The following is a 72089-nucleotide window of genomic DNA, read 5'->3' on the forward strand; positions in this document are numbered from 1 at the left end:
ACATTGCCCTGGAAACGGATTCGCCACCACGCCACGCCCACATTGCTGTTTCAACGAATCTACTGCAAGCTCACGTGGCAGTGGGGACCGACCCGATGCCCCCTCACGTTGCTGTCCTTTTGGTGGCGACGTCTCCACAGCCGCTTCTCGTCCGTGACCTTGAGTACCAGTGACGACCGGTCCGCGGTCACTCCCCGTTCTTGCTCTGTTGGCGATCGGTCCGCAATTGGTCTGCAATTCCAATCACTGCTTCAACAGCAAAACTATTTTTTTCTCCAGTGTCTTTGGAGAGCTGTTTGGGCTTGGTCATGTTACAAGTTTGAGTCGTACTGATTGTATGGGGTGAACAGGTTTCTTTATGCCGCTAACGACCTCACACAGGTGCATCTGAGTCAGGATAATACATGGAGTGGTGGTGGACTTTTAAAGGCCGACTAACAGGTCTTTGAGGGTCAGAATTCTAGCTGATAGAGAGGTGTTCAAATACTTATCTGCACCTGTATCACACAAATCATTAAAAAAATCATACATACATGCATACTGAATATTAAGATTACTTTTCTCAGGTGTTAAAATACTCATTTTCAGCTGTATGACACAAATAAATTATTAAAAAAATTATACATTGTGATTTCTGGATTTTTCTTTTTAGATTATCTCTCACAGTGGACATGCACCTACGATGAAAATTTCAGACCCCTCCATGATTTCTAAGTGGGAGAACTTGCAATATAGCAGGGAGTTCAAATACTTATTTTCTTCACTGTACATTTGTTGTGCTAATTACCTGATTTATGCAAGTTATGGATTACAAAATATAGTATTGCAAGTTGCATCTTACCTTTGCCATCACAAGGTGAGACTTATTTCTTTGAATTATAAAGGAAATGACGTCTCTGCCCCATCCAGCGATGAAGTATTTGTATGCGTCCAGATATTTTGAATGCTTTCAAACTCTTTTTTTTTTTTTTTTTAATAAATTTCGGCAACTTATTTACCAGATACATGTGGATATCAACTTGCCTAAAACAGGGAAGCAAATTAGCATTCAAATTTCTTTTGGGAGAAAATATCGACTTCAGCATTAAATACGGGTCCTCTATGCCGAGTTTATCTAATTTTTCCACGTACTGTCGTATATTTTCACCTTCTAAATGTAAACACAAGTCACGTGATTTTATGATGTAGGTGCAGGAGCTTTTACACCCATCCATCCATCTTCCAAGCCATTTATCTTAATTTTAGGGAAAAGGCAGACTCCACCCTGACTGGTCGCCAGATTGTCCCGGGTACATATCAACACCATCACTGAGCAGAAATTGATCCCACTCTGTCCACACCAAAGTCAGTCATACATCCCACTCCACCATCAGTGACAACGTACACATCAACTACGCAACAACAACGTAAACCTCCCTTCATTGACTGATTAACAAAATGTTTATGGACCGGTACACTATTTGGTGGCAAAAATTAACATGAAACCTCCTTGCACATGATAATAGATTCAAGAGAAGATAAAGATGCCACGTGCATTCATCCATCCATTTTCTGAGCCGCTTATCCGCATGAGGGTCGTGGAAGTGCTGGAGCCAATCCCAGCTGTCATCAGGCAGGAGGCGGGGTACACCCTAAATTGGTTGCCAGCCAATCGCAGGGTACATGGAGACAAACAACAGCTGCGCTCACACTCACACTTAGGGGCAATTTAGTGTGTCCAATTAATGCATGTTAGGGGATGTGGGAGGAAACCAGAGTGCTCGGGGAAAACCCACGCAGGCACAGCGAGAAAATGAAAACTCCACACAAGGCGGGGCGAGGATTTCGACCCGGGTCCTCAGAACTGTGCGGCCGACGCTCTCCAGCTGTGACAATGTGCCACCTAAAAATCTGATGTTTTGATACAAACAATGCTGTCCCCGAAGTTGGGCATTCAAATGCAAATATGACTATGTATACCTTTCAAATATAAGATGAACTGTTGATGGTTGTCTCATATGCGTCTTTTGCTGTCAAACCCAAATGAATACTCTCCAAATACATTTAGTGTGGGTTTAGCGTTTTCCAACACTAGAGGGCAGAAGAGCACAAAAAGTAGATCGGGAAAAAAATATTTAGGGAATGAAAAGTGAAGGATGCACGACAGAAACATCACATTTGGTTGCTGTTCGACTAACGCGACAAACGTCACAGCCATGAATCATCATGCAACACAAACAAGTTGCTGTTACTTTTATTGTGGCCAAATAAAATGAGGACGTCTGCTGGAAATTATGCAAGTGCGTGTGTAAACACTTCTGGTGAAGTCCGAAGAGCTACTCGACAGAAGGAGGTCCCGATCAAACTTTTGGACTGTGGAATGTGGCAAAGTGACGTTTGAAGACCCTTTGTAAAGGTAAGTACCACTTTTGTCAAATACATTAAAGCCTGTTAGCAGTCAAACTATTTTGCAACATATTCACTAGGATAAAGCTAAAAAGTATCTATTTCCTGATGATGTAATATTTGGAGTCTACGACATCCGGTGAATGAGCACTTATTTCACAGTTGATATGTCATGTCAAATTTTATTTTCTTTTTTCAAAAATGGAGTTGAATTGAGACTGCTCTTACGCTGAAATGTATTTCCAATTTTGAGAGTAAACCTGCAAATATGTCAACTTAGTAATGGCAGTTTGCATTAATTACAGTAGTTGTCAAATATTTAATTTACTGGTTGTTTTAAAGTGGGATTGTGAGTGCGCACCACGCAGGGTGAGGACCCTAATCCACCCCACCAATTGAAACGAGGGTTTGGGCCCAGGAGCCCACCAAAAGTGGCCCGGTGGATGAGTCAAAAAAGACAGAGCCAATAAAAACAAAGGTGGCTGAAGGGCCCCAATGCCATCCCCCCAGCCAACCTCAAGGAGTGCAAAACCCCAACCTCACCAAGCCACAGGGCCCACAGTGTAGCCAGTAACTGGACAGGCTGAGGACAACCTGGTGTCCCCTGTTTGGCGGAAAGGAGGGAAGATCGGGGATTTTGTGGTCCTCAATGCAATCATTGAGAATAAATTATTTATTTGAGGTAAAGTTAGAATTTTTACTGTAATTATTCTTCTCAGTAGATTTAGAGGCTACTTATTCCAGCATTTTAGGTCAGATGATATTTTTTTTTCCAGAAGTGGTATGTAATTTAAGTTGGTTAGCTCTGAGTTTTGGCAAAACATTCATACATAAATACTTAATGGTTCCTATAGAAATGGGGTCATCTGAAATTTGATTTATTGGAATTGTTGTTGATTTTGTCCAGGTGATAGTTTGAAAATTGTGAATTTTTTTTTCATTGAAAATGATTTGAAGAGGGTGGCACAGTGACACAAGTGTAGAGTGTTAGCCTCATAGTTCTGAGGACGGGGATTCAAATCCCAGCCCTGCCTATGTGGAGTTTGAATGTTCTCCCCGTGCCTGCGTGGTTTTCTCCAGCCACTCCGATTTCCTCTCACATCCCAAAAATATGCATTAGTTGGAGACTCTAAATTACTTCTGGGTGTGATTTTGAGAGCGAATATTGTCTGTCTCCGTGTCCCCTACGATTGGCTGACAACCAGTTCAGGGTGTACCCTGCCGCCTGCCCGATGACCACTGTGATTGGCTCAGCACTTCTGTGCCCTTCATGACGATAAGTAGCTCAGAAACGGATGACTTGAACAGATGACATAGGTTTCTTTAAATAAAAAACTGATATCTGCGTACAAATTGCTTTTGTAATCTGTCACTGACAAGCAAACTTTAATACTAGTGGTTTGATGAAGATTGCAAATAGCATTGGTGAAAGTTGTCACCATGTCTGGTTCCTCTTTGGAGAGTGAAACTCTGAGCTGTGATCCCGTTCATGGTGACTGTCACTTAATATGTACAATAAACCCTCCAATCTGAAGTAACATGATTATTACATATATTTTGGACATTAATTGAAAGAAAAATTAAATAGAGAACATTTTTGAAATCCAAGCAAAATCTGGTTATGTGCCAGCTTTCACAGCCAGACCCAGAAGAAATGTCCTTTGCCCCGACCCGTGACGCCGATGGCATAGCATCTGTCTGTCTCAGAATATCCCGCAGTACATTGCATCAACGGAGCGACCAGAAAAGGACCTTGTTGTGCAAAAACATTTGTCCCGGTTCACTGACAAAAATCAGTAAATAATGGAACTAGCTTTTAGTACTCTTTTCTTTCTTGTATCACAATAATGTGATTGTGACATCTCGAGTTTTTTCCAACACAGACTTTATTTCGCTTTTTTTTTCAATTTCAATTTCAAATTTTGAAAAGAAAAATGCAGTCCAGATGATGTGTCAAATTATTTCTGAAGTAGTAATGTGGTTAAAGAAGTGTTGAATGTTGGCCTCTAAAATGAATGTCATTATGTTCCCTGTGTACTTGTTTTGCACCATACCAGCAAAGTACGGAAGTCATGTATGTGCTACAAAGCCAGTATTGTTTGGACATCAATTGCATGTATGTAAAAGTTGGTTCATTCTAAATAAACTTCAGTCACGAGTGTATGAGGGTACAAACAGATCTAACAGGGTATTAGCCTTCACGTTACTACATTATCATTATAGGGCATCGTGATAGCCTTCATAAACACCACCTTCTTCAGGGAACCTTTTTTGAATGCTATTCACCACACAAGATGGGATATACACTGTATATTCTCTACATCTAAAGCAACTCCTCAGAAAAGCATCAAACACATCGGACCATCATAAACATCAAACGTCATTAGCCTTAGCTTCTTAGCCGTTAAGTGAAAAGTCATTAGCTTTAGCTTCTTAATCGTTAGTTGTAGCATCTTGATAGTTCATCTTTGTCCGTATTTCCTCCTTGTTCCACTTTTCCTTTGACACCGCACACGATTCCGTTTACTCCTCATCGCCAAAGTAATGTTCGTGTTCTAAGGAATTCAGACAGAGAGCTGTTTAGAACGTTAGCTGCTGCTCCATGACCACTCACTCCCGAATGCTCCTCATACGCATCAAACACATCGAAACGTCAAACTCATCAAACACCATGTCATGATTGTTACAATACGTAAATTGTCTTTTGAAGCAAGCCTGTCTGGAAAATCTCTGCGGTCCATATATTGCGACTGTTGTTATTGTTCGTCGTCAGCGCCATGCCCCCTCTCTAACGTGTCAAGTCCTGCTTGTGTGTATTCTGGCTCAAAAGTATCGACTTGAACATTGTACATTGTTATTTTTGTTTTGTTTGTTTGTAATTATTTTTCACAAAAATCTGCCACAAAATGCAAGATAGTGGACGTTCTCCGTTCCGTGAAACATATCCACGAGCAATGGGGTGTTGAGGGGTCAGAACAGGAATCACTGCAAACGTGGCAAACCCTGATTGGCTGTCAGTTTTCCAGCCGGGGTCATTGGAATGTCTGAGGGATAGAGAAATTTTGATAATACTTTTCCAAATCAGAGATGTTTCTATGTGAAATCTGTGCATAATTTTGGCATTAAAAGAAACACAGAATCCTCATCTACTAACTTTATGTGTGCTCCCATTCCTATTTTTTCAACAAAGTCCTCCTTTAAGGCAAATTGTATAATGCATCTAGCCAATATATAAATGAGTCTTCAAAGGCAAATAGCCAAATGTTGCTAATAGTAAAGACCACTTTATCCAAAATTCATGACATGATGAATGATTTTAGATTTTTATTTGTGAAGCTTCTCCATTAAGGAACTCCTTCTAGGTATACCAGAGCTGTAAAATTATTTTTTGTCACGGGCCACATTGCAGTTACTGTTTCCATCAGAGGACCGTTATGACTGTGAAACCATAAAAATCTTTAATCACCTCATCATATTATACATGACATTTATAAACTAGTTTTACATTCCGAAATCAAGGGAAGGGATTTTCTACTATTTTTTTATGTATGGTAATACTAAATGGTTGCAATATCTTGACGTTATCATTTATGATATGACAATTTGAAATTTTGCTACAGATTTTAACAATAATCATGGATGTTGACGCACATAATTTGCCTTCGTGGGCCACATAAAATCATTTTACAGCCCGGATCTGGCCCTCTTGCCTTGAGTTTGACACCTGTAAGTTAAACGGTATTATTGACGAGAGTAAGTCTTGCTTCAAGGGCTTTTGCCGGAGAAAACCAATGCAGGCTCCTCTCTCTCTTGCTCTCTCTCTCTCTCTCTCTCTCTCTCTCTCTCTCTGTCTCTCTCTCTCTCTCTCTCTCCCCCCCCCCCCTCCTGTGGCACAGTGGATCAACTGGTAGAGCGTTTGCCCCACAGTTCTGAGGACTGAGGCCCTGCCTGTGTGGAGTTTGCATGTTCCCCCTGTGCCTGCATGGGTTTTCTCCGGGCACTCCGGTTTCCTCCCACATTCCAAAAAGAAAACAATATTCTGGAAAGTTTGGGTCATCAGCCCATAGTTATATCAGTCACTCCTTTGCAGACAGGAAGCTGGTTTCCGATTTGATCACATGACATTTGTGACATAAGGCTAGTGTAGGATGTGTTCCTAAAATGTGTGTCACGACATCGGTTTCTAATATTGTCAATTCATATAATAGTGATCTCACAAAAAAAAAATTTGAACCTTTATTAATGAAAAGAAAGATTAGCATTTGTAAAGAAAATGCATACATGAATGCTGTCATATGACAGTGGAATGTATAATTTTTAATGTCGAAAGAATATTTTTTTCTAATTAAAAAATGTCTAACGGCAGTGGATGATTTTTGGGGGTGCAGTCTGTCACCATTGGGGCAATGTGGATATAACATACAAACCACCAAATTTTCATGGTGTTGATTGTAGGAATGCTAACATGCTGTCCTTCTTGTTCTTGAAGGAATAAAGCAGTCAAATTCCTCTACATTTAAAAAAAAAAAAAAAAAACGGTTTCCTTCCTAACCAAAACAACATGGGCCAATCCCTTCAACTGAATTCATGCAGAACCGCTGACCCAGTTTTTACTCTGTGGTCACTCACACAGCGGTCCTAGAGCGATGATTACTTTGCCATTTGGGCAGATGTGTTTTACAATTCTTTATTTTCTGTCATATTCCTATTTTACCTTTGCTTTCTCCCATGTCGGTATACATACACATAAATAATTTAACCAAACATCCATGTGTATGTCATGATTTTTTTTTCTTTATCTTCTAAACTTTAATTCTCTGAACAACAACAAAAATAATCAGTGTTGACTTGAGATTAAAGTTACCACACTATTTCATGAACTCCTCCTTTCAGTGTGTTGATAGTGGAGCACAGTAAAATATGTATAAAGGGAGTGAAGTGTCCTGTTTCATTGTACATGGGAAAGCAATAAATATTGGGACCCTGCTACGTGTGGCTATAAAAAGTCTACAGATCCTTGTTCAAATGCCACTTTTTTTAATTATTTAAAAGAATGAGACTAAGCAAAATAATTTCAAAACGTTTTTTCATCATTGATATGGTCAATTGAAAAATATATATAAGAGATATAAAGTCAGTTATGGTGTAATGGAACACATTCCTGACTTTGGTGTGGGCAGTGTGGGATTGATTCCCCCTCAGTGACGATGTTGATATCTGCCCTGCGATTGGCTTGGCGACCTGTTCGGGGTGTACCCTGCCTCCTGCCTGATGACAGCTAGGATAGACTCCAACAGTACCACAACTCTTGTAAGGATAAGCGGCTAAGAAAATTGATACCCTAACCCTAACATACAGTGAAGAAAATAAGTATTTGAAAACCCTGCTATATCGCAAGTTCTCCCAGTTAGAAATCATGGAGGGATCTGAAATTTTCATCGTAGGTGCATGTCCACTGTGAGAGAGTTAATCTAAAAAGAAAAATCCAGAAATCACAATGTATGCTTTTTAAACGATTTATTTGTGTGATACAGCTGCAAATAAGTGTTTGAACACCTGAGAAAAACAATGTTAATATTTGGTACAGTAGCCTTTGTTTGCAATTACAGAGGTCAAACGTTTCCTGTAGTTGTTCACCAGGTTTGCATATACTGCAGGGGGGATTTTGGCCCACTCCTCCACACAGTGTTCTCTAGATCAGACAGGTTTCTTGGCTGTCGCTGAGAAACATGCAGTTTCAGCTCTCTCCAAAGATTTTCTATTGGATTTAGGTCTGGAGACTGGCTAGGCCACGCCAGAACCTTGATATGCTTCTTACAGAGCCACTCCTTGGTTTTCCTGGCTCTGTGCTTCGGCTCATTGTCATGTTGAAAGACCCAGCCATGACCAATCTTCAATGCTCTGACTGAGGGAAAGAGGTTGTTCCCCAAAATCTCACAATACATGGCCGCGGTCATCCTCTCCTTAACACAGCACAGTCGTCCTATCTCCTGTGCAGAAAAACACCCCCAAAGCATGATGCTACCACCCCCATGCTTCACAGTGGGGATGGTGATCTTGGGATGGAAGTCATCATTCATCTTCCTCTAAAGACGGTTAGTGGAATTATGACCAAAAAGTTCCATTTGGTCTCATCTGACCACAGAACTTTCTCCCATGGCAACTCTGTATCATCCAAATGGTCATTGGCAAAGTTAAGAGAGGCCTTGACATGTGCTGGTTGAAGGAGGAGTCCTGGGTTGATTCCTCACTTTTCTAAGGATCATTGAGACCCCACGAGGTGATATCTTGCATGGGGCTCCACTCCGATTGAGATTGACCGTCATGTTTAGCTTCTTCCATTTTCTAATGATTTCTCCAACATTGAATCTTTTTTCACCAAGTTGCTTGGCAATTTCTCCGTAGCCCTTTGAAGCCGTGTGGAGTTGTACAATATTATCTCTGGTGTCTTTGGACAGCTCTTTGGTCTTGGGCATGTAACAAGTCTTACTGATTGTATGGGGTGGACAGGTGTCTTTATGCAGCTAACAACTGCCCACCAGTCCATTCCTCTACAGGAATGAATGTTCTTCCAATCCCTAGTTGTTGTTTTGTAGCTGGGAGGTAAAGACGTCCAAAGTTCAGAAAAAAAAGAAGAACAAAAAAGTCAGTTGTCACAATGGAGAAGCTTTAGCCAGGTAGCAAAACAAAATTCTTGTTTGTGATTGTGCAATGTCTTGACAGGTAATACACATCGGAGCATGGAGGTCACCTATGCTATTTGTCTTGTTACCTTGATGACATTGAGTGTTTACTAACATTTTCATGTTGCTAAGTTCCTGCTTCACGTTGGTGAACCAAGACACATACATTCCTTCCTTTCCTTCAGCCATGGTGGTGGTGGTGGTGTTGGTGGTGGAGGGGTTGGGGGGGGGGTTATGGGGAATGGTCTTCCTCTGTGAGTCACGTGCGTATCTGCTGAGATGTCTCTGCCAGGAAGGAAGGACTGACCTAATGAGTTCAACCTGCCTAAAGAAAAAGAGGTGGTGTGGGGTGGAAAACAGGCGAGAGGATGGCAATACATATAAACACACAACCATAAAAAAGTAAAAAGGGCAAGTCAGGGTGGTTTAAACCTGATGCCTTTATACACCAAACTTACTCATAATTTTGGAATACCAGTATATATTTTTAACTATTGTACTGCATTTGTCAGGTATTTTGTCAGTACTTTCCTCCACTTTTTGAAAAATGTGGAGTGGAAGATACAGTATCGTTGTTCTATAGCTGGTATACTGTATTTGAGTTGTAATAAGCTGCAGGGGTCTCTTAAAATGGCTTTTGGGCTTTGTGGGGAAAACACATTAGTGGTCTCCAGGGGAATCAAAATACATACAGTATCTCAATGACTTGTTGGGCCTTATTTTCATGAATGGCAACTGTTTGTTTAAAACGGGATCCCCATTAGTTTTGACCATGATAGAAACTTTTTTCACAGAAATTGTAAACGAGTGAAACAACATTATTTACAAAGTCAAAAAGAAAATGAGTACATTCCTGCAGATAAACATTCCCTAAATAAACAAATAAGTGGAAACAGAAGATGAAAAAACTAAAATAAGAAAAATCAGCGAACATCCTAATAACTTATTCTTCTACTATCATTTCGACGTCTATTCAACTAGATCAACATATGATCACAAAATACATCTGTTTACAAGTTAAACAGAATCAAACATTATTCCTTTTCCATTGACACTTTGTTCAGTCCATTTAAGGTGAGTGTTTTAACCACTGGAAGCCGACAAGGGGGAAGATGCCCTGCTAAAAATTTCTCTAGAAACATTCTATAGAAATTCTATAGAACTTTAGGACCCAAGTTCTATAGAAATTCTTTAGAAATGTTCTATAGAAATTCTTTAGAAATCTTCTATAGAAATGGTATAGAACTTTATGACACAAGTTCTATAGAACTGTTCTCAAGAAATTGTTCTATAGAACTTTGTTCTCTAAAGACTGAGAACATAGACATAACATTGCCATCCTACATGAAAATTGAGTCATTAAAACAAACCAGACTGTTTTTCATTTCATTTTTCATAATGCAACTTCAGCATGTTTATTAACGCTGATGTTGCTTGAAAATTGCTCTTCAGAAATTATTTTATGTACAAATTCGATAGAAATTTGAGACCAAGCACTGTGCCACTTTCTGTTCTTGAAACCTTTGTATAGAACTTCTACAGAAACATTTTGTTCTATAAAAATTCTATAGAAAGTCACAGCCAGAGTTCTATGGAATAAGTTGTTCGAAACAAATTCTACGGAATTCTATAGAATTTCTATAGAAACATTTTTAGCAGAGTGGTTGAAGTATGGAAGCACTTGATACACTGTCCTTCTTTTCAGTGCATTACTTCTTCCCCTATGCAGAGTTAAGTGATTACCTAGGCCATGCCTGGTGTCATAGATAATCCTGCCAGTATTTGGTACCATTCATCCATCAATTATCCAAGCCCCTTATCTTCACAAGGGTCATGGGAAAGCTGGAGCCTATCCGAGCTAGTTTCAGGCAAAAGGCAGACTACGCCCTGAACTGGTGGCTAGTCAGTCACGGGGCAGATATCAACACTATCACTGAGCGGGAATGGATCCCACACTCCCTGCACCAAAGTCAGGCATGTGTACCACTACACCATCAGTGACAGGATTTGGTACCAACTATAAAAACAAAAGGTTCCATTCCCTTCAAATATGTCTGAGAGTCTCAACTGAAATGTGGGACCACTTATGCATAAGATGATGTGTTTTCACTGCAAACTATTCTTCTTCTTCTTCTTGTTTTTCTTTTGGCTTGTCCTGTGATGGGTCGCCGCAGCGTGTCATCTTTTTCCATCCAAGCCTATCTCGTGCATCCTCCTCTCTAACACCCACTGTCCTCATGTCCTCCCTTACAACATCCATCAACCTTTTCTTTGGTCTTCCTCTCACTCTTTTGCCTGGCAGCTCCATCCTCAGCACCCTTCTACCAATATACTCATTCTCTCGCCTCTGAACATGTCCAAGTCTGCTCTCTCTAACCTTGTCTCCAAAACATCCAACTCTGGGTGTCCCTCTAAGGAGCTCATTTCTAATCCTATCCAACCTGCTCATGCCGAGCGAGAATCTCAACATCTTCATTTCTGTTACCTCAAATTCTGCTTTCTGTTGTTTCTTCACAGCCAGCGTCTCTAATCCGTACATCATGGACAGCCTCACCACTGTTTTATAAACTTTGCCCTTCATCCTAGCGGAGACTCTTATGTTACATAGAACATCAGACACCTTCCGCCAACTGTTCCACCCCGGCTTAGACCTGTTTCTTCACTTCCTTACCACACTCTCCATTGCTCTGTATCATTGACCCCAAGTATTTTAAGTCGTCCATCCTTGCTATTTCTTCTCCCTGGAGCTTCACACTTCCCCACCACCCCTCTCATTCATGCACATATACTCTGTTTTACTTCGGCTAATCTTCATTCCTCTCCTTTCTAGTGCGTGCCTCCATATTTCTAATTGTTCCTGCAGATCACAATATCATTTACGAGCCTCATGGTCCAAGGGGATTCCAGTCCAACCTCGTTTGTCAGCCTATCCATTACTACCGCAAACAGGAAGGGGCTCAGCGCGGATCCCTGATGCAGTCCCAGCTCCACCTTAAATTCGTCTGACACACCTCCGGCACATCTCACCGCTGTTCTGCTGCCCTCATACATGTCCTGTACTATTCTAACATATTTTTCCACCACACCAGACTTGCAAATGCAGTACCACAGTTCTTCTCTCGGTACTCTGTCATGGGTTTTCTCTAGGTCTACAAAAACACAATGTAGCTCCTTCTGACCTTCTCTGTATTTTTTCACGAGCATGCTTAAGGCAAATATTGCTTCTGTAGTACTCTTTCTAGGCCTGAAACCATACTGTTACTCCCAGATACTTGCTTCTGTCCTGAGTCTAGCCTCCACTACTCTTTCCCATAACTTCATTGCGTGGCTCATCATTCCTCTGTAGTTTCCACAGTTCTGAATATCACCTTTGTTCTTAAAAATGGGGACTAGGACACTTTTCCTCCATTCTTCTGGCATCTTATCTCACACTAGTATTCTATTGAATAAATTGGTCAAAAACTCCACAGCCACCTCACCAAATTGCTTCCATACCTTCACTGGTATGTCATCAGGACCAACTGTCTTTCCATTTTTCATTCTCTTCAGTGCCTTTTTAACTTCCCCCTTACAAATCATTGCCACTTCCCGGTCTTTCACGCTTTGCTCTTCTTCTCTACCTTCTCTCCCATTTAACTCATTCATTAACTTCTCAAAGTACTCTTTCTATCTACTTAGCACATGACCGGCACCAGTCAACATATTTCCATTGCTATCCTTAATCACCTTTACTTGCTGCACATCCTTCCCATCTCTATCCCTTTGTCTGGCCAACCTGTAGAAATCATTTTCTCCTTCTTTGGTATCTAACCTGGTGTACATGTTGTCATATGCCTCTTGTTTAGCCTTCGCCACATCTGCCTTTGCTCTACGATGCATCACAATGTACTCCTTTCGCCTCTCCTCAGTCCTCTCCATGGTCCACTTCTTCGCTAATCTCTTTGTTTGGATGACTTCCTGTATTTTGGGGTTCCAACACCAAGTTTACTTCTCCTCTTTCCTACCAGAAGACACCCCAAGTTATCTGCTGCCTACCTCTGTGAATACCTTGGCAGTAGTATTCCAGTCTTCTGGAAGCTCTTCCTGTCCATCTAGAGCCTGTCTCACCTCTTTCTGAAAGGCCACACAACATTCTTCCTTTCTCAACTTCCACCACCTGATTCTCTGCTCTACCTTTGTCTTCTTAGTTTTCCTACCCGCAACCAGAGTCATCTTACACACCACCATCCTATACTGTCGAGCTACAGTCTCCCCCACCACTACCTTACAGTCGGTAACCTCCTTCAGAGTACACCAGGAAAATTCCTGCATACACATTATCCTGAAAGTCTATCTTATTAAAGCTACGATCAGTCAGAAAAAAAAATGAGTTCAAACTGATTCGTCTCATTTGGGAAAATTGAGAAGTTCAGAAATATGTGAAGTGTTATTTGAAAGGGTTTTGGTCTTGGCAAAAGCCATAAATTTAGCTAAGAAGACTGAAGAAAAACAGCTGTGCAGGAAGTGTTGCTTGCTAAAGTGAAAAAACAAACAATTGTAAATATGAGGCCAAAAAAAAATAAACTCTAATTTTGAAGTAAGAAATAAAATGTGCATGACAAAGACTAACTATGAGAGTGAGCGTGAGAATACTTGAATAAGAAGTAAAGCAATGAATTCGATGCCAAGGCAAAAAGGGTGGCGGTGGTGAAGTGAAAGAAGAATGAGGGGAGTAATTAGAGGGAGTTGAGGAAAAAGGCAAACTCAGACTGACTCTTTTAAAACTGTATAATAAAATTCTTCCCTCTGTACCATAGCTGAAGTATGTGGACTACTGTGTGTTTGACCAACAGAGCTCTGTTCCGCTCATTGCCGTAGATGTAAATACACAGACAAGAAGACGACTGTGTCCACATCAACGGGAAGACAAAATGGACACGAACACGTCAAGCGACAAACCTCAAAATGGCCCGATGATTAGGAGCGGCAGCTTTTTAAAGGTAAGGACTGCATGGCAGGGAATGACTCACTGAGGATTTGTCCAAGGATCTTTTATAGCTGTGGAACTCAGAAGACTCATGTATATAAAAAAACAAAAACCACAAAACAAATACATTCCATGCCAGAATGTATTCTGTAATATCTACATTTTTTAGTCGCCACTTCAATGTTAAATTTAAATGTATATTTTTAAAATGAATTCAAATTGCAATGATTTTTATAAAATAATTTGCAATCCCCACGATGACTCAGCTGGAAAGCGTTGGCCTCACAGTTCTATGGTCCTGGGTTCGATCCCGGACCCACCTGTGTGGAGTTTGCATGTTCTCCCGTGCCTGCATGGGTTTTCTCCGGGCACTCTGGTTTCCTCCGACATCCCAAAAATATGCAACATTTGATTATGGCTGTTTGTCTCTATGTGCTCTGCGATTGGCTGGCAACTAGTTTATCATTTACCCTGCCTCCTGCCCGTTAACAGCTGGGATAGGCTCCAGCCCTCCTGTAACCCTTGTGATGGTAAGTGGCAAAGAAAATGGATGGATGAATTTGCAATCCCTTCATTACATAGGAATTGACAGTAGAAGTCACTTCTTCTCCCAGACATTTTTACAACCCCATATCCATCCATCCATTTTCTGAGCCGCTTATCCTCACAATGGTCGCAGGAGTGATGGAGTCAATCCCAGGTGTCATTGGACAGGAGAGGGGGTACACCCTGAACTGGTTGCCAGCCAATTGCAGGGCACATGGAGACAGACAATAGTCACACTCTCAATCACACTTTGGGGCAATTTAGAGTCTCCAATGAACGCATGTTTTTGGGATGCATTGGCTTGACTTCGAGACCCTCCCAAATGACCGAATCTCATTGGGGCCGCTTGTATCGAGGATTTTGTTCTTAAAGTAACGACCCAGATCACGTGACTGTAAGGAACTTAGGTCGACCGATAAATTGAGAGGTTTGCCCATTGACTTAGCTGCTTCTTTACCACAGTGGACTGATACAGAGCCCGCAAAACTAGAGACATTGCATAAATCTGCCTGTCGACCTCCCACTCCATTCTTCCCACACTTGTTAGAACCGAACATACTTGAACTCCTCCACTTGGTGCACGATCTCATCCCTAACCTAGAGATGGCACGCCATCCTTTTCCAATGAAGGATCATGGTCTCAGATATGGAGTTCCCTGCCCTTGAGCTGCAGGACTGTGTGGTTATGTCTGCTGAAGGTGCTGGAGACTTACAGTAAGTCTCTCTGTTGTGTGTTTCTATGTGTGGCACATGGAGCAAGGCTGTGGAGTATTGGGCGGCGTCCCAAAAACCCACTCGTGGCGAATGACACAGCCATCCAAGTCGCTGTGAGCTCACCACAACAGCGACATTTTATCAGGTCCCGAAAAACTGTCACATCCATTTTATTTATCAAACATAATTTGATATAGCAGAGGTGGGAACAAGTTTTTGCTTTGGAAGCCACAAAGACATCTTTCTTCTGCAGTCGCAAGTGCTGCAATTTGAGTAGTAATTTTACCTACTGTATATATATATATATATATCCCAGCTTCCAATGGGCAGGAGGCAGGCTACACCCTGAACTGGCTGCCAGCCAATGGCAGGGCACATAGAGACAAACAGCCAGACTCACAATAACACCTAGGGGCAATTTAGAGTGTCCAATTAATGCTTGATGTTTTTGAGATGTGGGAGGAAACTGGAGTGCCCAGAGAAAACCCACACAGGCACGGGGAGAACATGCAAACTTCACACAGGCGGGTCCGGGATTGAACCTGGGACCTCAGAACTGTGAGGCCAATGCTTTACCAGCTGATCCACCGTGCTGCCTGTTCACTTAATAATATAACATTAATGTTTCTTCTTTTAGCTAATCAACAGTAGTTTTAATAATACTATACACTCTGTGAATTTTGTAGGAAACTGTGTTTCATGTTTCTCATTTCTCGTGGGGCAGATTCAAAAGCAGATATAACTACATTGCAGTATCATTGGTATCATTGTGACTATTTTTCAAAAGAAGAGGAATACAAGTTTATCATCTTGTTATCAAGGTACAGTTTTATCAAACTGTGGTATCAGTCAGAAAACTAAGGGGCCACTATGTAAAATCTTATGTCAAAAAGAGGCGACGACAAGGAAAAGAATGTTGAGCTAATATTTAGATTCATCAGATCATCAGCATTTGTTGATTCTCATAATATTTTCTTAGAATAAATCAGTTGGTTCGACATAGATCAGTAGATACTGAAAGACTTTGAAGTAGTGTTTTCTTTTCCTGTGCTTTGGTCAAAGTAGCAAGTAATTTCAAGTCAGTGGCTTCAAGTCTAAGTCACGATTTGTTGGTGTTTTAACATCCTGGGAAGTCAAGTCAAAAGTAATTGAATTCATGACTCAAGTTCACACCCCTGTGATATAGTAATTAGTCCTGGAGTCCTACCAGTACTACTGGGCAGAGGCCCACCTCTTCTGAACATGTTGGTGCCAAGAAGTGTCCCATGGATCAGAACAGTCACATTTGGAGAAAGGAACTAAACTTTGTCAACTGTATCCAAGCTGAGCATGAATTGCCCAGGACCGAGTGTTGCCTATAGAGGAATACTGTATTATAAAAAATAATATTAATCATACAATTATAAACCCCCAACGCATTGACAATTTCACTCTGCCGTCAAGTACGTGTCACTCATCTTAACTAACGCTCATCTGTGTATCCAACAAAACTCACTCCAGCTCTGCACATTAAGTCAGACGGTGTCTTCCAACCGTAGCTGTAAGGTGTTATTTTGTCACCCAACCGAGCTTCCAAGTCTTAGGCAAAGAATCTCTGTGGAGGGTGGTTATTATGAAATTAGCCCCTAAGTTACAGTGGGCCACAATTCACAACAGCTCACTCAGACATTAATTCAGAAATAGGCAGCTGACAACTTAGTTATTTAATTTCATACTTGAATTTCACACTTGATGGGTTGACAGGAAGTGCAGAGACCCAACTATTACAACAGTGGAGCCTTTATACCTTGGGCCTTCTTTAAAAGCCTGTCGGACCAGTTCTGTATTATCACCTAGTTTTCCTTAATTTCTCATTTGTCCTTCATGTGTCCTAACCTAACATAGACAAGGAAAGTAAACCCAGCGCCTCCTACAAGTTTATTGTGTTGTTCCTATTTACCCAGATCAGACAGAAACAGAATACATATATTTGAGTGGTTCTTGTTTTTGCTTGTGTAAGTGAAATTAATTGTGTTTGCATTCCACCACATTCACTCCACTGCACAGGATCTTATTTATACTATACAATAGTTTTCTTTTGACCTGACAAACCTAGGGGGAAGTCTTGAGGCATGAACAGGGTGGATTCTGGAAGGACCAGGGAGGGGTTTTGGGAAGCCTGTACTGAGTGACCTGTTGGAGAAAAGTATTGAAGAATACTGCACTCTATTGGTTAAAATGTGTCATGTACTGTATTTTGTCAGCCGAAAGCAGTTGGAATTTCCTCAGTTGCTCAAGGTGATATCACGAATCCAAAAATGTTCGGGAAAATAGAGGCAAGAGAACAGACAAGCTATGAAAACTATGCCTTTTACATTTCATTCACGATTATTGGTGTATTTAGTGATGCTGTACACATGGAAGAGTGGCATCAGCCCTCATCTGTCCCAGCCTGAAAGCCAGAATTTTGTGGTTTTCAGGTTGACAAACGGCTCACTGCGTTTTCCATAAATCATGCTTGTCAACAATTCTGTAAAATAAGGTGCTGGTTACTTCACCGAAACTGTCGCAGTTGTTTTTAATGCTCCCTGTCTGAAGTTCGTTGAAGTTGTTACTTTCTTATACCCCCCTTCACCTTTTAAGACCCTAAAATCCAAGTTTAACCAAGGGCTGCCTTTCTGTGAATTGCAACAGAACTGGCTCATCGACACTTGGACTGCAAAAAGTTTTCACGTCACCATATTATCAAGGATCTCAGATGTCTTAAAACTGTGAGAAGCGAGGATCGAGGAGCCGCCACAGAGAAGTTATAATTTAGGAAACAGTCGTGTTTCCTTTGTGGAAGTCATTTAACGCCTTGATCAGTGACTTTTAAAAGGGGAAATCCACTGGGTCAACTGAGCGGCCAAGCCGCTCACGGCTGTGTATGGAAGTATTCTTCCATCTTCCCGATCAACCGATACTGCTATTTCTTCATCAGATGACGATAAATCTGAGAAGTCAGCGCTAGGCACAAATGGTGTCTCATGTAATCGAGCCTTTGTCGCGGCACGGTACACGTCACATCCGCGCACGTAGGTCATGTGACTTGCGAAAATGGCACGCGCCCCTGAAAATTCATAATTGTGGATAAAAATCTTCTCAAACACTATTAAATGAGACAGGATTTAACATCACATTGTCAAAATAGAGTACATATTACATGACCTATTGGATACATTGTTAATGCAAACCACTGGATTTCCCCTTTAAATAGTTCATAGTTGTAGTTTTAGTATATATATTTTTTCATTGTTGAGTATTTCAGTTTAAATATGCATATTTTGCTGAGTCTGTTTTCATCCATTTTCTTTTGCCACTTATCCTCACAAGGGTTGATCCCAGCTGTCATGCTGGGTACACCCTGAACTGGTTGCCAGCTAATCGCAGGGCACATTGATACAGACAACAGTCACACTCACAATCACATCTATGGGTAATTTAGAGTTTCCAATTAATGTTTTTGGGATGTGGGAGGAAACCAGAGTGAGAAAACCCATGAAGGCACGGGGAGAATGTGTAAACTCCACACAGTCGGATCCACGATTGAACCCGTGACCTCAGAACTCTGAGGCCAACACTTTCCAGCTTATCCACCGTGCCGCCTTTTGAAAAACATGACAGTCCAATTAATTAATTTAGTCATCTTCGGTTCTACTTATCCTCACTAGAGTGGCCGGAGAAAACCCATGCAGGCACGTGGAGAACATGCAAACTCCACACAGGCGCGGCTGGGATTGAACTCGGTTGCTCAGAACTGTGAGGCCAACGCTTTACATCAGCACCACCGTGCCACCAAAATTATATAATTTGGACTAAATAATTCATATTCTGAAGAATTAAGTAAACTGGGATGCTTCTCTGTTGCACAACAGATGATCTCTCATGACCCACTCATGTGCCACAACACCCTGGTTAGTGTACAGTATTTAATTCCACTTGAAACATAAAGCTCTAATTGAGCATGAGCGTAGATTGTGATAATTCAACGACAAAGACAATTCATTTCTGGCACACGACATCTTTAACAGTATGAAATGAAATGACAAAATTGAGGAGAGAACCTTTCATTTCTCCATACATTTGTCCTTCCTCACTCTTTGGGTAATCTCCTTGACGCCTTGATCGGACCTCTGATGGGAGTATTTTTATTGAGTTCTAGGCAGAACATGCCCCACCGCAATATGATTAGCTGCAGGACATGTGCCACTACATCCAGGTAGGACATGCCGTACTGCATCCAGGTGGAAAAAGTCCAGTGCAACCGCGATATATCGATGTAATAGACAGGAGCTAAAATGTAAACATCGGAGAGGGCTGAAGAGACTTAAAATAAAGAAATTAGGTTTATTTAAAATCTTAATGTGGTTGATTTATAATCCCTCTATTTACAACTTTTTATACCGTGTAGAAACCATCTTATTTTGAATAGTAGTAAAGAATTGAAATGTAAATACAAATGTGTTTTTAAATGTAGGATGTAAATCGAAAAATTCATCTGAAAAATAAAAATCCTTAAAAAAATCTTCAGTAAGAATATACTTGTACTTACTTGCTCCCACATTACTTCCTGCCTCTCCAAAAGAGGGAGGTGGAACCAAATAAACACTCACCAGAGACATTCTGTATAGAATTGGAAAAATGTCATTTAAAGGGAATGCGAACATGTCTGTGAACTAGAGACTGGATTAAGTGCAAATGATGATGCAAGCATAACAAGACAAGCACAACAATAAATACTGAACAAGATGCAAAAATGTAGAAAGGCAGTCATGGACCTGGTGAGAAACAAAAATAAAATAAGCCCAGACAATCATCGGAACAGTAAAAAACTGAATGGAAAACAAGGTGTTTTCTCATACTTTGGATGGAGGTGTGGGGGATATATTATGTTGTGTTTCCTGCCTGTCAGAAATTAGACAAACACGCAGGAAGGCTGACAAACAATTTCCGTTGTTCTGAGCCTGACCAGTCTCTGTTTCTAGAGATTTTTTTTCTGGCTTCATTTACTGCTCTTGCCCATCCTCATCCCTCCCTTCTGGCACCCATCTGTCAAAGCTTCTCATTCTTTATCCTTGCAGCTGATTGATGCCTTTGCGCTGGAGATTGGGGAGTTGCAGAAGGAGATGGTTCACACCTCTCCCACAGTGGACCAGGACCCAGTGGACATACAAGTGTATGAGCTTTGTTTTGCATATGGGTCATTTTCATATAATTTGATAGCTAATGGTGAAGACATAGCCCACTGAATTTCTTTTTGAAAATCAATTACTCTTACTGGTACTGTATGAGTATTTGATTTTTTTTTTGCAGTTGTTATCCAGCAAAAGGTCATAATTGTTTCTCAGAAAAAAGGAATATTCTTCAAACATTTTCAAACTATGACTGAACACTGAACATGAATGAAGGTGTCGGAACTATTGCATATCTTTATTGTTCTCACAATTATATAAAGACAAGAGTGTACTGGGTTTAATTAGTATGGTAGTTAGGGTCATTTATGTGCTTGTATCTGCAGTGTGTGAATATAAAATTTGAATTGTCCAACTTACATGATTTTATGAAGCTGTTTATTGTATGTCATAACTATTATTCATGCAAGAAGTATATATCAATGGGCCACCACCATTTGTTCTGTCTATAAAGATTACCTGTATTATAAATGCCTAAAATGTGAAATCATCACTAAGTTTTAGAAAATAAGAATTTAAGTGTGGCTGTTGCAACATGGTAGACATATAAAACTTGGGCAGCATGAGAAAAATGCTATATTACAGTACATTAATTTACCAGTCTTGACAGTTATTGATCAGATTACATGAAAAACCCATACATTCTTTCGTAACGAAATCTCAATCATTCTGAAAATTTTCTAAACCTGAACGGTATTGCATTCCACTTCGGGTTGACACAGTGGCACCCTGCTTATTTACGGTATTATGATTTTTTTTTTTTTTTTAACACCAGCATCTGGAGGAAGTGCAAAATATTTTTTTCCATTTCATTTTTACCAGGTCAGAGAGTGAGGTGGGGGGTGAAGTGAGTGGCGTTTACCCAGAGCTCTCCCAACATGGCAGGATCAGGTGTGAAAGGGATTATGGATATGACTCATTACGGAGGAGAATGAGTGTGTTGGAGAGACTGACTCAAACCCATCCTGTGTGGCTGCTGCTGACAGTCAGTGAATTGGAGGCCACACGCATTCTACTTCGACAACCCCCAGGGGTGAGGATCATGAGCTTGAATATTCAAGATTTATGTTATTTTCCTAAAATATCTAATTGTCCCTGGTATGGGGTTGCAGGTTTTTTTGGTAAGGAAGTCTATCACTCTCCAAAAGAAGGTCCTCTCTGTGCGCCTGTACGGGGATCGGTCCAGAAGCTCCATTAGTCACTTCCCTGTCAGAGAGAGCCAGTATAGTAAGTTTCTTGTATTTTTTATTTATGTGATCTGCTTTAGTGAAACGCATGATGACAAACTGGAATATGACCATAGCCCATCCATCCATTAACTGAGCCACTTATCCTCACTACAGTTGCAGGCATGCTGGAGCTATCACAGCTATATTCATGTGAGAGGCGGGGTACACCCTGAACTGGCTGCCAGTATTCACAGGGCACATGCACAACATTAAACAACCATTCACACGCACATTCAAGTTCAAGTAGATTTATTGTCAGATATACATATATAACATACAACATACTTAAAATACCATTCCTCTCAGACTTGCAGTGCTATAAGAGAGTTAAAAGTAAAAAAAAAAAAAAGAGTTAAAAGAAATAAATCATAAAACTGATCTATCTAAAATATGTACATCGTGCCTTATACTATAGAGAATATAACAAATATGGTCAATTTGTCTTTTTAACAAGAGCTGCAGTCACTGGGTAATGTAACGTGTTACGTGCCGCAACAAAGGCTCGACTACATGGGACACCATTTATGCCCAGCGCTGATTTCTCGGATTTATCCTCATCTGATGAAGAAATAGCAGTATCGGTTGATCAGGAAGATGTAGGAATACTTTCATACACGGCCGTGAGCGTCACAGCTGTGAGCGGTTCCGCTGCTCGGCCGCTCAGTTGATTGGATGATTTCTACAATATCTTTTTCTGTACAACCTATTCTGCGAAGTGTCGTGAGAAGCTATAGTCTATTATCCAAGTTTCCCTCAGCCAAAAGACAGACTACACCCTAGACTGGTTGGCAGCTAATCACGGAGTACATATTCAGGCATTCACACCATTATTGTGTGGCAGCTAAATCAGTGATGTTATATTATTGTAATGTACTATTTTAGGATTATATTGTTTTAAAAAATTGTGCATTAAATTCAATGTTGTCTTTATAAAAAACACATATTTCCATGTTTGGTTACAGCATTTTCTCTTGATGGATCAGGAATAAGCTTTGCAGATCTTTTCCGTTTGGTGGCTTTCTACTGCATAAGCAGGTTTGTAACAACAATTTCTCTTTTTGATGTCTTTGTTCATATGATGCAATACTATTGGTGGATGGATCAGTTGATAAAAATACTGTTTGAATTAATACATCAATTTGAATGGCACTAGATATAGATTGCAAAAATGTACAATACTGTATTAATATCAATGAACATCAATCAATATAACAATAGAACCATGGAATAAGTGAACGTGTTGGCTGAGTGGTGTTCTTGGATAGACCTCAATTGACATTGCAGCATGCTCGCTTTTCTGAGCTGCTTATCTTCACAAGGGTCGTGGGAGTCCTGGAGCCTATCCTGACTACCTTCAGGAAGGAGGGGTACACCCTGAACTGGTTTCCAGCCAATCACAGCCATATAGCTGAAGATATGAATTCAAAATTCATGTAACAGGACAATCAAAACATAATAGTCTTACTGAGATTTGAGAAAATGATTGAAAATATAGTACAGTGGTACCTCCACTTCTTACTCTACTTATATCTCTAGAAATGAAAACTTCAGGAAATTCAGGAAATGGAAGGAAAAAAATGGGCGCTGGATTCCTCAAATTCCACCAAACATAAATGTCCTGTATCTTGGTTTGTGTGGCGCAATGGAGCTGCTCTCCCATTGGTTATTGCCGGAACATGTTCGTGGCATCCCACTGGCTTACAGGGACATCAATCTTTACCCATGATGCTTTTTGATTCACCTGAACACTCGACTGTCACCGATCACGCTCACGCTGTCACATGGTGTCACAAGCTAACGCAAATTGGAAAATTATAAGATTTTTGCTTGTGTTTTTGCAGGCTTATTCCTTTTTCTTCACCGTGAGCACCAAGAACATTTTTGTGTGTGCATACGTTCGTACTTCTGTTTTCTCTCGACTTACAAAATTTCCCTCCTCCTGCGTCCCCCACGATGCCTTTTGCGTGTCACTCACCCTTCTCTTCGCATAGTTGCCCAACGGATTATTATTGGAGTGTATTACGCTATTTACATGTAAAATGCACTTCTACTTACTGAAAATTCACGTTACGAAATGATTTCTGGAATGGACTAATTGCGTAAGTAGAGGTACCACTGTATATAAATATTACAAGGTTAACTAGTTTTGGTATGTAGATAGTATTTTATCCATGTAGTATTTTGGTGCTTCATTACATTTATTTTTCATTTGTTATTTCTGAACGTGGTATTAATGCTCTGTAATCTTGATTACTTCAGGGATGTTTTGCCCATACCTCTCAAACTCCCAGATGCCATTGCATCTGCCAAGACACAAAAAGATCTTGAACAGGTGGCTCAACTTGGACCAGGTACTCTGATTTATTGGTTCATTAAAGTGCCACCATCATGAAATGCATGATTTTTAGTATGTTATTAATGAAAAAACGGCAGCCGACATGGACCCATGCGTTTTTTCACCACAAAACACAATTTTGACGTATACAGCTTTTTGTAACTCCCGCCATGAAAATCCTCTCGAGGGATTTGTTTTCAAGAAGAAGCATGAAGTGACATACATGGCAGTAGTGGACTTGTGGACTCGTTTGTTTCTATTAGTTTTACCTCCGGGAAGGTAACTCGTTGTTCCATCATGTTAGCCAAAATGCCGGCTCGTTGCATTGCTGGACATTGCTTGAACACTTGGGAGGATGGATTTAGCCTTCATAAATTTGCAAGAGACCCGGTTCGTTGTGAAAAATGGATTGGCGAGAGCTTCGTGGGTTCCAAATGACAGGTAGGTGTGTATACAGCTACTAAAAAAATAATAGTTTGGGGCGGACCACATAATCTGTCTCTCATAATGTAACAAAAATCCGCGTACGTATGACAGGGATGCTAAATGTGTCGATGTGCACATCGGACGGCTTAAGCCTTGGGCTCGCCGCGAAGGCTGTCGTGATGGCTCGCCAGCGAAGGCTGACGCATTATGCCTCGTGGACGAGCACGACTTCGGCCAGGCTGGCTCATACATACTTTCTGGGAGTCTGTCGCCGCCGCGGCAATATGTATGAGCCAGACTGGCCGAAGTCATGCTCCTCCGTGAGGCATGACGCGGCAACCTTCACCGGCTTCCGTGCCGCCTCTGCCGGTCATGGCTTCGGCTGGGTTGGCTCATCTTCAGCACCGAGGTGGCTTATCACAGTGCCAAGCCAGACCGCTTTGCGGTGTTGTCATCGCTCGCGGCTGAGTATGCTACATTCTGTCATACTGTCGGGTAGTCTGTTGTTAGTTAGAAGTGATCTGCATATAGTCTAAATATGGCTCAAAACGATAGGATAATATTGCCCCGGACACTTGACTCCATTGTGAGACGTTTTCTTCTTCGAAAAGAACTTCCTTGTCTGAAGGGGCGTGTCCCACAGTAGGGGCCACAATGTGTTTTCAATGCCGAATGTCCGGGGTGACGTCACGGACAGTAAATGCCGCCCAGATGCCGACCACTTGGATGTCAAATGAGACTTTCCCAACTTTGCGCATGGATGACATGCTCTCCGCCCATAATTATTTTTTGGGTAGACATTGAAGTGAATAATGTTAAATGTATTTTTCATTTCTCTATTTTAGAATGTTTATAGGGATGACACTTGACCTTTAAGGTGGCAGTTCTGAATGAATAATGGGCTGTAAAAAGTATTCAATCTGCAGTATTAATGTAGTAGGGTTTATAGTTATATTTTTTTCATGATGCTCCCACCTCCCCACCAGCACAGAAACAGTCAGAAACTTTTTCAAGATGTCAAAATCTAAGATTTCAAAAGATTTGTGTGTTGTCTATTGTGAACAATATTGTCACGAACGAGTCTCGAGGGCGGATCCAAATGCACGACTCCAGAGGTAAGCAGGTAGTGTACAGAAAGCCTTTATTCGGTCTGTGGTCAATGATCAGCGAGTATCAGCAGTATCAGAAGAGGCAGGCTTACTCGGAAGGTCAGGGAACAGGCGAGGGTCGGTACACGGTAGGTCAGGTATACGGGAGTGCGGGAACGAGCCATGGGAATCAACAATCTGGCGGAGGACTAGTTGTCCCCCGTGTCCTATAAGTACAGGGTGCAAGTGTGTACCAACTAATTGGCTGACCACGCCCAGCCTGAGGAGGATGCCAGGGGCATGACAGTACCCCCCCCCTCAGCCCAGGAGCGTCTGGATGGGCCGCGTAGAAGTCCTCGATGAGGGAGGGGTCCTCAATGAAGCGCGAGGGGATCCAAGAGTGCTCCTCCGTATCTTTCCCAATACACCATGTACTGGAACCCCCTTCCTCTGGGGCCAGCGGCGAAGGACGATCCGGGCGTAGTCTGCTGACATGGAACGTAGGGTGCACCCTCATCGACCTGGGTAGTCTGAGAGATACAGCGACCGGGTTAATGATTTTGGTGATCGGGAACGGACCAACGAACCTGGGAGCAAGTTTGCGGGGTTCCATGCACAGCAGGAGATCCTTGGTGGAGAGCCACACTCGCTGCCCCACCCTGAGTTTTGGTGCGGCTCTCCTCTTGCGGTCCGCTGCGGACTTGTAGATGTTGCCCATGCGCAGCAGCGTCCTCCGGGCTGCCTCCCAGGTCCGTTTGCAGCTTCGTACCACTGCCAGGGCCGACGGCACTGTTGAGTCTGTGGCCAAGGAGGGAAAGAGAGAGGGAGGATAGCCGTGCACAACGTGGAGTGGAGCCATACCTGTTGAGGCGGAGGGTAGGGAGTTGTGGGCGTACTCAACCCATTTGAGGTGCTGGGTCCATGTGCTCTGGTCCCTAGAAACTAAGCATCGAAGTCCTGTCTCTAACTCTTGATTTACCCTCTCTGTTTGGCCGTTAGACTCCGGATGATGGCCCGAAGTTAGACTAGGCAAAGTGCTGATGAGGGTGCAGAATTCCTTCCAGAAGCGGACGCTGAATTGCGGACCTCTGTCCGAGATGATATCCCGGGGGAGCTGGGCTGTCTGCTTGGCCAACGGGCTCTTCGGAAGTGGCACGAAGTGAACCATCTTGAAGAATCGGTCCACTACAGATAGCACAATTGTGTTTCCCTGAGGTCGGCGGTAGGCTGGTGACGAAGTCCAACGCGATGTGTGACCATGGGTGGAAAGGCATGGACAGAGGCCGCAACTCACCCATCGGTCGTAAACGGGACGTCTTATTGGCCGCACACACCGGGCAGGCATTGACGAATTCCTTCAAGTCTTTGCTGAGGTTGGGCCACCAGAATCTCTGTTGGACCACAGAATGAGTTTTTGCCATACCCGGGTGGCAGACCGTCTTGTTTGAATGGGCCCAATTGAGGGGCCGAAGTGATGGAACGACGAACAGGCGATCAGACGGACAATCTGTGGGTGGCGGTGTCTCTCCCAGGGCCTCCTTCACCCGCGACTCGACCGCCCAGGTGAAGCCGGACACAAAGCACGCCTCTGGCAGGATAGGAGCTGCTACTGACTCCATGCGCTCCCCCTCGTGGATCCGTGAGAGGGCGTCCGGCTTGCCGTTCTTGAAACCTGGGCGGAAGGACAGAGCGAAGCGGAAGCGGGTGAAGAAGAGAGCCGACCTGGCCTGGCGGACGTTCAACCGCTTTGCGGTTCTCAGGTACTCTAGATTTTTGTGGTCGGTGAGGACCACGAACGGTAGTTGTGAGCCCTCCAGCCAGTGCCACCACTCCTCCATAGCCGTCTTGACCGCCAGCAGTTTGCGATCCCCCACGTCATAGTTTCTCTCTGCCGGGGTTAGCTTCCTAGACAGGAATGCACACGGGTGGATCCTTGCGTCTTTGAGACTCCTCTGCGACAAGATGGCTCCAATTCCCGAGTCCGACACGTCCACCTCCACCATGAACTGGCGATCTGGATCCGGCATAATGAGGATGGGTGCGGTGATGAAACTTGCCTTAAGTTTATTGAAGGCCTCCTGGCAGGTCTGGGACCATTCGAGAACATTGTGCGGAGAGGTGAGGGCGTGCAGAGGGGCGGCCATGGCGCTGAAGTTCCGAATTAACTTTCTGTAGAAATTTGCGAAGCCAATGAACCTCTGCTCGTCCCTCCTGCTGGCGGGAGTGGGCCACTGAAGTACGGCGTCGATCTTCCTGGGATCCATCCGTATCTCCCTTTCTGCCAGGATGAAGCCCTGAAAGGCCACGGATGCTCGGTGGAACTCGCACTTCTCCCATTTCATGAACAGTTGGTGCTGCAAGAGACGCTGGAGCACCTCTCTGACCTGTCGGATATGGGAGGTCAAGTCTGCTGGGAAGATGAGAATGTCGTCAAGGTATACAAATACGTTTTTGTTCAGGAACTCCTGAAGCACGTCATTAATTAAAGTTTTGGAAGACGGTCGGGGCATTGGTCAGTCTGAAGGACATCACCAAATACTTGTAATACCCGTGGGAGTGTTGAAAGCCATCTTCCATTTGTCGCCCTCCCAGATCCGCACCAGATGATACGCGCTGCGCAAATCCAGTTTGGTGAAGATCCGGGCACCTTGGAGGAGTTCAAATGCCGTAGCGATTAAGGGCAAGGGGTACCTGTTCTTGACCGTGATGTCATTCAAGCCTCGGTAGTCGCTGCAGGGTCGTAAAGTGGAGTCCTTCTTCTTCATGAAATAAAAACCCCTGCACCAGGGTGACGGGCGAATGAGTCCGGTTGCCAGAGACTCCTCGACGTAATCCCTCATTGCCTGGTGCTCCGGTCCTGTCAGAGAGAACAGTCTCCCTCTGGGAGGTGAGGTGCCCGGGAGGAGTTCGATAGCACAGTCATAAGGCCGATGTGGCGGCAGAGATTTTGCCTTGGACTCAGAAAAGACTTCCTTTAAATCATGGTAGCAAGAGGGAACCGTGGCTAATTCGGAAGCGGTACTCAGTTCATCAACTTGAATCCCTGCGTCCCTCCGTGCAGCGAGAGACTGCTTGTGACCGTCCTCACCCCATGCCATTATCCGACCCGTGACCCATTCAATGTGGGGGTTGTGTCTCTTGAGCCACGGGCTCCCCAGGATTATATCACTGCTGCTAGAGTTAAAAACGTGTTAACTAATGCGCTCCATGTGCGTGTCTGGAAGGTCCATACGTAAGGTTTGTGTGCGGTGTGTAACCGGGCAGAGGAACTTGCCGTTGGCGGCGTAAGCAATACGAAGACGCTGTGTGGGGAAGGTCGCTGCACGCAACGCCTCGACCACATGGGGATTTATTAAGTTAGCGTCTGAACCAGACTCAATGAACGTGATCACTAGGCATGAGTGAGAGTCCATTCCTCCGGTGAGGTGCAAAAGCGACCGCCCTGACTCAGCGACAGTATACCGCACACTCACCAGCATAGAGATCCTAAGGTCGGAGCGCTTCGGTCGAACCGGGCAGCGGGCGATTAAGTGTCCAAGACGACCACAGTAGAAACAACGCCCTTCTTGTCAGTGGCGTAAGCGCTCCTCCGCTGAGCTGCCGAGCCCCTCCACTTGCATGGGTTCCGACGTAGTAAGCAGCGTGGGCGGCTGGGAAGCGACCGGGCTGAGCCTCTCCGTCTCATCCTCGGTCATGCCGTCCATCTGCCCCTGCACGGCCAAGCGCTGATCCACCATGAGGGCCATTGCGATGAGAGCGTCCAGCGAAGGCGGAACATCCACGGCAATGAGGTGGCCACGGATCCGTGGGGAAAGTCCCTAGTAGAAGGCGTCGTGGAGAGCCTCCTCGTTCCACCGGTTCTCGGCGGCCCGGATCCGGAATTCGATAGCGTAGTCTGACACGCGGTGACGGCCTTGGCGATTTGTCATGAGTGAGACCGCCGCCTTGCGTTCAGGAGCCGTGTACTGGAATACTTGGGTGAGCGCGCAGACGAACGTCGTCCATGAAAGGCAGATCTCCGAGTTGCGACTCCACTCTGCAGTGGCCCACGCCTCCACCCTCCCCGTCATGTGGGAAATGACGAAGGCGATCCGGGAGCGGTCCGTGGGGAAAGCGGACGCCTGCAGTTGGAAATGGAGGTCGCACTGCGCAAGGAAGGTCTTGACGTTGCCTGAGTCACCTAAGAAACGTTCCGGTCGGGAGAGTGGAGTTATACTGGCATGGGAGGGCTCCGTAACAGGCGGAACGGGTGGACTTGGAGCGACAGGCGGAGTGACCATCGTCGGCGTGGGTACCTTGGGATGCTAGCCACGGGTCCAGCCGGGCACAGATCTCATGGAGACGTTGATTCGTTACCTGGAGAGCAGCCTTCTGCTCAGCCAGGCATCTGCTCTGGAACTGTAATGATCGGCGGATGACTTCGGAGTCGGCTGGGTCCATGTTGGGGCCAGATCGTTCTGTCACGAACGAGGCTCGAGAGCGGACCCAAATGCACGACTCCAGAGGTAAGCAGGTAGTGTACAGAAAGCCTTTATTTGGTCCGTGATCAATGACCAGCGAGTCAGTCAGGAAAAGCAGCAGTATCAGAAGAGGCAGGCTTACGAGGATGGTCAGGGAACAGGCGAGAGTCGGTACAGGGTAGGTCAGGTATACAGGAGTGCGGGAACGAGGCATGGGAATCAACGATCTGGTGGAGGACTAGTTGTCCCCCGTGTCCTATAAGTACCGGGTGGAATCAGCCGAAAAGGGGTGCAGGTGTGTGCCGACTAATTGGCTGACCACGCTCAGCCTTAGGAGGATGCCAGGGGCATGACAAAGGCAGTAAAGAATTGTTCCAAATTATAGTTGTCATTCAGACCGAGGCTGATACTGTCGGTACGTGAACACAACAAACTCCCACCCCAGTCTGTCCAGTGGCCATCCAGGCCACCCAGAGCGGGGAACTTGGCTGAGCAGTCCAGGAGGTCGGCGAAGACGCCAAGCACCAGGTTTTCTAGAGGGCAACTCAGGCGGACGTCTGCGAGGAGGGTCCCAATGGTAAAGCGAGATCCAAACAGGAACTCATGACAGCTGTGGGCGAAGTACCGCCGAGGCTGCTGCAAGTCGATAATTGCCGAGGCATCAGCAAGAGGTGGCGGCTGGTGGTATAACACCGCCAAGGCGTGGGCAAGAGGCGGCTGCTGCTGCTGGTTGAGCACTACTAAGACATGAGTGAGAGGCGGCTCGAGGTTAGGAACCACCGAGACATGAGCAAGAGGCGGTTCAGGGTCAGGCTGCGCCGATACATGACCGATAGGTTGGTCAAAGGCTCTGAATATGTATGGCTGTGTGATATTTTCAGTTTTCAATTCAACATTCAACATTTTCATTTTCAACTCAATACAGGATGCTGTGTGTACATCAATGAAGGCAAAAATGAACTGATTTGAGCAAATACTGTATACACTGTATGTAGTATATTTATCTTTTATACATTTTTCATCCATCCATTTCTTGAGACATTTATCTTCACAAGGATCGTGTGAGTGCTGGAGCCTACCCCAGCTGTCACCTGGAAGCAGGGTACACCTTGAGCTGGTTGCCACCCAACCGCAGAGCACATAGAGACAAACAGTCGCATTCCCTATCACACCTTGGAACAATTTAGGGTGTCCAATTAATGTTGCATGTTTTTGGGGTGTGGGAGGAAACCAGAGTGCCTTGGGAAAAAAAAAATCACGTAGGCACGGGAGAACATGCAAACTCCACACAGGCGGGTCCGGGATCGAACCCGGGACCTCAGAACTGTGAGGCCAATGCTTTCCAGCTGTGCCATTGTGCTTTTTTTCCTGTAATGTGACAATTACAATATTTTATACATGCAGGGTGTCCCAAAAATTGTATACACATATTAAAGGCCTAATCCAGAGGACCTATCTTTTATTTATATATCACACAAACATCGCTAATTTTTCATGAGAACAATATTTTAATAATTCTCAATACAAGAGAATTGAAACAAATTAGCTCCAAAGTGCACATTTTTTTTGTAATCCGAATGCCTCTGATCTCTGTTTTAAACCGAGGCTCTGTTGAACCTGCTGCCATGTGACATCACGCCAAGACAACTCCAGTAAAGAAAATGGCTTCCTATATAGACAATAATACATGCTGCAAGTGGGATCTAGAGGAGATAGATAGCAGTGATGAATAGGTTTTTAGGGATTGCACTGTGGAAGAAATAGGAACTGAAGAGGAGGAATTTTCTTATTCTTCCCATGTTCGAAAAATACCACATGCAGGTGTAATTCAACCATATATGTTTGAACCTGAGTTGACGAATGCAACACAAGGACAGGATTCGGCGAGACCTGACAAAGTTGACGTGGAACTTCACACCCAAAACACAGACTCGTAGGTGTCTCAAGAAATCTACGTACACCTTGTTGAGAAAATAATCTAATTCAAACACGTTTAAATACCTAATGCTGCTTGCACACAACAGTGAGTCGTTTGTTGTTGTTGTACTAGCGACTGAGTTTGTGTAAAACAAAAATCTAAACCTTCAGCATTGTTCTGCCTTTAAAGATCACATTTATAGCCCATTCTTCACATTATCTACATGCATTTAGCTCGTATTTTAAATAATGCACCTAGCACTGGAGAGCACACACTGCGCTAGTCCAATTTCAGGAAGACCTCAGTGTCAACAGGACACTAACTTTATGCAGTGTCCAAATTTTGTCACCTCCTAAACATCACATGGATACAGATATTAGCTGACGTATATATCTGTATCAGTATTGTACTTATATTTAAAATGAGGTAGATACTTGTCAATACTAAACAATTGAGCACGTACGTACTTACTTGCTACTGAAGCCAAGTGAACGCTGTACTGGATTTTCAAAGCAGTCCTCGGTGAAATGCTTAGAACATGTTACTGTCAACTTTGATTTGTAAGTCCAATGTGCCTGCTTTGTCTTCACAAACCTGGTCCAAAACCTGCCTATCTGTTCATCTTTCAGCCATTCATGTAAGATGACTCAGTTAGCGTTTCACGCTGAACAGCCGTATAAAACACACTTCCTCACCATCTTTGCTAGCTTTTTCACGCTCTGGCTAAATGTTGTCTTTGTGTGATGTCACATTGCGGGGAGTTACGGAACTGGCTAAATCTAAGTCACATTTCGAACAAAATCTTGAGACTGACTTTGACACTAATTGATTTCATTTTTGTTGTGTGTTTTTTTTTCATGAGGTTGTACCTACATTTGTATGACAGACAAATGAAATACATTTCTTCAGGATTAGACATTTAAATAATCCATAATAATCAATTTCTTTGCCGCTTATCCTCACAAGGGTCACAGGGCATGCTGGAGCCTATTTCAGCGGTCAACGGGCAGGAGGCGGGGTACACCCTGAACTGGTTGCCAGCCAATCACAGGGCACATGGGGACAGACAACAGTCGCACTGACAATCAGACCTAGGTGCAATTTAGAGTATCCAATTAATGTTGCATGTTTTTTGAATGTGGGAGGAAACCGGAGTGCCCGGAGGAAAACCACGCAGGCACGGGGAGAACAAGCAAACTCCACACAGGCCGGTCCGGGATTAAGCCCGGGACCTTGGAACTGTGAGGCCAACAGTTTACCAGCTTATCCAAAAATAAACATGAAGTTTACAATTATTGTGGATATTTTTTTGGGACACACACACAAAAACATATATATATATATATATATATATATATATATATATATATATATATATATAAAATAAAATTGCCCCTTTAACTTAATACAGTAACTGGTTGTGTCACCCTTAGCACCAACAACTGTAACCAAGAATTTGCAGTCACTTCCAGTTAGTCTCTTATGCGGTGTGGAGTAATTTTGGCCCACTCATCTTGGCAGAATTGCTCTAATTCAGACACATTGGAGGGTTTTTGAACATGAACCACATTTTTAAGGTCATGCCACAGCATCACAATAGGATTAAGGTCAGGGCTTTGACTCAGTCACTCCAAGGTCTTGATTTTTTTTTTCTCCAGCCATTTAGAGGTGGACTTGCTGGTGTGTTTTGGATCATTGTCCTGCTACAGAAACTGAGTTTGTCTACACTTGAGGTCACAAAAGAGTTTTTTGCTTCACAGCAGAATTCATGATACCACTTATCACAACAAATCTTGCAGGTCTTGAGGCAGCAAAACAGCCCAAGATCATTACACTACCACCATATTTTACTGTTATGAAGTTCTTTTTCTGAAATGCAGAGCTATTACTTTTATGCCAGATGCAATGAGACACACACTTTCCATAAAGTTCAACTTTTATCTCGTCAGAGACAAGACTATTTTCCCAAAAAGTCTTGGGCATCATCAAGATGTCTTCTGGGAAAATTGAGATGAGCCTTAACGTTCCTTTTGCTCAGCAGTGGTTTTCATCTTGAAACTCTGTCATTCAATCCATTTTTTCCCAGTCTCTTCCTTATTGTGAAGTCAGGAACACTGATCATAACTGATACAAGTGAAACTTGCAGTGCTTTGGATGTTGCTGGAGGTGTGGATAATGGCTCTTGCTGTTCAGTGGAATCCCAGAGCTTTATATATAGCTTTGCAACCTTTTCCACACTGATAGTTCTCAATTTCTTTTTTTTGTCATTTGTTCCTGAATTTCCTTATACCTCGGCAGATCTCTAGGTTTTGATGATCTTTTGATCTACTTCACTTTGTCAGGCAGGCCCTATTTAAGTCATGCTCATTATTGAGAACAGGTGTGACAGTATCAGGCCTGTATCTCACGTAAAAACAAAACAAAAAAAAACTTAAAAACTGCACTTTGTGCTTACTTGTGTTGTATTCGAGTAATATTTAACTTTTTTTGGTGATGGGTGTAGTTTCCTGAACGGGCTAATCTTGACGCATCATTCCTTCTTTACTTGCACCATAAAAAGAGAAAACAAAAGTAATCCATCACGCAGTTGGTTTGGTTAAAGAAAACTGAAAAAACTTAAATTCAAACTGTAAAAGTAAATAAAATTTTTTCCACATCGCATGGGCACAGGAAATCCAAGTCAATGAACAAAAATACAAGGAAAATGATGAGGACTGCGGATGATGAAGGATGTTAATGATGTTAATGATGAAGGTCAAAAAACTATTTTGCCCAACCGTCCATATTTCCGCTGTCCGTCTTTTTCCGTCTAACCTTCGTTCTTCTTCCATTTCATTACGTCATCACAACGTATCAACTATGTAGCAAACCTCAAATCCTCATTTTAAATATCACAGAATACAATATACTAATCATCCACAGCATACAAATAATAAACAATTATCACACAATTAAAACTTAGCTGATTTTTTTCACTAATTATTCTGACTGAAACTATTTGAAGAACAGAAATTATATTTAGGCTCTTATAATGGGAAACATGTAAGTGTGACAAACTTGCAAAAAATAAAAATCACTTCTTCACACCACTCTACAGTACTTTGACAGTTCATTCATTCTGCTCCTCAAAGTTACAAAGAAGAACCCAGTTCAACTTTATTTTTATGCTGCTTTCATAACATTGGAGACAAAGCATAAAACAATAAAAATAAGAATACAGTCATTAATAAATCATTAATATGTAAAAGAATTTAAATGTGAAACAAATGTATTTTAACATACCTGGCCAATAAAGAATACTCAGTTTCTGACGTTAAAGTGTAATTATTTTTTCCACAAAGTGTTTAAATGAAAAGAGTCAATAATCTTGTCTAAATAGACACAAAGTATCACATTTTTCAGAATATGTAAACATCCATCCATTTTCTTAGCCGCTTATTCTCACGAGGTTCACTGGAAGTGCTAGAGCCTAACCCTGAACAGGTTGCCAGCCAATTGTAGGGCACATAGAGACCAACAGCCGCATTCATAATCACACCTAGGGGCAATTTAGAGTGTCCTATTAATGTTTTTGGGATATCGGAGGAAACCAGAGTCCCTGGAAAAAACCCCATGTAGGCACAGCCAGAACATGCAAACTCCACACAGGCGGGTCCAAGATTGAACCTGAAACCTCAGAACTGTGAGGCCAACGCTTTCCAGCTGAGTCACCGTGCTGCTCAATATGGAAACACACGAGTCATAACAAATGTGTATGTGTGAATGAATCATACAAACAATGTAATACTTTGAAACTATGAATTACTGTTATTGTACTTGCATGCTTGCATTCCAGGGAATGGAGGTGGGTGGTTGCCGGAAAGGAATGCCTCTTGTAGTTCTTCAAACTGAAATATCTTTACATGGTTTTATTGTAAAAAAGCCTCACATAAACATGTTAAACACTATATCGACCCTATAATCTATGTCATTCATTTTAGTTGCTCACAACAACCCACAAGAATACAACAGACCTAATTATGTCAAAAGGCACAGAGGTACAGACATATGATATCAGCTGTTCAGTAATGCTACATTGAACGTTTCCATTTTTAGTCTACAGTCCATATCATCACTAGGGGACACTTGGTGCACATGAACTATTTTTGCTCATCTTTTTTTTTTTTTTAAATTTTGGTTTAAGTGTTATTTTTGAAGGACTTGAGCCACATTACTTTAGGATCTCTCTTTTGAAAGATTAGAATAAGAATTAGATTTAGATTCAAACGCAAATATTACAATTCACATTGTTATAGTAAATGACAAACTGCATTTTACACTTTTCAAGAGATATATATTAATATAATAAAATATTTGTGGTTGAGAACCAATTCATTCACTCAGCAAACACAGTCAACGTTCCAGACACTACATGCCTTTGTAGCTTTCTTGTAACTTCAGCTCAGTTTAACATTTGAGTGAGGACAAAGGTGAGAGGGGAATGGAGGAACTGGAAATGTGTCCACTATGTCATTTGTTGAATCCCGCCCACAGTCTGAATAACATTGGCAACTCCCTCTATCTGGCTTCATGACACATACACCAACTGGGTCAGAGCAAAGACACACGGGATTTAGTCACAGTGTCTCATCTACAAGCAAGTAGAAAAAACAAATGGGGGAAATTCAAAAACCTTTGAATTGCTGGTGAGAAATACACGAGAATGAGGTTGTGTGCTAACATTCCTGCTGTGTTGATCTGTGAGCAGATTATTTACTTAGTGGGTTAGCTCTCCTGTATGCCAGTCAGTATTTGCTTGTGTGTTGCTGTCTCTGTTACAGCCTTTTGGGAATCTGCCCTGTGCAGCCTGCGTTCCACCTCCCATCCTCCTAGCCGCCCTTCAAGCCGAACTCTCAGCCTGCAACGGACAAACAGGACCAGGGAGGACGAGGGGTCGGAGCAGAGTCATACTGGCCCCCAATGTGACAGCGCACCACCAACATTACGTCACCGGGCTCCTCCCTCTCGAAGTGAGAGAAGGCTTTCCAGTACAACTCTCTGCTTTGTCAGCCCACTGTTTTTCCAGACTCGACAGCACCGCCACTGTGAGGAAGAGCCATCTTCACGTGACAGAATAAACGTGTCTATGAAACCCACAAGTGGTGGCCCCGAGAGCGACCAGCACCAAGACGGAATTAAAGTGAATTGCAAATCGCAACCCCCTCCTCGACCTCCCCCACCTCGCTTGATGCTGCGTAGGCGACCAGCCCCACCCCCACCTGGACCTCCAGTACTTACCACCAGACCAAAGAGCATGCCAGTGGCCATTCCAGTGGTAAGGCAAGAGCAGGCCCACACCAGGCGCCCGGCTCCCCCTCGACCAACAATGGGTGCTAAACACAGCAGCCCACCTAAAACTGCAAGTTCACCAATCCCTCAGCCTTCAAACCCACCTCCTCCAAGACCTAGTAAGCCTGATCTGGCCCACCATTGCCACATTGCCCTTGATGATGAGACCGTTACTAAAGCCTTGTTGCGAGCCAAAGTACCACAATCAGTACAAGATGATTTTCCACTCAAGGAAAGCAGTGTGAGTCCATTAATCCAAAATGAGAGAGGACTTCAACGACTTAGCGACATAAGCATGTCTACTTCTTCCTCTGATTCATTGGAATATTCACAGTCTCCTGGATTCTCCCTGGGCTTGGGCTCTAGCCGGTCATGCCATCTCAACCATCAAGATGCTGTGGAGGACACTAGTGATGACGATGACGATGAGGAGGAAGAAGAGGAAGTGGAGGAGGACTATGGAGTGGGCTTTGCGGCTGACTTAGAAATGCGTCTTCGTCCATCCTTCAAAGCTAGAAAGCGCAGAGTGGGTGTGAGCCTAAGTGGAGGACCATTTATTCTCCCTTGGGCCTTAAAAAGACGATTCAGCAAGGTGAGCAATATGCTCACCTCCATGATGACTCCAGAGACACGTGCAGTGAAAAAGATAGCTGAGATGTCCAGGGAAAAAAGTTCATATTTTGGCTCACTGGTTCAGGACTACATAGCCTTTGTCCAGGAAAACCGTGGATGCCACACATCAGGGGAGGATTTTCTGCAGACACTCAGGCAGTTTATGACACAGATGAAAGCTTACTTGTGCCAAAGCTCTGAGCTGGACCCTCCTATAGACTCGCTCATCCCTGAAGATGTGATTGGTAAGCCATTCGTTCATTCATTCATTCATTCATTCATATCATCTAAGCATCATAAAATCAAAAGAATCATTTGTAGTTGTAGAGTGGGTGTAGTTGTGCATCATATTTTGTTGATGAAAGTGTGTGATCAGTGAGTCACTCAGTATCACTTCTCTATAATGTAAGCAATATCTTATAAATAGGGGAATAAAACCTTTGGCTTTGCTTCAGCCACTGGATTCAAAATAACACCATTCAATTATGAAAAACCGAAGGGACCTGCCTGGCTTTGTTTTTGGACTCAAACTTTATGAAATGTTCAGTATTTATGTCCTTCAGAGCTCATGTTAAGTTACAGTGAGGGCAATGTGTTGTGTTCAATTATTTCTTCTATTCTTAGCCTCCAGATGTTGGTATACGTGCTCTGCCCATTGTAGAGATCAGAGGATCGTTCCCCTGGTAGGGTCACCCATGGCAAACAGGTCCTAGGTTAGGGACCAGACAAAATACGACTCCAAAACTCCTATGATGACTACAAAAATTGGATCTTGGTTTCCCATGCCTGGACGCGGGTCACCGGGGGCCAGGCCTGGAGGTGGGGCTCGAAGGCGAGCGCCTGGTGGCCGGGCCTGCACCCTTGGGGCTCAGCCGGGCACAGCCCGAAAGGGTAACATGAGTCCCCCTTCCCATGGGCTCACCATCTGTGAGAGGGGCCGTAGGGGTCGGATGGAATGTGAGCAGGGTGGTGGCCAAAGGCGGGGACCTTGCCGATCTGATCCCCGGCTACAGAAACTAGCTCTAGGGACCTGGAATGTCACCACTTTGGCAGGGAAGGAGCCCGAGTTGGTGCGTGAGGTCGAGAAGTTCCAAGTAGATATAGTCGGACTCACCTCTACGCACTGCTTGGGCTCTGGCACCACTCCTCTTGAGAGGGGTTGGACTCTGATCCACTCTGGAGTTGCCCACGGGGAGAGACGCCGAGCAGGTGTGGGTATACTTGTTGCCCCCCGGCTCAGGGCCTGTACGTTGGGGTTTACCCCGGTGGATAAGAGGGTAGCCTCCCTCCGCCTGCAGGTAGGGGGATGGGCAGAAGTGCAGAGTACCCACACTTTTTGGAGTCCTTAGAGGGAGTGAACCCCCCCCCCCCAATCAGAACTTGAGTGTTGTTCTGTTATTGGACTTCTGTGCTCATCACGGATTGTCCATAACAAGCACAATGTTCAGGCCTAAGGGTGTTCACATGTCTACTTGGAACCAGGACACCCTCGGTCGCAGTTTGATGATCGACTTTGTGGTCGTGTCATCGGACTTGCGACCGCATGTCTTGGACACTCGGGTGAAGAGAGGCCGGAGCTGTCAACTGATCACCACCTGGTGGTGAGTTGGCTCCGATGGTGGGGAAAGATCCCAGTCCAACGTGGCAGGCCCAAACGTATTGTGACGGTCTGCTGGGATGGCTGGCAGATTCCCCTGTCAGAAGGAATTTCAACTCCCACCTCCGAAAGAACTTTGCACATGTCCCAGAGGAGGCAGGGGACATTGAATCAGAGTGGATCCGAAGTTCCTATGAAGCAAAAAAAAAAAAAAAAAAAAAAAGCCATTTTTCCCTTTTCACAGGTGGGTCTGACACCAATTAACCGTGAAAAATCAGGGATTACTGTACTTGTTTTTATGCCAATAAATTGGTTATCCATGTATAAACTTATTCTCTGTATGGTAAAATCACCCTTCATTGCAGGGGGGAAATTGCAGTCCCCTTTACCCTCGCAATCAGTGAAAATCTGGAGTAATTGTTTACTTCCACTGTGCAAAAACACATGTTTCATTTTTTTTGGTCTCACTCTCTGAAGTCAAATCAAACTAAACCTCTCTTAATTTCTCCGGTTTCAGAATCACCCAAATTATTTAATTTTATTAAATGCCACAATAATGAGAGATTTCTTAGAGAATTTTATATTTTTGTGTTTCTTTGAGAATTTTATATTTTTGTCAAGGACAAAAGTTTACATACATTTCCGTAGTATCAAGTAGCATTTCCTTTGAACGGCATGACTTAGGTAAAACGGTTTGGATAACAATCCGCATGCTTCTGACAGTACTTTGCTGGAATGTCTGGCCTATTCCTTCTGACAGAACAGGTATAACTGAGTCAGATTTGTCGGTTGCCTTGCTCGCACACGTCTTCAGCTCTGCCCACATGTGTTCAATGAGATTCAGATCAGGGCTTTGTGAGGCCACTCCAAGCCATTGACTATGTTATTTGGGCAGTATGCTTAGGGCCCTTGTCCCATTTGCAACCAAGTTTTTGCTTCCTGGCTGATGTCTTGAGATATTGCCTTAATATCTCCATCTGATATTATTTCTGGTGGTATATTGGCTCAGCTGAAAAGCGTTGGCCTCACAGTTCTGAGGTCCCTGGTTTAATCCCGGACCCGCATGTTCTGCTCGTGCTGGCGTGGCTTTTTCTCCGGGCACTCCAGTTTCCTCCCACATCCAAAAGACTTGCAACATTAATTGGAAACTCTAAATTGCCCCTAGGTGTGATTGTGAGTGTGGTTGTTGGTCTCGATGTGCCCTGCTAATGGCTGGCAACCAGTTCAGGGTGTACCCTCCCTCCTGCCCGTTGACTGCTGGGTCAGACTCCAGCACTCCCCGTGTCCATTGTGAGGATAAGTAGCTAAGAAATGGATGATTGGATGGAAATTATTTCATTAAACAATATTTCCAATTAAAACGTTTTATTTTTGAGAATTTAAAAAAAAACATGACATGGCTTGTCTCCAGGAGACATCACAGAGACGTCTCCATAACCAGTGGAGACTCAAGTAACCTCTTCGGTTGCCAAGTCCTGTTGAGGCCACTGAGATAGGGGTCTATCTGTAACTGTGTAGTCCATGAGTACATGAATGAGCTCATTTCACGCATAAGTTTTCCTCCACTCCATTTTTTACCAACTTTTTTGACTGTTAACAACACAAATGGATTTGATTTGACACTTGCAAACTTTCAACTTCAATTTCAGGGTATTTTCATCAAAATCAGGTACACTTTGTGAATATCTACCACTTACATGGCTACTGCTTTTTAAGGGGCATGCTGTAACATTGCGTGTTGCAGAAGTAGTTTTGATGAATATCTTTTAATACCAAATTAGAACGCACAAAAAACAGTAATGATTGATCAATGTGCTTTTAAAACTAGAAATGTGTGATGCTTTCTATTCAACAGAACAGGTGCTGGAAAAGGCAATGCATAAGTGTGTGCTGAAGCCTCTGAAGACTTTTATTGATGTGGCCTTACATGACTTCCAAGTAAGAGATCATCTTACATTTGCTCCTATTGTGTCACTAAGCGATGACAAGGAAAGTTTGAAGCGAATCCCTGCATGCTCCCCCACATGCTTTGCAGCCGCTAAGAATGCGTTTAAAGTGTTGATGTTTTGTGTCGATTATTTCTTCAGTCATTGATGAATTCTAACATTAGACTAGTCTGTCCATATCTAATTGCGAACAATAATTTTCCCTTGTGGTGCCGCGTTATATTGAAGTTGAAAACATTTCCCCTCTCCATGCTTTAGGAAGAAATAGATCATCTACTGCTAGCTTTCATCAATGGATTGACAATAAATAGCACTGTAAATTACGCTAGATCATAACAATATATCATGATGAAATAAAACTATTTGATTATATGAGTACTTGGTTTTGAAATTGAATGTCTATTGACCTCTTTAAAAATGTCTGTCTCAGTGCAATGTCAATGAATTATGATTGTGGTATTAGGTAACAACTACATACTCGGGTGTAACAATTCAGTAAGTTATTTTAAGGTCTTGAGATTCCATCCCTAATCAGACCCATAACTTTATCTGCGGGAATGACTGGTGGACCACACCCGTAACTTTATATCTGCGGGCATGACTGGCCACACCTATACATTTTTCAAATGTGAGTGACTGCTGTCCTCTACCTATGTATTATAATCTCTCGCTTTACTATGGTCTTTTAATGCTGATTCAAAGCATTTGAGATTTTTTTGTTGATCTGTACAGTGCAATTGATCAACTGCACATCTTTAGTTCAATGAGTAACGCTGGTCTCGCAATACAGACTCACACATGGACAAAGAGACTCATATACTTTGGAGGAAATGAAACTTTATTGAGCAGTTTTAACACACATTTTGTAAGTCACTAAGTTGTTTAGATATGCAGTGAACATGATCAGAATGCCACTGTTTAACACCAGTGAAAAAATATCAACCCAGGCCAATGTACATAACAGCGACTGCACACTCATAAGAATATGGAACAAATGCGAGTAAAACGAAACACTTAGGTTGATTTTCTACAACCTGGAGTTAAAAAGAGCACCACAATGAAATCTCGGAAACAGCAGCAAGCACCATGATGCTTTGTGTTGCCTTCAACACCAGCAAATGGCGCGTTTTTCACCCATCCGCATGGTTTCAAAAAGAGATTACCCACCTTTCAAAGGCATGTGCCAGTGTGGAGTGTGGATGGCGACCTGTAAAGTATAACATATCGCCATTAAATGGCATATATAGTATCATCTCTACTACGGTCTCGGAGGTGCTTGAGAACTATTCCAGCTGAGTTCTGGGTGAGAGGCAGGATACGGCCTGAACTGGTCGCCAGCCAATCACACTATAAACGTCACATTATATTTTTATTAGTTTGTGAGCCACTGTCTTTGTATGTTTGATACATTAAAGCAAATTTTATGTCTTTGGCAATGTACCTCCTAATTGTGGCTCGTGGATTGTAGGCTACGGTACACCTAATGACTAATAATTTGGCGGCTTAGTGATGAAGTGGCACAAGTTAAACTACACTTTACGCTTGTACTCTCTTTTTGGGTCTCATTTATTTCTTCATCTTTAGGGGCTGCTTCTTGACCACAAGTAACCACACATAACCACTGAGCTTTGCCATGGTCATTATTGCCACATTTTGTGGTAGGGGAGCATGTGTCAATCCCACCCCTTCAAACTAGGCTGAATTCCACACGGCTCCAATAAAGGTTGTTAAGTTTGCTGGAATTTGACAAAAGTATAGGGATCTTGGTAACAGTTGTGTGGTATGTCTCTTTTAAATTCAAATCAAACATGAAATGTCCAGATATCTATATTGCTGTGGAATCTAATCAAATCCTTCATTCATTTGTTTCCACTTCTAAGGGGAGCACAGTACCATCATTGTGGATCTGAAAGATCAAATTTCATATTGCTTAGCTATTAAGATCCAAGCTAGTCAATGTTGAATCATTGATGACACAGTTGTCAAATGTTAAAGAATTAATCACTGAGTGCTCATTCTAATGTTTATAAATGTGCTCTGGAGAAAGACAAAATAGTTTTTACTTATTTTTCGTTCATCTTAGATGAACAGTGGAGATTGGCAACAGATGAGAGAGAACTTGGCTTTGGCGAAATCCAAGAGGCCCCAGGAACTTGGAGTGGGTGGTGCAGTTCCTCCTGACGCCATGGCGATTGAGAAGATCCGACATAAGTTCCTTAAAATGAGGAAAATGTACTCACCTGAGAAAAAGGTGTCACTGATGTTACGTGTGTGTAAGATCATCTACACCATCATGCAGGACAACTCAGGTATCGAGACAATTTGCATTTTAAAAAATTTGCATTTTAAAATGAATCTGTGCATGCAACCAGACACAAGATTAATTCCAATTGAAGAATCAGCACTGAAATACAGTTTCTACTAGTATATCTTTGCAAGATTAAACACCTTGTTTCAGAGTAAATGTGTCGCCTCAAAGTCTGTTGTCCTCTCCATGACCTGTGTTCACACACAACTCCCTACACGTCTGCTTCCTTCCAGGGAGGATGTATGGTGCTGATGACTTCCTGCCCATGCTGACCTATGTGATAGCGCAGTGTGAAATGCCTCAGCTGGATATAGACATCCAGTACATGATGGAGCTGCTGGACCCATCGCTTCTTCAAGGAGAAGGTACTGCTTTAAAATTAATGAGACGTTTACATTCAATTAGATAAAAGAGGGTAAACACACACACACAAAATGCAATTGAGCATTTTTGTATGCCGCCCTGGTTTACGTATATGAGTAAATTTCCCCTATGCCGAAAGAGCCATGCTTTAAGTCTCATTTTCAAATATTGCGTCTTTAATAATAAATACAACATTCCAATATAATGCCCCTATAATGGTGCTGTGAAGGGTAGACTTTTTAAAATTTTGTAAATGTTATTATTTTTTTGTTTGTTTTACTGCCTCTTGCTCCAGAAAAGTATTCCAATGTTGGTCAGCTGAAATATCCATGAAACCTTGTGAGCGGCTTGACCTAGAGAGGAGGAAATTCCAATCCTTTAGTCTTGAATGGGCTGGAACAGGTTCAGAGGAAAAAAGTTCTAATACTCCCAGAATGTCCGCCAACAAGTCTGCCTTTATTCAGTAAATTAGCTTGAAAATAGCTGTGGTATGAATACCCTCTCATACCCATGGGGGAATGAGAACATATTTCATTATTTACAGTTTGGAACTACAGTATTGTCAATCAATGACAATTATTTATTTGTAATACTGCATTATAATGACCCATGTATGTCAAACTGAATTATGATATCTTTACCAATCTTTCATATAATGTTCATATGTTTTAATGTTTTTATGTTTTAGAAGGTTACTACCTGACCAGTGCCTTTGGAGCTATGGCCCTCATCAAGAATTTTCAGGAGGAGCAAGCAGCAAGGGTGCTGAGCTCTGAGGCCAGAAACACTCTTCATCAATGGCACCGCCGACGCACTGCCCAGCATTCAGCACCCACAGTGGATGACTTCCAGGTAGCACACCTGACCTGATTGCAGGCTGTGAGTTGGACCTATTCCAATCAGAGCTTTATTTATTTTTCTGTCCTTGAATCATGTGGTTGGGGGAAAAAAACTTTATGGATAAAAATATCAAAACAGGTGATAAATACATTTACATATGCATGACTGGAAGGTGAAGAAACCTCTAATCTTGCTTAATCTGAATTAATCACCTAATTGTACAACACATTTCACCTTTTTTTAAGTCTGTGAAATGTCAATGGAAATGTAAACTCTGAGAACAGTTCTAGTTGCAAATGTATTTTGACTTGGGTTTTCCTGAAGGATTTTCTACCCTAGCCCTCCTTGAGCCGTGACCTTATCATGATGGAGGGGTTTGTGTCTCCCAATGATCCTAGGATATAAGTTGTCTGAGGCTTCATGCCCCTGGTAGGCTAACCCATGGCAAAAAGGTCCTAGGTAAGGGAAGAGACAAAGTACGACTCCAAAACCCCTATAACGAGTACAAAAATTGGATCATGGTTTCCCAAGCTTGGACGAGGCTCCCGGTCCCCCCTCTGGAGCTAGACCTGGAGGTGGGCCTCGAAGGCGAGCCCCTGGTAGCCGGACCTGCAGCCATGGGGCTCAGCCGGGCACAGCTCGGAAGAGTAACATGGGTCCCCCCTCCCATGGACTCACCACCTGTGAGAGGGCCCATAGGGGTTGGCTGCGATGTGAGCTGGGCGGTTGCCAAAGGCGGGGACCTTGGCGATCTGATCCCCGGCTACAGAAACTAGTTCTAGGGACTTGGAATGTCACCTCTTTGGCAGGGAAGGAGCCCTAAGATATGCGTGAGGTCGAGAAGTTCCAAATAGATATAGTCGGACTCACCCCTATGCACCGCTTGGGCTCTGGCACCACTCCTCTTGAGAGGGGTTGGACTCTGATCCACTCTGGAGTTCCCCACGGTGAGAGACACCGAGCAGGTGTGGGTATACTTACTGCCCCCCAGCTTGGGGCCTGTACGTTGGGGTTTACCCCGGTGGATGAGAAGGTAGCCTCCCTCCACCTTCAGGTAGAAAGATGGGTCCTGACTGTTGTTTGTGCTTATGCACCAAACAGCAGTTCAGAGTACCCACCCTTTTTGGAGTTCTTAGAGGGAGTGCTGAAGAGCGCCCCCTCTGGGGACTCCATCATTCTTCTGGGGCATTTCAATGGCCACGTGAGTAATTACAGTGAGACCTGGAAGGGTGTAATTGGGAAGAACGCCCCCCCGATGAGAACTTGAGTGGTGTTCTGTTATTGGAATTCTGTGCTCATCATGGATTGTCCATAATGAACACCATGTTCAGGCATAAGGGAGTCTACATGTCCACCTGGCACCAGGACACCCTAGATCGCAGTTCGATGATCGACTTTGTGGTCGTGTCATCGGACTTGCGACCGCATGTCTTGGACACTCGGGTGAAGAGAGAGGTGGTGCTGTCAACTGATCACCACCTGGTGGTGAGTCGGCTCCAATGGTGGGGGAAGATGCCGGTCCGACATTGCAGGCCCAAACGTATCGTGAGGGTCTGCTGGGAACAGCTGACCGTTGGAGGAATTTCAACTCCCACTTCTGAAAGAACCTTGCTCACGTCCCAGAAGAGACAGGCGACATTGAGTCCAAGTGGAAGATATTCCGTGCCTCCATTGCTGAGGCGGCCGACTGGAGCTGTGGCCATAAGGTGGTCGGTGCGTGTCGTGGCGGCAACCTGCGAACACATTGGTGGACACCAACAGAGAGGGATGCTGTCAAGCTGAAGGAGTCCTATAAGGCATTTTTGGCATATGTGACTCCTGAGTCAACTGATAGCTACTGGCTGGACAAGCGGAATGCACATTCGGTGGTCACTGAGGCATTAACCCAGGCGTTGGAAGAGTGCGCTGAGGCCATCGAGAGCGACTTGAAGATGGCTTAGAGGAAATTCTGGTCCACGGTCCAGCGTCTCAGGAGGTGGAAGCAGTGCACCGTCAACATTATATATAGTGGGGATGGGGCAATGTTGACCTCAACTCAGGATGTTGTGTGTCAGTGGGGAGAATACTTCGAAGACCTCCTCAATTCCACCACCACATCTTCCCATGAGGAAGGTGAGTCTGGGTGGTCTGAGGCAGCCTCTTCTATCTCTGGGGTTGAGGTCACCAATCTGGTTAAAAAGCTCCTTGGTGGCAGGGTCCCGGTGGTGGATGAGATTTTCCTGACGTTCCTAAAGGCTCTGGATGTTGTGGGGCTGTCCTGGTTGACATGCCTCTGCAACATCGCGTGGACATCAGGGACAGTTCCTCTGGATTTGTAGACTGGGGTGGTGCTCCCCCTTTTTAAGAAGGATGACTGGAGGCTGTGTTCCAACTATGGAGGGATCACACTCCTCAGCCTCCCTGGTAAAGTCTATTAAGGGGTACTGGAGAGGAGGGATCTGTCAGGAAGTTGAATCTCGGATTCAGGAGGACCAATGTGGTTTTTTTCCTGGCTGTGGAACAGTGGAGCAGCTCTACACTCTCGGCAAGATCCTCAACGCTGCATTGGAGTTCACCTAACCAGTCTACATGTGTTTTGTGGACTTGGAGAAGGCCTTCGACTGTCTCCCTCGGGAGTCCTGTGGGTGGTTCTTTGGGAGTATTGTTTAGCAAACCCCCTGATACGAGCTGTTTGGTCCCTGTACGAGCGTTGTCAGTTTGGTTTTGCCAGAAATAAGTAAATTATAAAGGTGAGAGTTGGAGTCTGCCAAGGTTGCCCTTTTTCACCGATTTTGTTCATAATCTCAGAATCTTCAGAATCTCTCGGCTTAGCCGAGGTGTAGAGTGTGTCCAGTTTGGTGGCCTCAGCATCGCATCGCTGCTCCTTCCAGATGATGTGGTTCTGTTCGTTTCATCAAGCCATGATTTCCGACTCTAACTCGAGCGGTTATCAGTCAAGTGTAAAGCGGCTGGGATGATAATCAGCACCTCTAAATCTGAGACCATGGTCCTCAGTCGGGAAAGGGTGGTGTACCCTCTCCAGGGTGAGTCCTGCCCCAAGTGGAGGAGTTCAAGTATCTTGCGGTCTTTATCACGAGTGAGGGAAGAATGGAGTGGGAGATTGACTTTAGAACAATGGGCATGAGCAGTGGGTCATGACCAAAAGAACAAGATCCTGGATGCAAGCGCCCAAAATGAGTTTCCTTCGCAGGGTGTCTGGGCTCTCCCTCAGAGATAGGGTGGGAAGCTCGGTCATCCGGGAGGGCCTCAGTGTCGAGCTGCTGCTCCTCCACATTGAGAGGAGCCAGATGAGGTGGCTGGGCCATCTGATTCAGATGCCTCCTGGACCCCTCCCTGGTGACGTGTTCCGGGCATGTCCCACCGGAATGAGACCTCGGGGACGACCCAGGATATGCTGGAGAGACTGTCTCTCGGCTGCCTTGGGAACACCTCAGGATCCTTCCAGAAGCTTTGGAAGAAGTGGCTAAGGAAAGGGAAGTCTGGGTATCCCTGCTGAAGCTACTTCCCCTGCGACGGTAGAAAGCGGTAGAAAATAGATGGATTTTCTACCCTGTGTTCCTCTGCACCAGAAGCATCCAGACATGCTTTAATAAATAAAATTATCATTTAGAAACTGCATTTTGAATATACTTGGGTTGAGAGATATTAACATTGGCTTGATGACATCATGAAGGGGGCAAGTACGTTTTCACTGCAATGTATTCCAGCCTAAGTGTACCAAAGCAAGGTCCTTCATGGGGAAAGAAAAAGACTACATTAGCTGCCCATAAATTAATACTTTCCCCCTGATTGTTAAATTATGACTTAGCTGAAAGTAATCAGTTAGCGGAGAACTGAGGGAAATCTGACTGGCCACACAACCCCCTAATTACCACTGGATATGTTGAATTAAGGAATTCCCTAAATAGAACCTGGCTGACAAAGTGATGCAGACTCGAAGTTGTTAAAGAAAATATCGTGCCACAATCCGAAAAAAAAAATTAAAAAAAAAAGGAGAAATAATATCCAAAGGATTGTATGCCTCTAAGGTGAAGGTCAACTTAAAGTCGTGACCCAACCATAGGAATGGCACTCAGTGGGGGCTGTTCCATGGGAGCGTTCCAAGCCGAAACAAACTGCTGACCCTTCTCTCCCCCCCAAAAAAACAAAGAAAAGACTAATAACAAAAAAAGAGTTCATCTCACGTTTGGAAAGAAACGTTTTAAACAGTTTTGATATTCATTGCTGTGGACAGAACAAAACAAAAATTGAACCCTTTGGAAGGTTTGTGGCTCATTATGTCTGGCTTAAAATCTATAAATACACATGTGGACAAAATTGTTGATAATAAACCAATGAAATCAGCCAATGAAAATCACACTTTGCTTTGAATTGTGGTTCAACAGATTTGTTTTAAAAAATGAAACAGCTGCGGACAAAAATAATGATAGTCCTAGAAAAGATTGAAAATAACTAGATTTTAGTGCAGCGGCACAGTGGAGCAACTAGTTAGAGCATTGGCCTCACAGTTCTGAGGACCGGGGTTCAAATCCTGGCCCCGCCTGTGTGGAGTTTGCATGTTCTCCCCATGCCTGGGTGGGTTTTCTCCAGGCACTCCAGTTTTCTCCCTTAACCCCAAAAACATGCATTAATTGGAGACCCTAAATTGCCCCTAGGTGTGATTTTGAGTGTGACTGTTGTCTGTTTCTATGTGCCTGTGGTTGGCTGGCAACCAGTTCATGTTGTACCCCGCCTCTTGCCCGATGACAGCTCGGATAGGCTCCAGCACTCCAGTGACCCTTGTGAGGATCAACAGCTCAGAAAATGAATGGATGGATGGATGGATGGATGGATGGATGGATGATGGATGGATGGATGGATGGCCTTAGGGCCATCAAACAAGATGTGTCCTCCAAATATTATCACAGGTGTCTGCAAATCTGCAATTAGTCAGCCTATTTAAATGATGACAGGTAATCACTGGTGACACTGCGTTTAGCTAGCAAACCACTTCAGGCTGTACCCCGCCTCCTGGAAAGACCGCTGGAATTGGCGCCAATGCTCCTGCACTAAACATGGACCAGAGCAAGCTAAGGAGAGTGTTGTCTCAGGAGATAAGAAAGAAAATTAGAGACAAGCAGGTTGAAGACAAAAGCTCTTAAGACCATCTCCTAGTATCTTGATGTTGCTGTGACTACAGTTTCAGATATTATTCAAAAGTTTAACCTGAGAGAACCCAGGGGTCACAATTTTAAAAGAGGATTTGGATGTCTTAGATTCTCTAGGGTTAAGAGCCACGGGGCTGGAGCCAACCTCCCTGACTCCATTTGGCACAGGATGTCTTGAATCTGTTCAGGGTACAATGAAATCTCAAGACTATCAAGGCATTCTAAGGGAGAGAGGAATGTCATAGAAAGCTTTATCTCGATCACAGATCGTTTGTGGAAGGAACTGAAACATTCCATCTGGACAAAGCTTCCTTCAAAACTAAAACAACTGGAGTAGTTTGTGGGCCAAAATACAGTGGGGCAAAAGAAGTATTTAGTCAGCCACCAATTGTGCTGGAACTTAATCTTTAAGAGGCCCCTCTGTCCTCCACTCATTAACTTTATTCATGACTCCTATCCACAACCTCAAACCGTCACACTCACGCACACCGACGCAAAAGACCCATCACCATTTTTCAAACACCTGATTTCAGTTATTGCTGCCAAGGTTTGCAAAGCCAATTAGATTCAGGGACGCAATTACTTTTTTATACAGGGCCACATGGGCCTGAAATTTTTCCATTAATAAAATCATTTTGCCACTGCATTTTATATTCATGGGTTGTCTTTTAAGTATGGTAGATGTCCTTAAAAGTCTTAACTCAGCAAAAGAGATAATTGAAAAATATAAGTAAACACGTGCACTTGTAAATAAGGGTGGTGTGGCTCAGGTAGTGCCCTATGATTGGCTGGCAACCAGTTCAGGGTGTACCCCGTCTCCTGCCCGTTGACTGCTGGGATAGGCTCCAGCACTCCTTGTGACCCTGGAGGATAAGCATCTAAGAAAATGGATGGATGGATGGATGGATGGATGGATGAACAGATGGATGGAAGAGTCAGGTAATTAATTAATTATTTTTTGAGTATATTCCCCAAATAATTTGTGTGCCTTCTCTAAACTGTTGCCACATATTTGAAAGCAAACAATTCTCCAAAGTGACTGAGAAACTGAGAGTTAGGGGGGGACTAAGTGTGGAGCACAAAGGTTTTATTAATTGATTTATAAAGGTGTTGCCAAAAATGCATATCCATTTAGTATATCTGTAGTTCTCACAAATATATAGCACATCAGATTTCAGATCAGAATGTGTTTCCATTCACATTCTACATGAGCACGTAAAATATACGTGGCAACCTGTGTGCTTTTCTGCTTGCTTGTTTGAATTTCCTGTTCATAAATCATAATTCAAGATTTTTGTTCTTCTCCATTAGAACTATCTGCAGTTAGCCCTGGAAGATGTGGACTCAGGCTGCACAGCCAAAACATTAATCGTCAATTCATACACCACGGCAGAAGAGGTCTGCTTACTTTGTGCTAAAAAATTCAAGGTTTCAGAGCCTGATAATTACGCACTCTTTCTGGTCACCGAGGACACATGTCAGCAACTGGCCCCTGACACACACCCTCAACAAATCAAAGCTGAGCTTCACAGCCGACCCCGGGCTAAGTCCTTTCATTTTGTCTACAGGAAGGTGCCTCATTTAAATGTTTGCATACCTGCCTGTGTCTTTGATGATCAAGTGGAGGAATGAGGCAAGATTCCCAACTGCTGCACTTGAATCCAATCATTACTGAGATTCTAGAAGCCTTTTTCTGCTTAATGGAACTGGACTGATATGATGCCTTTTAATGGAGCTCCCAAGTGAGAGGTTGGACTCTGGAAAGTGTTTCTAGAATCATAGTGAACCCTTAAAATTTAACCCTGCCCCTCGCCCGTAGAGAGCTGGGATAGGATCCAGTACGCCTGTGACCTTTGTGATGATATGTGGTTCAGAAAATGGATGGATAGATACTGATAAAATTGCTCAAGGCATCATGTCAACAAAATTACTGTATGTTTAAGAAATAAAAATAGGTTGTATGAAGCGTTGATTTGAAGGAAATTTGTAGGTTTGAGATGCAGAAGAAAGATTTATTTTTTTTTTTATAGATCTTGGATATGCACACTGTCTAAAAGCAGAAATGACACGATAAGCATTTTATGAAATTAACTTTTGCATTCACTGCTGTAATCCCATTATGCCTTCAAAAGGAAATGTAAAAAAGTGTATTCTACTGCAAGCATTCAGATGTCACCAAGTGATGAGGTAGGTTAAATGAAAATGAGTTGAATGAACTATTGTAGCAATTAATGTTTCGCTCTTGGTTCTCTGCAATTACTGTTCAATTGCAATTTGCATCACTATGATCATGTTTTTTTTATATTGAAATGTTTTTTTATAGCACAATCATCTCTGAGTGGGAAATAAGTCTGATTAATATTTTCAGGGTGGCACGGTGCAATAGCTGTAAAGCGTTGGCACTTCAGGGTGTACTCCGCCTCCTGCCCCAAGAATTCTGGGACAGGCTCAAGCACACCGGTGACCCTAGTGAGGATAGGTGGTACAGAAAGTGAAGGGATGGATTTTCCCTAGTCGGCACAGGAGCGTCGCTGTCGAACATTGGCCTCACAGTTCTGAGGACCAGGTTTCGAATCCATGCCCCCCGTGTGGAGTTTGCATGTTTTCTCTGGGTAATCTGGTTTCCTCCCACGTCCCAAAAATATGCACTCATTGCAGACTTATAAATTGCCCCTAAGTGTAATTGTGTGTGAATTTGACTGTTTTCTGTCTCGATGTGCCCTGCGGTTGACTGGGAACCAGTTCAGGATGTAGTGTGCCTTCTGCCCGGTGATACCTGGGATTGGATCCAGCACTCCATAACCCTTGTGAGGTTAAGCAACTAAGAAAATGGATGGATGGATAATATTTTTGGACTAGACTTTTTTTTTTTTCTTTAAACCATTCGACTGCTAGGAGAATTGGAATGGAGGATCTTTTATGCCAAACCAGTTTTCTTGGGCAACAATGGAATTTTTTTTTTATGCTCCCGCAGTCGTTCTTTGTATTAAGATGTACTTGTATATTTATTACACATTCCAGTCCGAAAGAAGGTTTTAAAAGAGAGTGACAGAATACACAAAATCAAGAAATGACAGCACACCAGCAGTAAGAAAAACAAACAAAACAGAGGATTATGTGCATAATGCAATGTCTCATTAGATTCAAGTTTTATACAAGTCAGTGGTGTTAAAACTTCTGAGGGAAGAACAGGACAATGTCGGATAAAAACAGAGAGGGAAATGAGGGAAAGAGAATAGTGAAAGGGAAGTGGACTTGGGTGTGTAACTGGAGTGTGGTCGGAGTGGCTGTGTACATTCAAAACACCATTCGCAAGGTCACCAAAGTTATTTATAGCAATTGGGAAGTTGGCCTGTACCAAGCAAATAACGCTCAGCTGTCTGCTTCTGCAGACGCATGCAAGTGAATTGGCACCGTCTCACATTCGCAATAAATGTCACAGGTGTCCTGGAATTGCTGTGCCATGGGAATGGATGACCCCAACCCACTGCCGAGTATCGGGACCCATCTGAGGATGGCCCGGGTAACATGACACCACTCCAACCGAAGCAACCAAAAACTGGCCACCAGGAGGAGAACCCCTGACACCACCCCATATATGTTTTTACCCCCTTTATACCAAAGAGAATTCAAATACATTTCAAGCAATGAAGCACAATGGTCTCCATTATTAAGAAATGGAAGAAGTTGGGAACCATAAGGACTTTTTCGAAAGAATGTATTTGGTCACGGAGGTGACCTAAAATTTCAGAGCATGCTAGAGAGACCAATGCAAAAAAGTATTAACCACTCGTAAGCATCATAACAAACACAGCATGAGGATCCAGTTGTTCTAAAAGTGGTTTCAACAAGTGGTGAAATGTTGTATTGAGTAAATGGGGAAAATACTCCACATAGTATTTGATAGTTGATATTTTGAGCTGGAGACCACTTCTTGTCAAAACTGAATTGGGCTAGGTGTCACAACCCATCGGAACGAGAGTAGGACCCAAATGCAGGACTCGGACGATGCAAGGTAGTTCAGGGAGAAATGTTTATTATATGCCGAGGTCGGGGATCGAGCAGCCAGCAGCGGTAGTTGTGACGTCGGGCGAAGAGAGCAGGTGAGCGGGCAGGCAGGAGTCGGTACACAGGAGAACGATCAAGGCAGGCAGAAGTATCAAAGGAGTCAGGCTTACAAGGTTGGTCGGAGAACGGGCGAAGGTCGGTACACACAGGTTGTCAATCAGGAATACGAGAATGCTGGAATGGGACATGAAGCTCAATGAACTGGCGCCGGCCAGTCGTCATCGGGGTCATATAAATACATAGCATAATCAGGCTGCATGAGGCGCAGGTGTGCACCTCCCAATCAGAGCAACCGCGGACACCCGCACAGCCCGGGCTGGAGCGGCAGGATCATGACACTAGGTTCCAGCTCACCCATGACCCTGAACAGTATTAGCGGTAGAAAATAGATGTATAGGTTAAGGGTTATTCTTCACTAAGTTTTATAACCATGCAACTTTCTGTCTCATGTCTGTGTACAGTAGCCACAGTAGTTTGTTAATTCCTCTCATTGGTTCTGTTCTGCTTTTTGTTACTAACCATCCATTTCCTTTTTTTGATTTCTCATTTGAGTTAATTGCTCCTGTTTTGAGTATTTATTTACCTATATCCATTTTCTGTGAGGAATCCTTGTGCTGCTAGTTAGCGTAAAGTTTACTGTCATTCATGTAAAAATTTCCTTTACTCCCTGAGGGTACTTTACTCACCTTTTTTTAACACAATTTTGACCCATATTCACTTGCACCAACCACCAAACTCCCATATAATCGTAATTGAATACACAAGTAAGGGTTAAAGATGCACCTAAATTTACCATACTGTATATCCCATTCCAACCATTCTCTGAAAAGGCAGACGTTCTCCTCTGCGCACATTGAAACTATCTCAATCTACCCTCTACTAGTTTGTCTCCATACATTTCAGTCTGTGCCGTGCCTCTGATGAGCTTGTTCCAGATCCCGTCGATCCTTATCACTACCAAAAAGAATCTCAGAATCTTCAACTGTGCTACCACAAAGCTCGGGCTCCTATCTTCTGGTCATTGCTACAGTCCCCAGGCCATAAGAATAAATAGAGTTCAAACATGCATTAATTGGAGACTCTAAATTGTCTTAAGGAGTGATTGTGACTGTTGTTTGTCTCTCTGCCCTGCGATTAGCTGGCAACCAGTTCAGAGTGTACCCCGCCTCCTACCCGTTGACAATTGGGATGGCTCCAGCACTCACGCGACCCTTGTGAGGATTAGTGGCGAAGAAGATGGATGGATATATATATATATTTTTTTTTATAAATAATTACAGATCCTCTTCCAAGTTCCTGGTCACGGTTGAAGCAGTGGGGAGTTTAAAGCATAAATATACTTGTATAGTAGATATTGCAGTGCCTCACTGGCTCAGTAAGAGTGCCTCCCATTTTAGTCCAATCATGGCTGCCCTGTGAACCAGCACGACTATGTGTCTATCTTACTCATGCTCACATTTACGAGACTGATTCGTTCAAACTTCATTGTATTAATTGACAATATAGTTAACTACATAGCATACTAATACATAGAATGGTAAGTAATTCACATTCAACAGATTTCAGTAAAATGTACTGTCTATATGAACAGAAATAATTTTTACACGGCAGTCATATTCAAAAGCAACGTAGCTAATGTAGCATTGCTAATAATGTCGCTTTTTTGTAGACCATGATGTTCGCTTTCCATTTCATTCATCTTAAGCCCCGTCACTCGTCATGCACTCATCAGTGTGATGCCTTCACATGCTTTATTGTCCCATGTTGTGACTGCTGTCTGTTTTCCAGCTATTTTGTGCATCCTGGTTTTTCCGACCCATGATGTAACTCCGAGGTGTTTTTTGATAAAGATAAGTTGAGTCCAGCAGGACAAAAATATTTATTTTGCTTTCCTTTTCTTCTCTGTCTCTCAGTTCTGTATAACGTAGGTGAGCGATTGCTTTAACTTCAGTTAGGGGTAACAACTCATAAGACTTGTACCTTTTTCTCTCTATGCGAAGACGTGTTTTTCATTGTAATAAAAACCCCAAAAGACAAGATTGCTTCCTTACTTATTCTGTCATAAAAAAAAAAAACATCCTAAAAATGTTTCCGAAACACATGGGTTCAACATAACATATAACTGGATGCCTTTTCCTCCATAACTACAAGAGGTACACAAGACTCCAGAATGATAGATAAGACCAGTGCCAGAATGATAATGGATATTCTTGTGACAGTGAAAATAATTTTTTTTTTAAATTCTATTTTGTTTGAGTGTTTTTCTTTTTTGTGTAGTTTGGTTATATGATTTGTCATGGATGTTGTTGGTTTTATTTATTGGCTGACATTAAGCCAAAAAGTTTGTCAAAATGCTCCATCTGTAAGTGTTGTTGGAGTAGATAAAGATGAAAGTTACCTTCTGTCACTGGTCACCTTTGGAAATTATACAAATTGTCATGAGCCTGCTGGTCCCTGTCCTGGCTGTGCTTGTCCCCGACGTGGCATGCTACCGGCTCCAGTCCAACGACAGTTACTGCCACTCCGAGTCCAATTCTGTCCAAGCCCACTCCTCTGCCGTTTGCTGACACCCAGTGGACTGCGTGTTCGCCACTCCCTCGGCCTGAGCGATTCTCCAGAGACTCGGGCAATATTAAGCCCTTTTTTCCTCGGTGTGATCTCCACATTGAGTTGCAGTCCTCCGCCTTTCCCACTGACCACAACCAGATAGCCTTTGTGATCTCCCACCTGACAGGCAGGGCAGAAGCCTGGGCCACAGCCGGATGGAGCTGCAGTTCCAATACATGTTGCACCTGGGCCTCCTTTGTGGGAGCTACGACACCGGTATTTCAATACGTGCCCCCGAAATGTGAGGCAGCGGCTTTGTTAATCTCGGACTGGCAGGGGCAACACAGAGTCGCAGATTATGCAATTAAGTTCGGCATCCGAGTGGCAGAGAGCCGGTGGAACAAAGGTGGAATCCTCGATGGATTGGCCTTAATAAGACGTTACAAGCGAATCTGGGAGCAAGCTAGAAGAATGCTGCTACGAATCAGACACACCTACAAGGCCACGGTGGACCATAGGAGGAAGGCAACAGACTATAAAGTTGGACAGTACATCTGGCTGTCGATAAGAGGCCTCCCGCTACGGATGGAGTCCCGCAAGCTGGTACCTTTCTTTAAAGCTCCCGAGGTTGATGTGGGTCCACCCGACCTTTCATGTGAGCCTGCTAAAGCCAGCTCAGCCTTCCCCGTTGAACCCGCTTGCTGATTCCCCTCCTCCCGTATGGTTGATGGAGGCCCAGTCTAAAATGTGGGCCGGTTCCTGTCGCCCGCCATCGGAAGAGGATTCTAGTACCTGGTGGGTCTTGGAGGGCTATGGTCCTGAGAACAGATCTTGGATCCCATCCCGGTTCGTGGTCTTTCCCAACCTCATCAAATACTTTCATGCCTCCCACCCCGAGGCGCCCGTCATGGGCCTGCCGGTCTTTGTCCTGGCTGTGCCGGTCCCCGACGTGGCACGCACCGGCAGCAATCAGTGGGGGCGCACACCTGCCCCTTGTTCCAAGTAATCACGGCCTATACTAGGACTGCACGTACAGTCTGACCTCTGCCAGATTGTGGCCTCATGCCTCGTTCTCGCACTCTCCTGATTCCGTTCCTGCTCTCCCTTGTACCGACCCCTGCCTGCCTACTGACCTGCCTTTCATGCCTGCCGCCTTTATTACTGCTGCTTCCGTGGACTGCCCATTCTCGACACTGGACTGAATAAAGACGTTTCCCGAACTGTATGCGCGTCTCCTGAGTTGTGGATATGCGTCCAACCCCGTGTTCTGGTTGTGACACAATCAGCCACATTAAAACAAAAAACAATTTACAATAATAGGAACCTTCATTTGAAACAAGACGGCAAGTCGCAGCTGTTAAACAATAGATGCTTTGCACGCGACGTCATAAGTCAGATGACTTTTGTTTACGACATTTGTTTATACTGGATGGCAAAACTACAATACAACTCACATTTTTAGTGGTGTTTTTGCGAATATTGACTTGCTTATAAGAGTGCTACGGCCTTTTCATCAAGGTATTGCATTGTGTGGCTTATGGTTGTAAGAACAGACCGATAAATGGGTCTGGTATACACATTTATCGCTTCCCAGCCAATAAAGAAAGGTGTGAAGTGTGTCTTCTGCTCATATTTAGTCATGACTGTATAACTCATGTTTGAAGCATGCCAACTCATCAGTAATGTTTACTAGAGACCAGGACGTAGGAATGTGTCTGTTATTACCAGGTAGATTTGGTTTAGTCATTATGATGCAGATATTTTGTAATGCTCTTTATTTTCCTTTCATACTTTTGTGATGCGAATCCTTCTGATAGTATAAGAATGCTGCAAGTCCTCTGTATCTTTGCACTTGTGATCTGCTACATCCATTGTCTGTCACTCATTTGTGCCGACACAAAAAGGTTGTAAATCCCGTGACTGGCAGACAGACCAGTAGGTTGAAGCCAGTCCAAAACTTTCTGAACCGAGAGGTTGTCTCGTTCTTTTTGGAGAATCCTAGACACAAGAATTCCTCATTTGAAATCAAAGGCTAAACTGTGCACTATAAAAAGAAGAATAACCCAGATGAACAGAAGTTGAGAAGAATAACCCAGATGAACAGTGAAATGAGCAATTGTAATTTTATTTTAGGAGAGGTTGTTTCGTTCTTTCAAGAATCCTAGAAACCAGAATTCCTCAAATAAAATGAGATTTTAAGAGTACTTTTGAGAAAAAAAAAGTTCAAGTGCTTTTGCTAAATTAAGGTTCGAGTACTTTTGTTTGAGTTGTATCGAGTACTTTTGAGAAAATAAAGAGGTTCGAGCACTTTTGATAAAAGATGATCTAAAACCAAAATGAAGAGAGAGTTTGATCGGGAAAGTGAATGGTTCGATTTGCGGCAAATACCAAACCATTCTGAACAAGTGGTGCTAAGTGAACATATGAGGAATGTATGTTATGTGTTTTGTCATTTATTTGTGTAATATGAATTTAATGAGCATTTGTTTTCTTTTGTATATAGTTCTAATGGCATATGTGGCATATTGTGGCATCAAGGCATAAAAGCTTGCCTGAAAAAGAACGAGAATGAGAAAGAACAATTGAAAGAATGGATGAGGAAAAACTGTGAGAATGGATGGTTTCCTCCAATGTCTTCAACTGCGTGTTTTGTGGCATTAATGAAGAGAGTGTTGGTCTGGTACCATCAACACCCAAAGTGCCCTTCGCGCCGCCTCCTTACTTGTAGGTAAAACATCTTTCGGTGTTGTCTCCAAATAACACATGTGTACCGTGTAACTGCGGGTTGACTTGAAGTAGATGTAGACGATCAAACGTCTATCACTCGCTCACAACAAACATCAAACATGAATACGGTTGCGGTCACTCTGGCTGTTGGAGTGACCGCTGTCATTAGGGAATTAAAAGGAAAATTGGACAAAGTTGCAGATTTGAGAGCCGATCCATTCACACGTTTGAATCAGCTAGGAATGTATAAGGTGCAATTAAATAGACACCAAGAGGTTCCACAAAATCTTAGAGATCAATTTGAGAGAATCACCACTGAACATGAAGACAAAGTGAACGCTCAAGTGGAAGAACAGAAACATGCCCTCCGCGCTGAACAAGAAGCAGCCCGACAGAAGATAAGAACAGGAATTTGATGTCTACGTTGGTAGAGGCCCTTTGAGTGGAATTGTGGAAAATGGGTTGTACATTGATAAGTTACAGAACCAAGTAACAGAATTAAAGTGTCATTTTTCAGGTGCCCACCCTGACTCTTTTTTTGGCCGAAGGAATCTTACAGAGGTCTCGCTTCTCCTCCTCATCGACCTGTGACTCGTTCCCAAATCTTACAGGCTCTGGTAACTCTGCTATGTTTTACCTTTCTCTCCCACTGATGTGAGTGTGCTGATGCAGAAACTTCCACCTATGCAATCTGGTGGTATCAATTGGCTTCAAGCAGTGCAGAGAGCGGTTACAGGACAAATGTTAACAGCAGCTGATATCCGTGTCCTTACATGTCTGCTTTCACAGTTGAATATTCTGATGCGAAATTCAGTTTATTCTTCTCTCTACAATCAGCAGGCTCTTATGTGGGAAAATTATTTGACCTTTTCTACAGCGTTAGATGCTTTGTTTCCCCTCCCTGAGTGTGTCATTTCAGATGTTTGCTTCCAAAGCAGTTGAGGAGGCCACGGCTTTTGTTGACCGAGCCCTCATTATGATTATACTCTAAAAAGAGGACATGCCTAAAGGGCCTCCGCCTTGCATTCCCAAGTGTTCTGAGCAGCCATTTTGAAGGACGTTCCCAAGTCTGTGGCGCAGGCCATGGAGACCAATCTGGACCTTCCCGGTGCTAAGGTTGACCAGTGGTTGTCACATCTTATATCTCATTTGAGGAGACATGCTAAAGAGAAAGTCCAAGGTAGACAAACACAAAAGTACAGAAACACAACTTGCTATGTTGCAGTTGCAATATCTGAAAAATCAGGAAGAAGCCACTCCTGGTGTGAACTCATCTCCCTCTGTCGGTTCCGAGTACATGATGTATCAAGCAGGTTCATTCATAGCTCAAGGTGCCCCCCCTGGTTGCCGTGACGTGTGTGGTCATTGGGCCCGCGTTTGCAGATAGCGACCTCAAGCATCCGGATGGAGAGGCAGAGACCACAACCTGCACATGGCTACAATCGACGAGGTTACAACCAATCCCGAGAGAGAGGACATCTTACACAGCACCAGCAGCTACCACAGCAGCAAGAAGGATATCCCTCAGTGCCAAACCAACAGTATCTACCGCCCTCTGGTGGACAGTTTCAGCAATGATGGTGCCCTGAATTCACATGTTTAGGCCTGCAGGAGCCTTTGATGATCCTGACAGTAGGAGGATTCATTTTATCAATTACGGGCGACATAGGAGCTCGGCATTCTACTATCACTGCCCTGCCACCTGATACCTCTCTTGCAATTCAGCCCTGCAATTGACAACTCCAATGACTGTTCATTGTTTTTCACAGACTTTTTTGCATTCTTTTGTGTTTGCACCTAACTGTCCAGTCAATCTTTTGGGCAGAGATCTCCTCATCGCCACATGCCCTCTCATCAAATTCATGCCTGATGGACTTATCCTGGAATTTCCGGATGGTAACCCTTACTGCTGCTCTGCCTCCGGTGCCGCTTCCCAGTTTCCGCTTATTGAACAATTCCCTGTGGCATGCGCCACTGCTGACATCTATTGGGCAAGAGTGGATATTGACTCCAGTGGTTGACTCGAGGGTGAGCACTTTTGGACTCTCTGGTCACTTTGGGTCCATAACCTCAGACCTTATGATATGGTAACGGATTGTATACATTGCCTTCTATACTATGACAGATCAGGGAAGAGATCTATCAAGAGGCATTTCGGGACATTAATAACAACATATGGGAATTGAACATGGGTGATTTGTTTGCGGGCAATCCAGGTGTCGTCTTTTCGGTGTTCTTGACTCTTGAACAACTAAAATGGTTTAAAATGATATATGGTGGCGGATCCTCCGGATCCTTCTATGCCTCCTTGTCACCCACTTGTCTCCTTGATGTTTTCGCCTCAGCACACAGCGAAGGATCTTGGTCCGTTTGTCCTGGCATGCACACAGGCCACAGATTGCCAAAATTAATTCATTTTACTCTGAATTGCTCTATTCCTCATCACTTGATGCTTATTGGATTCAGTCTAACACATTTTTGCTAACTTCTGTTTTGGAGCACCACTTCTGGATGGACACCATACCCGTTGAAAAGACACTGGAAAGTTTCGCATGGTCCATGATCTGCGAGCAATTAATGCAGCTGTTCTAACTCCCACTTTGGCAGTCCCGAACCCTCACTCGACATTGTTCCAAATTACATCAGCCCACACTCCTTTCACTTGAATAGACTTGGCTAATGCTTTCTTTTGCATTCCTCTCCGTCCCTCAATGAGGCAATTTTTTGCTTTCACTCGGAATGGTGTTTGTTACTCCTAGAATCACCTGCCTCAAGGTTTTGTCTTTTCCCCAGAACTATTCAAGAACTGTCTTCTTCAGTTGCTGTCTCTGCTTGAATTGCCTCATGGAGATCTCCTGGTGCAGTATGTGGATGACCTCTTGCTGGCAGCTCCATCTGAAACTTCTTGTCTTGAAGCGACAAGGTCTTCACTCTCTTCTTTCCACTGCAGCAGCTCTTGCGATTCCTGATTATAGCTGTATGTTCTATCTTAATGTCTCTGTAAAGGTCAGCAGTTTTTCTGCTCCTTGTGGCATCCTTTTATGAGACAAATTGTTAAAGGTGAACTGCAGGACTGCAGCGTTGGCAGTAGGTATAACAGTATGCCTACAACATAACCACTGCAGGGAGTACACAATCCGGACCTGGACGCTCCTGGTCAGGTGATTTCAATGGATTTCACTGACATGATTAAAACAGTGTCAGGTTACTGGTATTTGCTAGTTATAGTAGATTCCTTTTCAGGATGGCCAGAAGCATATCCCTGCAAATCTGAAACACTGAGTGTAGTGGTAAAACATTTGGTTAATCATTACATTACAATGCACGGGTTCCCTCGGAAATTAGATCAGACAACAACATCTCCAGGCTGCAGAATAAACGCTAGGTTTGAAACATTATTTTGGTTCTGTGTATCATCCACAATCGCAAGGTCAGGTTGAGGGCATGAACAGGAACATTAAGGAAAAGATAGCTAAGGCTTTAGCTTCATCCACACACAATTGGTTGCAAGTTCTTCCATTGGCATTAATGAACATTCAAATGTCATTAAATTCTTCTAAAGGTTGGACTCAATTCAAGTGTCAGTTGGACTCCATTTGAGTGTCATACTAACAGACCGTTTCATGCACCCACAGGTCCACTGGTTGCGGGTGAAGTTGGAGGCCCAAGACAACTAACAATTCAATTTCTCCCATTTGACAGAAAGACTACTAGACGGTCCCCTCGATATGAACATTTGCGAATCTGTGTGGTTAAAAGGGGGACATGTGGTTCCACATCGTCTACACGGCCCGCCAGGTCTGCCTCAGGCTCAGCGATTCCTCCACCTGACGACAACTGGAAAACGGCGTCTCCAGTGTCGGCTGGCACCCTTTGATGACATCATTCTACAAGGGTTGATTTCACGGTACACGGGCAGAATAATCCCGGTGAATCTATGTGGGACCAGGTAGTCTAACCCCAAGGTCCTGAAGAAGCCGACTGCGCCCCGGCTCGACTCATTCCAGAGGAAAAGATGCCTCTGTCACCGACTGATTACTGCCGCCATTAAGAATGGATGAATTGCTCCCCCTTCAGGTCCAGTGCACCAGCCCCTCCCAGACGATGATGCTGCTGGTACATTTAATTTTGTTTATTTCCGGTGTCGGACTCTTTTGAGTCCAAAAGGGGGATTGAAGTGTGTCTTCTGCTCATATTTAGTCATGACTGTATAACTCATGTTTGAAGCATGCCAACTTATCAGTAATGTTTACTAAAGACCAGGACGTAGGAATGTGCCTGTTATTACCAGATAGATTTGGTTTAGTCATTATGATGCAGATATTTTGTGATGCTCTTTATTTTATGATGCGATTCTCTTGTGATGCTCTTTATTTTCCTTTCATACTTTTGTGATGCGGATCCTTCTGATAGGATAAGAATGCTGCAAGTCCTCTGTATCGTTGCACTTGTGATCTGCTACAGCCATTGTCTGTCACTCATTTGTGCCCGGAATATTCTGTGAGTAAAAACTTCGAAGAAACTTTTCATCGTCTCCAGCCTATATTTGGATAACCAACATTCTCACGACCCGAAATTAAACAAACACGCGGAGGAAAAAGCGTCCTCCAACAGGTCCGACAGATGGGTATCTGCCATGAAGAGGGACAACTGGGTGCCCACCATGTACTCTCGTCTGTGCAGTAAGCATTTCATTTCTGGTAGGTACATGTTCTGTACATATGTGTGTTAGTGGTGGTGGTGAGGGGACGGGTAGTCGTGGTCGGGGTAGCCGATTTCAATGTCACTGGCTCCAAATAGATCTATAGGAAACAAGTAGCTGCAATACTTATGATCAATGGTCAGTTAATTGCATTTAATAAAATGTTTTTTTCCTCGTTCTTCTATTTAGTTCAGGTGACAAGAGTGATGACCCTCTATCTCCTGACTTTGTTATAGGTGTTGTGTGCAACAGATAGACAATGGGACTGATACAGATGCTCCAGACAGATGTAAATTATGGCTAAACACTTCTTGATAAAATTGTTCGAGCTGTTGTGCGCTTATAAATGCCAGCAAGTCTGTTGTACCAATTAAGTAAATGGATGTAATTGCATTCGCTGACGTGCACCATCGCGCTCACAAATCTTCACAGTCGAGCACAAAATGATCACGCGCGTAAAATTTGTTACGAGTGGAAATACATAGATATTGAAAGACGTTGTATATTTTGTGTAGTCTTGACCAATTCAGTTGTGCTCTTGTCGAACATTCTCGCACAGATGAAAACTGATCCAGCTCAGTAAACCACAGCCTGCCCCCCCCTTTTTTTTTTCAACACAGAAGCACACGCTCTCCTGCTAGTTTATCTGACTCAGTCCCCCTCTGACTCTCAAGGGGTACACTCATAATTACAAACACCACCAGTGCTTCAATGGACCTTTCTGACCTGTCAGTCACTTGTACAATAACAGCCAATCAGATAGCCGGATTATTTGAACCCCTGCCTTGACACGCGCCTCTCGCCATATTGCCCCACAAGCAATGCTGGTTGTCAGTAGCGTGCGCTCGGAAAAGTTAATATTACGAAGAAAATGGCCTTCGGATGCGCTTGGGGAATGTGCAACTCTGATGAAAGATACCCTTCTAGGTTACAAAGGGCCTGGTTGATTCATTTTCCAAATCCTAAACCACAGTTGACGAAGTGTCTACGATGGATTAAAGCTTACAACTAAATGTGAACAATATCAATAAACACAAGGCTGTATATGTTCAAAGGTAAGTGAGGGAGAATTATCTTCTCTGTGTTTAATTGAATTATTATCAGTGCTTTATACATTACAGGAGAACAACTTTCACTTTGGTAGTGTATTACTGACCTACTGAATTAAATGTGTAATGTTTTATGCCGAAGATTCGGGTTAGTGATACATAAATGCGCAATGTCATGTAAGAGAAATGTCTATTTGCCTATTTGTATCACATCACACTTTTAAGACAGAGCACTGGGTTCGATTTCGAGCCAAGTAACATGAAGAGACCCACTCACTTATAAAGAATATAATGATATTCCTTGTGATCTTTCCAAGTAAAAAGTACTCGCCCTGCTTTACATGCACAGTACAATTCCACTATTGTATCCTGTTAGATTTCAATATGAAGTTTGTGAGGTGTCAACATTTTTTGCATCGATCGCCAACATTTCACTGTAACTCTGCCATTGCGTCCTGCTCCGTCCAAAATCTTAATTCCGTGTACATATCCTTGCTCGAAATAGTTGAGAGCTCTCTGTAGAACTCTCTTAGACAAGTCTGACGCATTTGGCAAAAAACATATTCCAATATTATCTGGAATACGCGATAGAGAATCAAATTCAAACATGTTCTGTTCAATCGCCATTTTGGAAGCTTGTGGGACAAACGTCTGGATAGTCTGCAGGTTATGTCCTGGTCTGGGATTTTGTTCAGTTCACACTTTTTGTAACATGGTGCTATGTAATCTTGTCAACTTCATACAGTAGTGTTTAAAAAAGTGGCAGTCCAATGTAACCAGATTAATCCATTCTTAAGGCTCTGCAATGGACCTTTCTGACCTGTCAATAACTCGTACAAATATAGCCAATCAGATTGCCGTATTGTGTTAACCCCTGGCTTGACAGGCCCCTGTCGCCATGTTGTCCCACAAGCAATGCTGGTTGTCAGTACCGTGCGCTTGGAAAAGTTAACGTTACGAAGAAAATGGTCCTCAGATGTGCTTGGGGAACGTGCAATTCTGATGAAAAGATATCCTACTAGGTTACAAGGGGCCTGGTTGAGTGATTTTCCAAATCCTAAAACACAATTTACGAAGCGTCTCCGATGAATTAAGGCTTGCAGAAGAGCGCACATACGACTAAATGTGAAGAATATCAACAAATACAAGGCTGTATGTTCCAAGGTAAGTGACGTAGAAGTATCTTCTCTGAGTTTGATTTAACTATTATCAGTGCTTTATACATTGCAGAGAACAACTTTCATTTTGCTAGTGTATCACTGACTTGCTGAATGAAGTGTGTAATGTTTTATGCCGAAGAGTCGGGTTAGTGATACGTAAATGCGCAATGTCATGCAACAGAAATATCTATTTGCCTATTTGCATCACATCACACTTTTAAGACAGAGCACTGGGTTTGATTATGAGACAAGTCAAATGAATACACCCACTCACTTACAAAGACTACAAGACAACTTGTGAGCTTTCCAAGCAAAAAGTGCTCATTCTGCTTCACATTCCACTATTTTATCCTGTTGAATTTCAATTTGAAGTTTGTGAGGTGTCAAACTTTTTTGCATCGATCGCCAACATTTCGCTGCAACTCTGACATTGCGTCCTGCTCCGTCAAAAATCTTAATTCCATGTATGCATCCTTGCGCGAAATACTTGAGACCTCGCTGAAGAACTCTCTTGGATGAGTCTGACGCATTTGGAAAAAAACATACGGCAAAATTATCTGGAATATGAGATAGAGAATCGACTTCAAACCTGTTCTTTTAAGTCACCATTTTGGAAGCTTGTGAGACATGGTAACTGTCGCAAAGGGGGTGGAGCTTAAAATTGGCAGTCGGAAAGGTCCATTGGGCAATTTGTTGAAAGGGGTGTGTTCAAAAAATTGCAGTCTGCCATTGACTTTACAAACTCAAAACTAATTTGTACAAACTTCCACGGTGGGTTTGTCCTTTTATTTGCATGACTGTGGAGCAGGTGTGACACATCCAATATGGCGGATATGCTGAATCAAGGCGACTCACACAAGGCAGATTTGATTAAATTTGAAGTCTATGCCCATGACTAGTAGAGGAAGTGCGACTGTGTTCCGCATGAGCACTGCTTTATGACTGAACCTTTTGATGGTTTCTGGGTTGTTGGATAGTAGACGGGAAGAGAAAGCCATTGCATTGTGAGTACGTTAAATGCAGTTTTTCTGCATCATTCGCTTCTCGTGCTCTTTTGTCGCATTCACAGCCTGTGAAAAAGAGTGTGGTTGTGTACTCGTACAGACATAGTTGTGTAATGTTTTTTGGGGCAAAACAAACATTACAGAGTTAGAAACTGTCAGTTGTGTAAATTGAACATATAGTTTAACTTTATGTGTCTGTCAGTTTAGTGATAAACATTCATTGATACCTCAATTTAAAAAAAAAAAAATCGAAGTCAGTCAAATGTGTGTAATTTTTTTATTTAACTTTGCGGTCAACTCAGTGGGTGTGTTAAAATATGTTATTTCTACTAACGTTTGGAGAGTTTCTGTTCGTATTTTAATGCTCAATAGTCCTTCTATTTAGTCACAACTGTCCACATTACATTCCCGCGCTTCTGCATACGCTAATGGAACAAACCATTGAGCAGGGGGTGGACACTACCTTTCCTAAAATCTACCCTTTTATAGATGAAAACCTGAACATTGATGAAGCCCTTATTGCAAAGTGCAGATGCAGGTGTTATCAACCATTAGTGCAAAATTAACATTGCTTCAGTAATTCAAAACCCATTTCACATTGGTCGTCAACAATCATTCCAATTTTTTATTTTTTTTTAAACGTCAACAACCCAAACCAAATGGTACACAACACTTCTGGTGACAAAACAAACTTATGTTTAAAGGTCAAGTGTCATGCTTATAAACATTCTAAAATAGCTATTGTAATGAAAAATACATAACATTATTCACTTTAATGTCCATACGAAAAAATAAATATGAGCCGCGTGCGCCTCATCCATGCGCAAAGTTACGAAAGTCTCATGTGACATCCAAGTGGTAGCCATATTGCCTTCATCGTCTGTTCATTACGTCACACCAGAACATTTACCATTGAAAACACGCTGTGCCACCTACTATGGGACATGGAAGCTCTTTTCAAAGAAGAGAACATTTCACAATTAAGTGAAGTGACCCGGACAATATTACCCTATAGTTTTGAGCCATATTTAGATGATATGCAGATCACTTCTAACTAAAAACAGACTGCCAGATAGTATGTATGACAGTATGTAGCATACTCGAGCGCGAGCGACGACAACGGCGTAAAGCAGCCTGGCCCGAGTGACGAGCCAACTTGGCCCAGCGCTGCGACGAGCGACCATGGCCCGGCTTGGCGCCACGATGAGCCCACCCCACCTCGGCGCTGGAATAAGCCACCTCGGTGCCACGATGAGCCATCCCGGTCAAAGGCGTGATTGCGGCGGACGAAGCACGGGTTTTTTGGATCTTTTGTTACATTCTGAGAGGATTAAACAAAACATTTTTTTTTTAAAGGAGCTGTATACACACCTACCTGTCATTTGGAACCCACAAAGCTTTGCACCCGTTCAATCCATTTATCATGATGAACCGGATCTTTTTGAAAAGTATGAAGAATGAATCTATCCTCCTGAGTGTTCGAACAATATCCAGCAATGTATGATTTTTTTTTAACCATTTGTGTGATACAGTTGCGAATAAGTATTTGAACAAAACCAATGTTAATATTTGGTACAGTAGCCTTTGTTTGCAATTGCTGAGGTCCGATGTTTCCTGTAGTTGTTCACCAGGTTTGCACGCACTGCAGGAGGGATTTTGGCCCACTCCTCCACACAGATCTTCTCTAGACCAGACAGGTTTCTGGGCTGTCGCTGAGAAACACAGAGTTTCTGCTCCCTCCAAAGATTTTGTATTGGGTTTAGGTTTGGAGACTGGCTAAGCCATGCCAGAACCTTGATATGCTTCTTACAGAGCCACTCTTTGGTTTTCCTGGCTTTGTGCTTCGCGTCACTGTAATGTTGAAAGACCCAGGCACGACCCATCTTCAATGCTCTGATTGAGGGGAAAGAGGTTGTTCCCCAAAATCTAACGATACTTTTCACTGACGCCACGCCGACCACGTGGTTTTTGTTTACATCGCCATTTTGGACGAATAGGTCATGCCTACCTATCATGGCGAACCTGTCGTCGTCGGACCTAAACGCGACAGTTTTATCAGATATAGCACAACGGTTGGACAGTTATCATAAACAACGGTGAACAGAAAAGATACAAGAAATCGGTATCGATCCCTATCGCATACCTTTACACAATTCTACTAGTTTTATTGATTTCATACGCAAGTCAGATCTATGTTACGTTGACATTTTTAACTACCTGATCAACACCTCATCCAAACACACAGGAGAGGCTCTCAAAGCTTTAAAAAGGTTAAGATGCCTACAGTTTTTTTGCAACTGGTTGGGTGCAAGATGTTATTTCACCAATCAAAAGTACGGATTTCTTCGTATTGAAAGCTAGAGTAAGTATATTTTAATTAATTCCTAAAATGTTATGTCTTGAGATTTGAGACTGCATGTTACAAATGATATTCTAGTATTAAGAGGTCTATGTGTAATAATGTCACTGTGTGTTGTGATATGTAGCCAATAACAAGTGTGAGTACCCTCGAATAATAATATGTCTGGAAGTTATTTTAATGTGGTATCAGATCACTTGACTAAAAATATATATTTTATCAGATAATTAAAATTTTAACAGTACAACTTTCCATGGTATCACTACGTTTGAAAAAAACATCATTTTGAAACTTCTTCTTAGCATATTAATATAACATAACCGTAGATTAAAAATAAAATAAACAAATACAAAGCTAAAATGACAATTTCTTGAAAATACTGAAAGCTTAGTTCTACATAATCGGCGTTAGAAGGAACAAACTAGTGATACATTGTAACAAACATTCCTGTTGACAATCAAATCGACCCACCACCAACAAAAGTATGTACAGAACATGTACCTACCAGAAATGAAATGCTTGATGCACATGCTTGCATGCTTGACTTTGAACTGAAGCAGAATATTCACAATGCCCAAGACTTGTTGCGCTGTTGGTTGTTACAACAGACAAGACAGCTATTCAAAGAGGCCATTCTATAGAATAACAGCTGAAAACACCAGAAAATATTGATGGATTTCGGCAATTAAACATGACAGATGGTGCCCAACCAAAATACGCACACGCCTGTGTAGCGATCACGTTATTTCAGGTAGGAATTATTCTTCTCAATCTCAAATAACCAAGAAATATTTAGAATGCCAAGTTGGCTCATTTGAGAACAAAGTGTTTAAAAAAAAAAAAAACCACGGAGTCTTCTCCAACGTACCCAGAACCATGTTGTGGTAAACCTCTCCGACAGACTTTTTATTTATTTATTTTTTAAATATGCATTGTTCTCAAATGAGTCCAATGTGTTTTTGTTTAAAAAAAGAAAATACACCGTCGGTCACAATGAGGTTTACATAGGTTAATGTGTGGCCTCAACATGCTTCCATATACAGGGGTTGAAGCCTATCCCAGTGGTTTATTTTCTTTTTTTTAAAATACACATAAAAAAAAGTCTTTCACGGAGAGGTTTACCAAAGTTCGTGTGACCACAACGTGCTTCCGTGTACGAAGAGCCGACTTGCTGTCTTTTTTTTTTTCTAACATAGTTAATGAATGCGAGTTTGTGTAAAAACAGGGGTCATTTATTTAAATATGGGTATTTGTATTGAAAAAATCTGTGTGGTTTCATATCTATGTGGGATTTATTCTTTATTGAGAACAGATCCAGCAACATAGTATTTGTATGCGTCCAGACTTTTCTATACTTTCAAACTCTTCCATGTAAATCTCGACCACTTACTAACCGGATGCGTGTATATCTAGTTGTCCAAGACAAGCGGAAGTGGGTTAACAGTGCACTTTCTTATCGGTGAAAACATCGACTTTGGCATTAAATATGAGTCCTCTTTGCCAAGTGTCTCATTTTTCTACGTACCTTCATTTATTATCACCTTCTAAATGTTTAACGGTATTGGACAAAACTCTGGGGGTTGTGCTATAAGATGTATTTTCGTGTCGTCTCCAACTGACTAAGCATTGAAAAATGGTTTGTTTGACCAGCACGTCCAGCCAGTGACGTGATTTGATGACGTAGGTGCACGAGCTCTATATGGATCGTTCCCTATTTACTTGATTTTGTCCATATAACGTGGCTTTGACTGCTAATCCAGATGTTTGGTGTTGTCAGACAAAGAAAATTCATCACGGCATTTGTGCTCTCCATTATGTTGGGGAAAAAAAAAAGAAAGCGGACAAAAAAAACCAAAACTAGTGCTGCTAGTGCGTCTGGAGTCTTCTGCAGAAGCTTGCCTGCCAAAATGGCTGCATAAACAAAGCCACGTGGTCTCGTGACATCATATGCAAATCCTGAATAACCTGTGTTCATGGATTTTTATGGTTGTTTGCACTTTTGCACTGATAGCTTTTAGGATTTATTTTCAGTTTTCAAATGACAAATATAAAAACAAATCATTTTTACTATATCAGATATTGCACTTTACTATGAATTGGGACAAATTCACAAACTTTTTCTCACTATCGTAAATATGAACCTTTTACCTCATCGATGGGTAATGAAAGGAATTGAAGTTTTATAAGCTGGGGATGCATACAGAATGTACCAGTGTGTCGTGAAATACGATATTTGCACAGTCTTTGTAAATGTTCATTGACATACCTTGTTTCCAAGCGGTGACCATAACACGGCAGTAAAACGGTCCAAATATAACAGAAAAGTCAATATTTATATTCCTCCCGCCTCCTGTTCACCGAAACCTCTAAAG

The 72089-nt window shown here is 43.0% G+C and overlaps 2 protein-coding genes across 8 annotated transcripts in view; both read left to right on the plus strand.

Moving 5' to 3' along the window:
* The first annotated feature begins 811 nt into the window (after positions 1–811).
* LOC133505970 (ras and Rab interactor 2-like) lies at positions 812–56206 on the plus strand. 7 transcript variants are annotated; one of them, XM_061829572.1, is made up of 13 exons: positions 812–2395; positions 13901–14047; positions 20394–20488; positions 21327–21537; positions 21617–21731; positions 22696–22768; positions 23993–24084; positions 36781–38145; positions 41353–41435; positions 43527–43752; positions 43985–44116; positions 44803–44966; positions 51413–56206. In XM_061829572.1, exons 2-13 carry the CDS (start codon positions 13979–13981, stop codon positions 51731–51733), a joined length of 2946 nt encoding a protein of 981 aa, XP_061685556.1. In that variant the 5' UTR covers positions 812–2395; positions 13901–13978; the 3' UTR covers positions 51734–56206. The 7 variants fall into 7 exon arrangements, with proteins under 7 accessions (XP_061685556.1, XP_061685561.1, XP_061685557.1 ...); XM_061829577.1 differs by having other exon boundaries at positions 55308–56206; XM_061829573.1 differs by having other exon boundaries at positions 13926–14047.
* Positions 56207–67098: 10892 nt separating this feature from the next.
* LOC133505972 (ribonuclease inhibitor-like) overlaps positions 67099–72089 on the plus strand; it is a 40919-nt gene continuing 35928 nt past the window's right edge. Inside the window, exon 1 of the mRNA XM_061829582.1 lies at positions 67099–67358. Within this exon, the coding sequence (XP_061685566.1) occupies positions 67309–67358 (50 nt within the window). The 5' untranslated portion in view covers positions 67099–67308. The remainder of the gene's footprint in view (positions 67359–72089) is intronic.

Source organism: Syngnathoides biaculeatus, chromosome 9, assembly GCF_019802595.1.
Source record: "Syngnathoides biaculeatus isolate LvHL_M chromosome 9, ASM1980259v1, whole genome shotgun sequence".
Lineage (NCBI taxonomy): Eukaryota > Metazoa > Chordata > Actinopteri > Syngnathiformes > Syngnathidae > Syngnathoides > Syngnathoides biaculeatus.

Coding starts and splice junctions, on each gene's coding strand:
- LOC133505970 (XM_061829572.1), top strand. CDS start 13,979: ATGGACACGAACACGTCAAGCGACAAACCTCAAAATGGCCCGATGATT. Junction 20,489..21,326: donor GACCCAGTGGACATACAAGT/GTATGAGCTTTG, acceptor CATTTTTACCAG/GTCAGAGAGTGAGGTGGGGG. Junction 38,146..41,352: donor CATCCCTGAAGATGTGATTG/GTAAGCCATTCG, acceptor TCTATTCAACAG/AACAGGTGCTGGAAAAGGCA.